The sequence below is a fragment of the Macrotis lagotis genome, chromosome X (genome assembly GCF_037893015.1).
Source record: "Macrotis lagotis isolate mMagLag1 chromosome X, bilby.v1.9.chrom.fasta, whole genome shotgun sequence".
Classification (NCBI taxonomy): Eukaryota; Metazoa; Chordata; class Mammalia; order Peramelemorphia; family Peramelidae; genus Macrotis; species Macrotis lagotis.
This window is the reverse complement of record NC_133666.1, coordinates 676,010,763-676,071,710: the sequence shown is the minus strand read 5'-3', so window position 1 is coordinate 676,071,710 and position 60,948 is coordinate 676,010,763. Positions and strand designations below refer to the sequence as shown.

Genomic DNA, 60,948 nt, shown 5'->3' with positions numbered 1-60,948 from the left:
GCCACTGTTCTTAGTTTCATGTGGTGGACAGGGTAGCTTCCCATTCATGCTAAGTGAAATAGGTCCTGTAACACACCATTCTTTATAAAGTGGAACTATCTCTGGATAATTTGGACAAGTCCCTGTGTACACACTCATATTATATACATTATTGGAAGGGTTACTTTACTACAAGAGTGAAAACACTGAAAGAAAGCAACAGTATATTCTGCAGATACCTGATAATTCATAATAGATTATCTTGATTGATATGGGGGGGGGAAGGAGATGCAGCACTCAATGACAAACAAACTTCACAAAAGACACAGACTAGACAGACTCTGCCAATGGGTGTGGTTCCTTCGTATTTTCTTTTTGGTTCCAATTTGAATCACCTCTTCAGTGCCTGTGACTTCTGAATAGATGCTGCATACCCTCACAAAGAAAGATAAGATATGATGGATGAAGTCAGAGGGCTGACTTTAGAAGCAGGAAAATATGGAGTCAGATTCTACTTCCCATATATACTGGTTATGTGACTGTAAAAGTCACTTGATCTCTCAGGATCCCAGAACTTCTGGTTAGTATTGGTAGAGGATTTTCCTGATAAAATCTGGAAGAAAACAAGTCCAGACTCCTTCCTCCTTGAAATGTAGGTATATACTCTATAGGAGAGGAGAGGAGAGGAGAGGAGAGGAGAGGAGGGAGGGGAGGGGAGGGGAGGAGAGGAGAGGGGAGGAGAGGAGAGGGGAGGAGAGGAGTTGCTTTAGAGTAGTAATTACTTATGTCTTTGCATCCATACCATATTTTGCAAAGTACACAGTTGGTGTATGATAAATGTTTGTTGATTGACAGATGACCCTATGGATTTCCAGATATTCTTCTCTTGACAAGTCTTTCACCTAAGGCAATGGGGCAATGAAATTTGAGTTCTAGTTTGGCTCTCTCCCTGAATTAGTGGTTATTGTTAATACAAAAAAAAATGTTTGGATAGCTGGACTTAGTGGCCCTGGTTAGTCAGTGTCATCCAGGGAAGCTCAGTGAGCTTCTCATCCTTTCTCCATCAGCCTTCTTCCTCCACTCTTCTTACCCTTATAACATGAACTCTTTAATTTTCAGTTCCCTTCATCTGCCGAGGAATAGATCAGGAATACTTTAAGAGTGCCCCATCCCCCCCAAATCCTTCCCTTTTCTGGGTCCTAGCATTTCAGGACACAAGTAGGAAAAATGAAATACAGAAGTTAGCTCAGGTTATTCATGACAGTTATACACAGACCTAAAAAGTGAATATAACATCATATTTTAACTTGTCTAATAAAAAAAATCCCAAGCCTCCCCCATTTTTCCCTTTCTCAAAAGAACTGGAGTCATAGTAGAGAGATTTTTGGAGGAGGGGCAGAGGCTGACACATTATTTACACCTGTAATGTTGGGATGACTATATTTTGCCCCAGTTGACTCAATTGTAAATCTTTTCCTTATGGCCCCAAGTCCTGCTCATCTGGGTTTAATAAGTCTCCCTTGCACCCCTGCTGCACTAGTTGGAGGAGAGGCCCTAACCTGACTGAGTACTGAGCAGCCTTTGGGTAATTACTGGAGGCAAGCTAATGGGCTGCCCGTGGGCCAGGTACCCAAAGGGAAACTCTTACTTCCATTGGACATTTCTGAAAATAATTTCCTTCAGCTAGATCCCAAAGGAGCAAATAAAGCCCCTTTCTGGCTCTCCCATAGGAAAAGAAGTTAGAAACCAAGGGAAAGGATGCCTTGATCTTTGTCAAAATCGAACTCCTTGTTTTCTGGGTACATCTTTAATGGGCACCTCAAGTCTCCCCATTTCCAGTGAGCTTATATTCTTTTTCATGCAATTATAGGAAGCTGCCCTTTTTGCAGAATTTCTTGAAATTCTCTCTCCCCTTCTCTCACCTCTTTTCTTCCTTTTCCTCCCCTTCCATTTCTGTGTCTGTCTGTTTCTATGACTATGTCTCTGTCTCTCAGTCCCTCTCCCTCCTTCCTGAGGAGCTAAAACTCCCTTTGACATTGTCTGCCCTGAGAGTCACTGTTGGCCTCTCCATGTCTCCATCTGTCTGTTTATCACTGCTTATCTGCGCCCCTGTCTGAGTCTCAGTGGATGTCTGATTGCCCATCTCTATGAGCCTCTCTTGGTCTGTGCCTTTTTGTTTCTCAGCTGTCTCTTTGCCTTTCCATCTTTCTATCTTCTTCATCAGTTTTTTTCTCCTGCATACTTCTGGCTGCTATCGTCTCTCTTGGATTCGGCCTTACTTTCAACCCTTCTGTCGTGTCTTCCTTGTATAGATCTTCGTGTGTGTGTGTGTGTGTGTGTGTGTGTGTGTGTGTGTGATTCTCCCTTTATAATTAGTTTTTCAACACTGGAGAGGGGAGCTGTAACAGACCTACAGTTCTGGGTTTGCCTCACACTCATCATACTCTTCAACTGGGGAAAGAGGCAGGAAGATTTCCTTACTGCTCTGAAGAGAATCTAACAATAGTATGGCTACTTGGTTCCTTCTCCTTAATAAATTAATCCTATACAAGGAGATAGGGCCAGAATGACATCTCTCATCAGATTGACATCTCTCCTGTTCCTAGAAAAGATAATGACTGGTGGGATTATCAAATGAAATGTGCTGTTATAATTATTAATAAAACCCTCTAAGTTTCCAATGTAATTGTTGTATAGTGCTAGGGGGAAAATAAGCTGGGCAAGGAAATGTCCCTCAGTAACTCATTTGGGGAGCACAGGACTGAATAGGTACTAGGAAGTTAGGGCCATGTCAATCGATAGGTAGTTAGCTTCCCTAACTTGGTCATACATTGGCAAAATTTCCCCTAGAATCCAGGAGCAAACCTATTTTTGCCCAGCCCCTTAGTCCTTAAAGACAAAGCTAAAACTGAAATAAGAGAGAAGGCTCTTATGTTTGGTATCTTTCTCTTTTCCCATGCATCCCAAGGTTAAACATATCCAAATATAATTGGCAAATTGGCCAATTCCAATGGATACAATACAATTCAGATTAGGAACCTGAGGGCAGGAGTGGGATGTGGGCTGAGGCCACAGACAGTGGGGTTGGTTCATAGGAGTCAATCAAAAGCTCAGGATTTAAGAGACTTTCTCTTGGTCCAGGGATTGGGTATGTTTTCTTTGGCTAGAAGGCTGTGTCTACACAGCCAAGATAATACAGAAGTTTAAAGCAAAGAAAATTTTCCCTACCTTTCCCTCCCTGTGAATTTCAGAGAATGACCACTGTGCCTGTGGAAACCCAGCCAGAATCTTTACCCTGCATGCTGTTACCATCAATGGCTGGGTTGGAATGAACTTTCTTGGCTTCAGGAAGAGGAAGGAAGCAGGTGTGTGTGTGTGTGTGTGTGTGTGTGTGTGTGTGTGTGTGTGTAGGTGGGGGGGTGACAATTTAAATCGATGTCTCAGAAAGACATAGGAACACTTAGTAGAGGGGTTGAGACTGGAACTAAGCGACAGATTCTTATGGATCCAATCATTCAGACTCCAACAGTGGGGGGTGGTCTGGGGAAAGTCGAGGGGGGGGGCAGTGGTGGTGAGACAGAATGGAGAAGTCAGAGAGAAACCAGAGACAGATTTCGAGAAACACAGAGACAAAGAGGGATGAAGACAGAATAGATGTCTTACAAAATACTGAATACAGATCAAAAGAGAAAGTTGTGTTATCCCTGAGGTGAGAAAGAGAAAGTTTCTCTTTTGAATGTCGAGAAAATTCTGAGTCTTTTTAGAATTCCTAATTTCCTTTTAGACTCAACTCAATTACCACTTTCTACCAAAAAAAAATCTTTCCTGATGTTGCCCACCCCTCCTCATCATTTTGCATTTGTTTCCATATATATATATATACCTATAGATGTGCCTGCTTTCTCCCTCTCAGGATGTAAGTTTCTTGTATTCTATTAGTCTCAGTTTTTAGCAATATTGGGCAATTTATAGATGGATGCTGATTGATCCATCTGCCTTAAAACTAGCCACACCACTATATCTCATTTAATATGGAGTAGAAATCTAGAGAGTCCCCTTGATTTTGATCATTTCCCTCCCTCCCTTCTTTCTTCCTTCCTTCCCTCCCTCCTCAATCTAGAAAATGCTCTAGTCAAGAATTTTGAGTTTGAGCCCAGGTTCTGCTGCTTAGAAGCCCTGTGACCTTGGGAAAGTCACTTCACCATTTCTGACCCTCAATTTCTCAAGTATTTTTAAATTTTTTTTTATTTCTCAAGTATTAAATGGGAGTAATGCATGCCCTACCTCATAGATCTCTTGCCCTGAAAACTGCATCGTAAACCTGGAAATGCTATAGAAATGTGAACAGTTAAGTCTTATCAGGATATAATGAAACATCAAGAAGTGACATATACAAATTCAGACACTGACAGATGGGGAAGGACTGAGACAGGAAGGAAAAGGGAGAATGGGAACCCCAACTTCTGCCCTCACTGTCCTCTCTCATTTTTCTCCTGCTCCTCAGTACAATGCAGTCAGTCTTTTTAATTGAAACCCAGTAAGAAAAACAGAAATAGATAGTATGCTCAAATTGAGAAAACGTGTCCAGAGCTCCAAGAGGAGGGTTAGTTCCCCAGAACTGAGGAAGCCTGTTTCTGCCTGTCATTTGCCCATTGACAGAAGCCTATCCAATCCACCATACCTTATCCTGTACAATTTTTGTCAGTCCTTCCCAGAGAGGATACCCACCTCTCTCTCCTGAATGATTTCCTATTTTGCTCTCCCCTCTGTCTTTATCTTTTTTGTCTCTATTCTTTTCATTTTTTCCGTCTCACTCAATGGACTAAAATTTAAAAAAAAGAGAGATTGGGAACATAACAATCCCTCGAACAATTCCAGGCCCCTATAAAGATTTCTTGAATGGAACATTTGGGTCTCTCTTTTTTTCTTTGCCTCTCTCACCTTGTCTCTCTGGGGACTGAAAACTGCAGGCAAGCCGACATATGGGGTCAGATGGATGCCCCACCTCGCAGGGGTCCAGCAAGCTTGGCGCCCCATTCAAACATTGAAATAAGCTGTCTGGTGGATAGGGCTCCTGATTAGGATACCTATGCTGGGTAACTTCCTTTCCGATGGATTCCCAGGATTACCTCTATGACATCCCTACTGCTGCTCCTTAACCCCTGTGCTAATTGCCACCCCCACCCCCAGCTTCATCCTGTCTTTCTCACCAAGATTAGAGTCCAAATCCAAGATGAAATCTCCCCATAGTGGGCTTTTACCTTCACTCTCGGCAAGATCAGTGGTGAAAAGAAGGGAAGGTGTTTTTGTTTTGGAAAGAAGCATTGAAGCATTTTCTGGTCCAATTTAATTAGTGAGAAATTTGGTCTTTTGCCACCCCCTCTTTCTCAACTCAGTCTAAGAGGAATATATATATATATACATATATATATATATATATGTATATATATATATATGTATATATATACAAATAAATCTTATGATAAAATTTAGAAATAAACATGTTAGAAAAGCATATTTATTTCACAAGTCATCATATAATAAATTATATATTATTATAGTACAATAATATTTATAGATGTTAACATACATATAGATATATTCCAGTTTATTCCTAAGATTATATTATCTTTTTTTTAAGTGACAAGATAGCTGCAAAAGGAGAACACTCAATATGAAAACCTTCAGGCAAGTAGGAAACCACACTTAGTCCTCCTTCCTAAATGGGAGAAAAAAGGAAAAATCCCCCACAGATGTTTTTTTAAAAAGTATCACTGTCCCCCCCCCAGACCCTCTTCTCCCCCTCTTTCAACTAACCTAAATCATTATCTTCTTACAAATTTGCCAATTCTGAGGTAGTGGCTTTAGACAAAAGGAAAATGAAAGAATAGTAAAGAGGGTGACATTGTTTCATTTCACTGTTGCCAAAAATATATTTACATTTAAAAGAGGCATAAGAAACTGGGATTATGTTTATGGGTTGTGATGTTTTGGGAAAGGAGAACAGAGTGGCGCCTTTAGGTCTTTAAAGGTCAGAAATATTGGACCCCCAGCTAGTCAACTTTGACAATCTGCACATAGATATAGGCACATGCAAATTCAAATTCTTGCACTCAGTTTCCCTGATCAATAATTCATACATCTGTCAAAGGACATGTGAATGAAAGTTAGAGGAAAGGCAGGAGCCTGGATGGTTCCAAGAGGAATGAAGGGAACCTAGAGCCTAGAGTTTTCTGACTTGAGGGCCAGCAGTGTCTCTGGAGGGTCTGATGGCCTCAGTGGGGTCAATTTCTTTTTGACACCCCCCCCCCAGCTCCTAAGATTTTGGTTCTGCTTTAGCCTTTTCGGCAGGGGAACTTTGGAGACACTGAGAAATCTGGTCCTGAAAGGTTGCCCCAACCTACGAAACAAGAAATTAAAATGTGGAGAAAAACAGAGATCTCCGAGAGTCAAAATAGATACATAAATGCAAGGTTCCCCAAGGAAGTTAATTTATGGAAATAAGAAACTAGTGTTATACTAACCTCAAAAAGAGGGAGAAAAAAAGCATTCTGTCCTGTTTATGGGGGGGGGGGGAGTACAAGGAGAGAAAGCAAGATGAGGGGAAAGAAAAAAAAAGATGAAGAAAAAAAGACCAACGAATGCGACGAAAGCATGTCCCTATCGTTCCTGGCACTTCAGTCAAATAGAAGCTAGATGTTCAATCACAGCAAGATTGTCCGTTTTCTTGCCCCAAAGAGAAGTTTCAGGGAGCCAGTGGGCGTAAAGACAGTGATGAGGAGGGAGGAGATACCAGCAAATGGACTGCCTGGATCTCGGGGTTCCTCTCAGTTGGATGATCTGAGCAGTGATCGTTCTGAAGACTCAAGTCTGAAAAGGGTAGAAGGGACAAACCACCCGACAAAGGAACCCAAAGGCAAACGGGTCTCCAGGGAGGGGCTGAGAAGATAGAAGTCAGTAGCCTCCCGCCCCCGCCATTGCCCTGCCGCCCTCCACCTTAGGGATTGCTTCACTCGATGCTTATTAAACCAAAATAGCCATCCCCAGAGACCCGAATCGCACTGGGGAAGGAAATTAGAGGAAAGGGGGGGGGGGCGGCTGTGGTCTTTCTAGTCGATTTTAGAAGCCGCTAGGCCAGAAGGTGAGGAAGGGGCGGGAGGCAAGAGTTGGGGGAGGCCGGGGCTCGGTCCAGACGACGGGCAATTTCTAAATAACCCAAGCTGCAACCTGGAGGGCCCCCTCCCCAGTAAAAGTTTATATAGTCCGAAGGTAGAGACTAAGTCCTGCAGAACCTACTTAATTAGAGTCCAGGGCCCTCCCGGAGGAACAAGGATGCCTTATGTCAACACAGCTCCCTGGTAGTGACACCTTGGACTCAATTGAACCGCTCGGGCAAATGAGGGTGAAAGTTTAAGGAGGAATAAGAGCGCAATAGTCCGCAGCCAGACCTCACACGTGCTAAAGAGAATATTTACAGCAAACTTGCCAAAGTAAACGAGCCCGCCCACCCCACCACCACCTCCCCGGAATTTTTTTTTTCAGATAAACACGCTTAGACCACAAAAGAGTCGGCCTGTGTCTTTTAAAACAAGAAGCGGGCAGAGCTACCGAGAAAAGTTTTTGAGCCGGGTTAGGCTCCCAGAAGATACAACCTCCTGGAAGAGGAGGCCCACACATCTGTACACATCTGGCCACTTCGCCTCAGAGACAGCGATCTTAGTTTGCCTTGGGCGGCGGCGCTTCTCCAAAGCCCAGCGCGCACAGGACGCATTTGCCCTCAACTCCAAGCCCTCCAGGTTTATTCGGGAGACCCGGGAAGCAAGGCCTGGCCAAGAATCTCCTGTTGTAGGAAACTCCCCCTACCTGCCCCCCCACCTCCCCAAGGGGTAGGAAACGCTCTTAGGTGCTTTGCAAGGCGGCAGCCAGGGCCCATTTGGGCGCAGGGGACCCCAAGGTCCAGGGCGATTCACTTTATCTGTTCCAATTTCCTCTCCCTGCTGCCAGAGCCTTCGGGAGAGCAAAAACTCTCTCTTTAGAAGTCCTGTTTTTCATGAAAGGGCAGGGGGTGGGGGGAGAAGAGTGGAAAAAGACTGGAAGGAAAAGGAAAGGAAGAAAGGAGAGGGTGCCGGGGGGACCAGGAGGGGAGAGGCTGCAGTGTAGACAGAGCGGGCCCGATTCCTCCCCCGAAGCGGGGCAGTCAGCCCTGGCAGAGGGCGGGAGGTGAGTGGCGCTCGGCTGCTCCTCGCTCCTTCCCGGCCGGTGGGCCGGCGGGCCGGAGGGCCGCCGGACCAGGAGCAGCTGGGAGCTGCTGGCCAATGTTTAACTCGGGGGCCCCGGCGTGGTGGCCACCGGTTCCTCTTTGTTTGCTCGCAAATTAATCATCCCTCGCGCAGTCGGCGCCAGGCTGGATTTATCACACTCGGGGAGGGGGGCTCGGCGGCCGCGGAGAGACAAAGGGAGTTCGCACCTTCCAGCTTTTGATCTCCGATTAGTGCGGCCTCCCGGGATAATACGAGTCTCCAGGGGCCCAGTCTGGGAGGTCAGTCGTAATTGGCGGAAGTTTGTAGGCCATTAGCAAGACAGCGACATTTTAAAAATCATAATCCGCAAACTCCCCCCCCCCCCACACACACACACACTTTACTGCAGGAGCGAAGGGCCCCGGAGCAAGCCCAGATTGTGGCCAGGGGCGCTAGACGGAGCTCGGCTCCGAAGGGTTTGTAGGGAGAGGGTCCTGAGCTAGTCTAAGGTTTTCTATGAAGCAGACGCCCCCTTTCCTTCACGGGGTGGGGGGAGAGGGAAGACACTACTGCGCCAGCGGCAGCAGAAAATGCAGCTCTCGGGTAGCAGGGAGAAAGCTTTCGTTCCACCCCCCACCCCACGCCCCGCAATCCGTGGCAATGAACGGAAGGCCCAGGAATCTGGTTGGAACAAGTCTGTCTCTCGGCTGGGAAGCAGGAGGGCAGAGTGGGTGGGGGAGCGAAAGAGAAGGGGAGAGAGAGAGAGAGAGAGAGAGAGAGAGAGAGAGAGAGAGAGAGAGAGAGCCAGCTTGCGATCGTCAAGTTCGTTTCCAACAGATCTCTGTGACTGATCCGGGCCTGGGGGGGGGGGGGGGAATGGAATGATCTTCTGAACTTGGGGATGCACTTGAAAGAGGGTAGAGCCCGGCTTTGAACTAGCCCAGGAGAGCTCTGCAGAAGAGGTCACGACAGTCGTGGCCCAGTTGGGAACATCCTGAAGCCGGCCTCCAGGAGGAATTCTGCTCCCAGATGGGGCAAGATGGAGATCACGGAACCTCTAAGTCCCCCCCCCCCCAACCTAGCTGCCCCTTGGAGGAGCTCCCGAATCCACTGTCTTAACCGCCGGCTCGAGACACAACGGAAAGGTCAGAGCTGCTAGGAAATACTCCCAAGTCTCCAGGTGGTTGTTCTCCCCCTCCCCTTCCTTCCCTAAGCCCCAGACCCTTTGGGGTGAAGAGAGAGGATAGAGAAACAGAGACACAAGAGATAGGTAGGAGACAGATACACACACACAACACCTATAAAGATGCAGAGACAGAGAAAACAGAGACAGAGAGAGAGACAGAGAGAGAGAGAGAGAGAGAGAGAGAGAGAGAGGAGATGGGCCTCAGTTTGGTGCAGGAACCTCTAGACATTGAGGACCACAGGGAATTCTCGGCTCTGGCGCCAAGCTCTCTTAGCCATGTGCGTCAAAAAGACACTGGCAAAAAAAAAAAAAACTACCCCAATCGCCTCAGATGTTCCGCTCCTATCTCGGCGCATTTAGCCCACGATGGAATTGCATTTTCTTCCGCCGCTGGAGAAGCAGTGTCTTCCTCCCCTCCCCCCCCGTGAAGGAAAGGGGGTGTCTACTTCATAGAAAACCCAAGACTTAGCTCGCTGGCTTCCTCCTTGGATCCCTTGGATCCCTTCAGCTCTCTCGCCCTCTCCCAGTCCAAGCCAGACTGAGCCCTTGAATCCATCCTCCGCTTATAAACCGGTGCATCTCCCCCTTCTCATCACCTTCCCTTTGCTTGGAACAGACCCCCCCCCCCATCCTCCATTTCAGATAAGTTCCTTTCCAGCCTCCTAAGAAGCGGGAAGGGCGAGAATGTGCTTAAAATGAGGGTCTTTCTTTTCCCTGGGTTCTTTCATTCTAGGCCTCTTGTCATCCTCCTCTGCCCCCCCCCCATTAGTCTCACAACCCCACCCCCAGCTTGTGCGCTCGGGACTCTGCTTCTCCTTTCCCTCCCCTCCCGGACCAGAGCCCGAGGGCCGAGGAGAGTTCGGTGACCCTGCGCCGGGCAGAAGGCGCTCGAAGAGGCGGGAGAGGGGAGTAAACAGTAACCCATTCGGCGCCAGGCTAGATAATTCCATCGCATTCCCTTAACCCCTACTCCCTTCCCCCTAGGGCCCGAGGCCCCCACCTTACCTGGAGTGGAGCCGGATTCCCGGGAACCGGTCACCTCTGACTCTGGGGCAGAGGCGTTTCGCTGTTTGCTTTACAAATTCGCCCCTGATTTTCTGGCCCGATAAATCCCAGGTGAAGAAAGATCATGGGGCCAAGGAGATAACCGGAGTGATTCTCGGACTAGATAGCCGCGGCTGGCTCCCCTCTGCCTCCACCCCCTTCCCCACACCCCGGCCCAGTGTGCAGGCCCAGGCCCTTGGCCCATGGGGACAAGGGGACCCAAGGAGAGATGCCAGAAACCAGGCCGGCGAGGCAGGTCCCCATCCACTGGCCACTCTCACCCAGCTGGGGTTGGTTTCCTCACCCCGAATCTATTGGCCTACCCCCCCCCCCCCTTGAGAGTGGAGAGGAGACGGAGAACAGCAATGCACTGACAAACTCAATACGACCATTAACTCCCCATTCACTTGTTTGGAGAAAAATCAGACTCAGTCTGTCTTCCTCCCCAGCGAGGCCCGGCGTGTTGTGATCTAATGTTGGGCACGTGTTTGGGTTTGGGGTTTGTAAAAATATCTAGTAAAGCGAGTCCTTAAATTTTGCAGTGTGCCTGGAAGGGAATATACCTTGGACATGCGTGTGTTGATTTGGGTGTGGGGATGGTTTGCGTGGCTCCGGCTTGTTAGGCGGGATCCGTTCACGCATTTCAATGATTTGGGGGGGTTGTTGTATATTCTGAAGGGGATATCCATATATTTCAATCACTTTTGCATCTCTTTATTTCATGGGTCCACCTATGGCTGTGTTTGTGCCGTTTCTTCTGGGCTTCAGCTAGGTGTTTGACCAGCTTGGCTTCTGTTGTATATTCTGGGGGCGCCTATGAGGTTAAACAACTTTGTTTCTGTAGTATATTCTGGGGTGCATCTCTGTGATTGAGCAAGTTTGCTTTTATTGTAGATTCCGGGGTTCGTGGAACTGTTTCAACAACTTTGCTTCTGTTGCATACTCCGGCGTGCCTCTATGTGTTCAAGAGACTTTGTTTCTGTGACACATTCGGGGGCTCTATGTGTTTAAACAACTTTGCTTCTGTTGTGTGTTCTGGGGTTCATCTCTGTGTTGAAAAGGCTTTGCTTCTGTTGTATATTCGGGGATGCATCTATGTGTTTAAACGACCTTGTTTCTGGGGTTACTTGGGGGTTCAGCCACGCATTGAAACGACTTTGCTTCTGCGGCATATTCTGGGGTTCAGACGAGTGTGTAGACCACTGTGGCTGAAAACTTTCGTGTCTGTTGCCTATTTTGGAATCCATGGGTGTGTTTAAATCCCCGTGAGGCTTTGGGGCGGCCATCCCGGGGTCCAGTCAATCATTTCTGCCGTCGGGAGTGTCTGTCCTGCGGTGGTTGCAAAGTCTGCGTGTGTTTGAGTGGGTTGGTGTGCGCGCGCGCGTGTTTGTGGGGCTCGATGGGAGAACTCGGGCTTGGGGAATGGGTGTAGCCCGGGAGCCGGAGCCGGCGGCTGGGGGGTGCCTTTCTCGGTCCTACCTACTCCCAGCGATCCGGGGCCCCGCAGGCGAGGCGCCCACGCCGAGCTGCGGAGGGCGCGGCTGCCCCGGCCGAGCCGTGCACGTGGAGAGAAGCGCGGCGAGCCAGCGGGGCGGGGGGGAGCCCGGAGCCGGAGCCGGAGCCGGAGCCCCAGCCGGCGCCGGAGCCCGAGCCCGAGCCTCTGGGAGCCGGAGCCCGGCCCATGCGCCGCGGCGCTCTCGGCCCGGCCCTCCCTCCTTCCCTCCCTCCCTCTCGGTCGGGCACGGCTCCCCCTCGCCCTTCTCATCCTTCCTGCCATTGTGGGGAGAGGCGGCGGCGATCGCTGCCACCTCCGGCCGGCCTGAGCGGCCCCCGAGCGGCGCGGCTCTTCCCCGCCGGGCCGCCCGGAGCGAAGGGACCGGAGGTAAGACGCGGAGAGCGGCCGGGGAGCCGGCCCTGGAGCCGGGGAGGAAGGCGCGGCCGGCCAAAGTCCTCCCCTGCCTGCCTGCCTGCTGCCCGCGCCCGAGCTTTCCTCCTCTCCTTCCTTTTCCCGGCCCTTCCTCCTCCCTCTGTCTGGGTGGATCACTGAGACGTTTCAGACAGAGGAAAAAAAAACGAGAAAAGAAAAGAAAAGCAAGAAGAAAAGAGAGAGAGAGAGAGAGAGAGAGAGAGAGAGAGAGAGAGAGAGAGAGAGAGAGAGAGAGAGAGAGAAAGGGGCAAGGCAGCGAGGAAGCCAGAGCTCAGGGGGCGGCGGGTGGTTCTCCTTGGGTAAGCCACCTAGAGGCGACTGTGTTTTTGTCTCCCCAGTGGCTCTGCGCCCTCCGCCCTCCCTCTCTGATCTGTTGACAACATTCACACGCAGAGTAGTAGAGATGCTTCGCTACAACGTTACAGTTTCCGACACCTTTTTATAACTCGGCCCGATCCCCCTCCACTCGACCTGTCAAAACCACGCCTATGGAGCCACACAATTGGTCCGAAAGCGTCAAAGAGCCAATCAAGAAAGCTTGAGCTTCCTCGCAGCTCACAACACATCCGCACGATCTGGCGCAAGGAGAGCAGACTCACTGGGATTTCTTGAGGCTGAGGGTGGCTCTTCTGTAGCTCTCTCGCTCTTTCTCTCTCTCTGTCTGTCTCCGGTTCTTTCTCCTTCTCTCCCTCCCTCTCCCTCTCCCCTCCCTTTCTCTCTCTCTCTCTCTCTCTCTCTCTCTCTCTCTCTCTCTCTCTCTCTCTCTCTCTCTCTCCTCCCTGCCTTCCCCCCTCCCCTACTCTTTCACCTTTCCTAGCCAGGACTGAAATCCACAGTATTGCAAAGAAGAGGAGACACTGGGGGGGAGGGCACCGCCAGTAGCCAAGGCTCCTGGAGACTCGGCCCCCATGGAAGCTTAGGAGGGAAGGAGAGGCAGAAGGCCGGAAGCCCACTCGCCACTCAAGTTAGCCGGTAGAATCAGATTTGGGGGAAGCTCTGGCTTTTGCCTCTTGTGTGTGGTGTGCAATTTCCCCCTCCCTTCCTCGCTTTCTCGGCTCAGAGCTAGAGATCTAAGGCGATTTGAAGAAAGACAGACAGACTGAAGACGGAAAGGGGGGAAAAAAAAGGAGCAAAAGCCAAATTGCAGTGTTTCTCCACGGAGGTCCAGTCCCGGCTTCACCCCAGGAAGACTGGGCCCGGGAACCCGAGCTTCCCGGAACTCCGATCGCAGCGTTTCTGGATCGGAGAGCCGAGCAGACAGGACTCGGACTGGCCGGGGAGAAAGCCAGGAATCGCAGGGACTCTCTGCTTCTTGCCTCCCGGGAAAGGCGGCCGCTGAGGAAAGAGGACCCAGGAGCGCCCGCCGCCCGGAGGGATTATGCCTCCGACCCCTGCGCCTGGAAGTTTTTAGAAAGCAGTCCCCCCGCTTCTCCCTGACAAAATCTAGACTGTTGCCTCTCCCATCCCGCTCGGCCCCCTCCTTGCAAAGGAGGCGGTTCTGGGTTCCAGCGGAGTCCCCCCCTTTCTCTCTTCACTATGTACTGTTAAAAACAGGGGGGGCATCTAAGTGAGGACTCGAGCGCAGCAGCCGGAGCCCCGATCGCAGCCAGCAGTGCGGCGGCTGAGCCTCCCCATGAGAGAGCCGGTCATCCCTGGGACAAGCATGGCTTACCACCCGTTCTTACCTCATCGGGCTCCGGACTTCGGCATGAGCGCCGTGCTGGGCCACCAGCCTCCCTTCTTCCCGGCTCTCACCCTGCCTCCCAATGGGGCTGCGGCGCTCTCGCTGCCGGGGGCTCTGGCCAAGCCCATTATGGATCAATTAGTCGGGGCCGCCGAGACCGGCATTCCCTTTTCCTCCCTGGGTCACCAGGCGGCGGCTCATCTGAGGCCTCTGAAAACTCTGGAGCCCGAGGAAGAGGTGGAGGACGACCCCAAGGTCCACCTAGAAGCCAAAGAACTTTGGGAACAGTTCCATAAAAGAGGCACCGAGATGGTGATCACCAAATCCGGAAGGTAAGGGGCTCAACGTGGGATTTCTGAGGCTGGTTCTGGGGGGGGAGGTTGTTTTGTTTTTGTTTTGTTTTTGATTTTAACTGCTTCTCTTCTCCCCTCTCTCCCCCCTCCCCCCCAAAAAGCAGTCTTGTGAGGCTGTGTGCTTGCAGCTGCCTCCGGAAAAACTTGCCTCATCTGGAATTATAGACTACTATAGGCTCCTGCTTACTTTGCAGCCTGAACTGTAGGAAAACCTAAGCCTACCTGCCTCTCACACACGTGCATGCCTTCTTCCTAAGGAAAAAAAAACTCTTCTCTGACCTTGGGGGACGGTGTGACTGTGTCTGTCTGCGGACAGTCCGATCTATTTTAATTTAATTAGCTTTAAAGAAGAGAAGCAGTTTGGGGTTGGAGCTTTTATTTTATTTTTTACCTTGCCTAGAGAATGCTCAGCCGGCTCCTTTTCGGTTTTGAAAAGTCCTGATTGTGATTTTCTCCTCTTTGCGTTCACCCAGAATAACTTGAGGCTTATTGTCTCAGGACTCTGGGAGCTGTTGGCCTGGGTTTTTAGCCTCCCATCTGCCGGGCTCCCTCTGGGTCAGGGCTCCTGCCCCGTACGACCATCAGAGGCCTAACTGCATCTCCTTGAGCTCTAGGCACGCATTCCCACATCAATGGGAAAAACTGATCAAAGATATTTGGGTTTGCACACTCACATGCTTGGAATCAGAGGAAGAAAGTGTGTGGGGGGGCATCATTAGAATTCTACAATCAGGCATGAGTCCTGTAACACAGGGGGGAACTACCCGTCCCGGAGAGCTTTGTAGATTTTGCAGAGATCACCTGAACAAACTCGGGTAAAGGCTGGGGGCCTTGTGAGTTTTTTTTAAATGCTGTATCTCTCAGCTCCTTAAAAGAAAATAAAGGAATGGCATTAAAGCTAGAAAAGGGGGGAACCTTGAACCATAATTTTTCACAGTCCTCCGTCTCCTTGCTAATTGTGGTCAGAAGTTTCACAGGGAAAACGGCGGCCACAAGAGTAGGTGCCTTCTTGTTACCGGGTCATGTGTTTCCTTTTAAGCCCGGATCGCCGAATGCCAAACTCTTCGGCATAATAAACAGCAAATTTGTGGTATCCTGTCGCAGTTTAAAACTGGACATAGCGGCGGGGGGAATGCGGTCAGCCCGGCGCTGCCCAGTCCTTGGAAAAATGGCCTTTTCTGAATTCGTTGCGGGGGAACTCCAGGAGCGCTTCCCTTTCCACCGTATCAGCAGCCCCTAAAAAAATGCATTTTTTTTTCGGGAAGCTATTCCCCCCCTTCCTCCTGAAAAAGTGATTTCCCCCTTCCAATCCCTTCCTCTATTTTTCTGATCGTAGAAGGCACCCAAATGCATTTAAAACATACTTTGAAGAAAATAATAATAATAATAATAAAAGAAGTCACCACATTTCTTGTACTACTTCACTGTTTGGGGAGATTTTTTTTTCTTCATCGGGGCTGACCTGATCTATTAGAGACTGAAAAAGTCCCCTTTCCCTGATGGTAGGACAGCAGGAAGCCGGTCCCTTTTCCTTTCCTTGCGAGGACCCCCCTCCCCGGCCCGCCAAGCTGCCCCTTTGCAACACTGAGAGGTGACTGATCCCGGGAACTGACGGATTTGTCGTGGTCTGTTTCTTCCAGGCGAATGTTCCCTCCCTTTAAAGTGAGGTGCACCGGGCTGGATAAAAAGGCCAAGTATATCTTGCTGATGGACATAGTCGCCGCGGACGATTGTAGATATAAATTCCACAATTCCCGCTGGATGGTGGCCGGCAAGGCTGACCCCGAAATGCCCAAACGAATGTATATCCATCCCGACAGCCCGGCCACGGGCGAGCAGTGGATGTCCAAAGTGGTCACGTTCCACAAGCTGAAGCTGACCAACAACATTTCTGACAAACATGGATTTGTAAGTCTCCCTTCGGTGGTTCCAGGGACTTTGTTTTGCTTTTCACGCTCTCGCCTCCCCTCTGCCTGCCAGGAGGCCGCCCCGGCCTTCTCTCCCCGAATAATGCAAGCTGCCTTCCCAGACCTTAAACTTGAGGAGTCCCCCCCCCCAACCAGAATCTCTCGCCATTGCCAGAAGAGACCGGAGGGGGCACAGAAAAGATCTGACTGAACTAGGAAAGGGAGCCCAGTAAATTCCAGACCTGTTGGATGTGAACGTGAAAGACTCGGCTCAGCCGGTTGATTTGCTGTTGGATGTTGGGGTTTTTTTTTTAATCTATTATTTAAAATCCAAAATCAAACCCCTCTTTATCCAGTTTCGGTTTCAGATTTAATTACCCTATTATCATTTTCCCGGAATCAATTGTCTTTTCCAGATTTCTAAAAGTTTGATTGCTGAAAAAAGTTTAATTAGTGGGTCTGGTTAGTTGGAAATATTTTTAATATTTTTTTTAAAGAAAAGAGTGGGGTTTTGGAGTTGCTTAGAAAAGCAGAAATATTTCTCCTCAAGTTGAGTGAAAAGAAGAATAAAAAATGATTCTTGGAGAATGTGAAGTGGCCCCTGTTTTCCCAAGCTTCCCGATTCCATTCAAATAATAGGCTGATAAGTGCAAAATAAGATGAAGCTTTCCCTGGCCACTGGAGTTCTAGGCTCAGAAACCTGGGGGGAGAATACATTTACTATCCTGGCTTTGATTAACAGATAAATACTCCTCCCTGGATTTCAGTCTTTCAGAGACTTTAAGCCAATTGGGTCAATCAATTAGTGAAAGCTGAAGTCAATAATCCTTTTATAAATTAAATACATTTTCCTCTTTTTATCTTTTTAATGTTTTTTTCCCCTTTGGACCCCTAAAGAGGATTAACTGAGGATCTGGAGTTTGATCACATATCTATTATTCACAAATGTATAGATTATTGATAGGGTTAGTTGGATTTTAGTGGTGGAGATGGTTAGCAATGCGGTGTCCTAATGAATCCATAAATGAAAGTCAATCTACCTGGGCTTTGTACATAGGAGATTGAGGGTTCGAAGGTCCCTCAGATTCTTTTTCACACTAATCGTTCCTTCTCTTTCTCCCCTTTCCTCTCTACAGACCATTTTAAACTCAATGCACAAATACCAGCCCAGGTTTCACATTGTTCGGGCCAATGATATCCTAAAACTTCCCTACAGTACATTTCGGACTTATGTGTTCCCTGAAACAGAATTCATCGCTGTGACCGCATACCAGAATGATAAGGTAACAGAAAATTGGGGGGAAAGAAAGTATAGAATTTAAAAGGGAGAAGAGCTAGGCAGGATTTCTTTTGATGTCATTTGATTTTGTGTGGAGGCCAATCATAGTGAAAAAGATCGAGTGCCATCCAGATTTGCTTGGGTTAGAAGCTAGCTAGCTCTCATCCATCCTGTCATCGGGATTTTTAGGTTGTTCCTTCTGAAACCCAATGTCGACCAGCTAATCTTTGGAGAGGAGGGAGGGGAAGGGAGAAGTTTCTTCGCATAAATATAAAATGAAAATGGATTTTCTCAGGTCTCGAACCTAGAATAAGTGCAGAGTAGGTTTCCTTTCCCCCTGCGGTCCCACGGCTCTGAGTAGCTGTCTGGTCTGGTTCTTATTATGTTTTATCCTGCCATGTTTTTATTATTATTATTTTCTCTGTGTGTGGTAGGAGGAGGATGGGAATACCCAGGGATTGGACTCGTCTCAAAAGCATTTTGATGTTGAGGGTACTCTGAGGTGTGGTCAGTCAAATGGGGATTGTAGCCTGAGATTTTTACTACCTTGGCCCTAGTCATCGGGAAATATTCCAGGCCCACTTTGTAGATAGTTAGGGAGGGTGAACTCAGAGGGCTGGATGTATCAGAGAGGAAATACAACTGGGTGCTGATGGAGGATCCCCCAGATCAACTTCCATTCTTCTATGATCCACAAGGAGTCATTTTTAAAAAAATATGTTTTCATGGAATGACAGACTAATCTTTTCGATGATCGATGATCGATGGTTGATGGACAATCGGGCCTTGAGCATTTTTAGGTGCTTGATAAAAGTTTGTTGATTTCATTGAATCGACTTTTGCCAAATAGCATTGTCCCTGGCTCCTGTAGGGAGAGTTGGAGAGAGAATGCAAGGCCTCCCAGACTGGGTGTCCTGGTGGGGGGTGTTTATTGGAGTTAAAAGGCAGGGGAATTTTAGTTCAGTTCAGTTTCTTCCAATTTTCTCTCTGACCATGATGGGAAAAGTTCCCCCTTTTACCTAAAAAACAAATTGAAAAAGAAACTTTGCCCAGGTCCTTTTCTTTTGGGGGGGGGGGGGGGGATGGAAAACTTATTTGGCAAAACCAGTTTTTTAGTTGCTCCTCGGATTCTGGATTTGTGCAGCTATTATTAATAATATTATTGATAATAGTAATAAGATTGCTGTGAAGTGCATGGCAATAGCCATATTCCTTGGCAACACGGAGAAATGGAAAATTTTGTTTACAAGCATGACCTCTCCCCACCAAATTCTATAAAACACTTTATGAGATTTGCATCGGGTATAACTTACTTTACAATGAATTGCGGGTATATTTTAAAAAACTGATAGAAACATAATTTTTAATAGTTAGAACGCCTTCTATTTTACTTTTTTTTTTTAGTCTTCAAATGGACTTTATACTCCAGATCCATAAAATGAGGGAACCATTGCCAGGCCACCTAATGTCTGGAGACTTTACTTAGGAAATCTAGGTTGGGGGTGGTGGTGTCGAAGACAGTTCTGACCCTGCCTTCCTTCACCCCCTCTTGCCTATCTCAGCTATGCTCCCAACCCCAAACTAAGGAGAGAACTCATTTGAATTCAGAGGTGGGGAGATCTCTTCAGAAGAAATTCAGAGATGAGGCAAAAGTTTTTCTTACTCCTCTGTCCTCTTTCCAGATAACACAGTTAAAAATTGACAACAACCCCTTTGCCAAAGGGTTCCGAGATACCGGGAATGGCAGACGGGAGAAGAGGTGAGTGAAGGAAATTGCTTCATAAGGAAAGCTTTGGGAGATCTTGAATTCCAATTTGGAAATCCTTAAGTGTTTGTAAGGAGGCAATTGAGTTTCTACTGAGGGAGAATGCAGTCCCAGGAGGTTGTAGGACCTTCTGTCTTTGCCCAGATTGGGGGGGGGGGGGAACAGCCCCACCCAAATTTCAAAGAATATTAAAGTTTTTTGGAAGCAGGCTATAGGTAGAGGATCTGGTTATGAGTCCTTTGTCTTATGACACTGAAACTTGTCAAGGTTCTTTTAAAACACCAACCCTAGGAAAATTAAAAAGCCCATGCTAGAGAGATTCCCTGATTCCCTTTGGTGTATGGACCCCACCTTTCACAGTTCAATTCTGGTGGGGTGGAACAGTTCTAAGTAGGTTTGGACCCTTGAGTGAAAAAACAAAACCCCAGCCTCCCCAAAAAACAAAATGGCCAGGGGTGGGGGTGAGAGGTGGTATACCCATTTGAAGTGTATTCTCTTCCTGAGACAGATTTTTCTGGCCCTTTCCAACAAAGTCAAAAGCTTTGCTAAATCAGAGGACCCCAGAATTATTTTTTTCTTAAGGGGATAAGAGGGGATGGCAAGAAGAAAGCTTCTCCTGCAGGTATCCAAAGGAACTATTTCTAATTTTCTCGAAACAGATTTTCTTGTTTTTACACTGGGTTAATGGTTGGGGAAGAAGACTACAGAATGCTGGGAGAAATCACTCAAGTTCTTTTCAATCTCAGCAACCATTAAAAAGCTTGATAGATCAGACTTTAATGTCTTCCCCCCCCCAACTCAATACTGAGTTCTCCTGCCTGTCTGCTCCCCCACTGCATTAGCCAAGATGCTGTAGCCTTTGTTCATGTGTCTTGTCTCAATAAACAGACAACCACCGTTTCCCAAGTTTTCTTAAAAATCAACAGCTCCCTCTGTCCAGTATCTTCCTTTCCCTTTCCCTGGCAGCTTTGTTGATTGATGTTCAGAGTTTTGGACCCTAGAGAAATAACTGGGCTAGGTGTTAGGACTAGATATTCATACATCCTCTGTACGGGGAGGGCGCTTAGGGAGAGGGGAAACAGGCCCCAAATTTTCTCCCTTAAAAGTCTTCTTGCACTGTTCTGATCTCCAGGAAGCAGCTAACTTTGCAATCTATGAGAGTGTTTGAGGAGAGACATAAGAAGGAAGCTGGGACCTCGGATGAATCTTCCAGTGAACAGACAGCTTTCAAGTGTTTTGCTCAATCATCTTCTCCAGCCACAGTCTCCACGGTTGGAACTTCTAATCTCAAAGGTAAGTAGCCAAGGATCCCTCCATCCCCTGGAGGCATCTCTTCTCTCCTTCTTGGACTTTGGTAGTCAAAGATGGATTTTTCTGTGCTCCCAGGGCTCTTCCAATACTTTCCCCCAACCCCCCCCCCCCCCCCCCGCCCATGTCATATTTCTCTTTCAACTGATCCTGTCCCTAAAGGCAGAGACAAAAGTTTCTGATTCATCATTCCTTGGTTTATAATTATGCTCTGATCTTTGGAAAGGACCTGGAAGCCTTGTTCCCTTCTCCCAGGAGAGATTAGAAACCCTGCCCCACTCTAGTGAATTGGGAGTTTATTCATCTGAACTGCTCCCCACTCCCCCTTCCTTCCCTCTTCAACATGCCCTCCCATATTAGATTTTTCCTTTGTGAATGAAGGTCTAGGTTTCAGAACTATCTGAGCACCTTGGCAATGGGGTGGGGTGGGGAGATGTTACAGGGAGGACAAATGAGGGGGAAGAGGAATCTTTGCCACTTGGATCAGAGGAGATAGGAGATACAACCCATGGGAAAAGTCAGTCAGCTTGTGGGAGGAGGTGTACTGTGGGAGGGGCAGGGAAGGGACATGAGATGGTTCAGGACCTGAACCGGTTTCCTGTGTTTAAATAGTAGGCAATATTTATTTGGAGAGAAGCACACAGAGAGAGACACGAGAGAAGAAACCTGTTTTCAAGGGAAATAAAATGAAAGAACTTTGTGTTTTTAATCCATTTAAATTTTCCAGTGTTTAATGACTTTCAGTGAAATCCTTCTAGAAGGTGCTGATAGGGAAAGTTATATCTGTCTAAACTGGGGGGAGGAATGCACCTACTCTCCAGGTCCCTTCCCCTGTCTAGGCCTCTATTTCTTCTGTAAAGTGAGGTTGTTAAACTAACCCCTCAATTCTTTCTGATTCTCTCACTGCCCCCAAAGAACGTCCTTTGTTTTGTATTCAAGGGGATTCTCAGAGCACAAAGTAAGCTCCTTGAAGGCAAGGCCCCACCATTTGAATCCTTTTTTAATTCAAACTGCCTAGCAATCCCCTTTCTTCCACTATCCTGACTTAATAAATGTCCTTTGATACATTTTTGTGGTTAAGATTTTAGAAAGCAAATTTGCCAACTTGTGGACTCGCTGGGCTAAATTGGTGGTGGTGGCTGGTGGCAGGGGGGCACAATTTGCAGTCTAATTGTACGCTCCTCCTTGCATGGGCTTCACCCTGTTTTGTGTCCTTTCTCCTCCTGCAGATCTGTGCCCTAGCGAGGGTGAAAGCGATGCAGAGAGCAAGGAAGAACCTCCTGAGGCCAATGACATGGGGAAGATATCTACCACCACCTCGGAGGAGCCTGCCAAAGACAAGGGGACCTCACCCTCCAAAGGTCACCTCTTCTCCTCGGAGAGAGATCGCGATCGGGATCGGGATAGGGATCGTGACAGAGATCGAGATCGGGTCAGGGAAGGGGTACGACTGGAAAAGAACTCCCCAGATTCTCGTCATAGCCCAGCTGCCATCTCCTCAAGCACCCGAGGCTCTGGCTGTGAGGATCGAAAGAGCCCTGGCCGAGAAGGGCTCCCCAAGGCCCCGGAGGAGGGGCGCCCAGTGCTCCCGGGGAAGGAGACCTTCACCCCTCTCACAGTGCAGACGGACAGCTCCTCGCACCTGACCCCAGCTCACCTCCCGAACCTGGCCTTCCCCCCTGGCCTGGCTAGCCAACAGTTCTTTAGCCCCCTGGGCAATGGCCACCCTCTCCTCCTGCACCCCAGCCAGTTCGCTATGGGGGGAGCTTTCTCCAGCATGGCCGCAGGGATGGGGCCCCTGCTGGCCACCGTGTCTGGAGCTTCCACGGGAGTCACCGGCTTGGACACCTCTGCCATGGCAACGGCTGCGGCCCAGGGACTATCCGGGGCCTCCGCGGCAGCCTTGCCCTTCCACCTCCAACAGCACGTCCTAGCCTCTCAGGTAATTCACTCCCATTTCCTCTGGCTCTGCCTCTCCCTCTCTGTTTTCTCCTAGAGGCAGCTAGCTAGGTGGTACTAGACTAGGTAGGAGACTAGATTTGGGAGGCAGAGAGACAAATGTAATCCAAGATCCTTATGACCCTGGGCTAGTCATTTCACCCGTTTTTCTCAGTTTCCTTATCTATAAAATTAGGGGGTCATCATAGCATCAACCCTACAGGATTGCTGTGAGAATTAAAAGTGTTTTGCAAATCTTAATTATTCTTGGCACCCCTTGCTCCAGTTGCCTCCTTGGATGCCCATCAATGTTCAGATCACAGTTAAGAGAACACTCTCTTATCCTTCCAAGCATTAATTTTGGAGAAGGCCATCCAGGGTTAGTAACACAGATTTGGAGGATGACCAGGACCCAGAGGGGGGGCAGCCTGTGTGATGAAGGCATTGGGGTGGGGGGGGAGGGATAAGCCTTGGGCAAGAGAGAGAGGAAAGAGGAGATGAACACACCAGGCAGGACTCTGCTGAGCTTCAGTGGGAGGAAGAATCTTCAGTTTTCTCTTTGTCTGGTGCCCATTTTTCTTCCTCCCACCTGTCTGCTTTGAGTTTGATACTTCCAAGAACCTTAGAAATGTTAGAAATTTGGGGAAAAGTAAGGAGGGTTCCAGCAAAGTCCTTGTCATTTTTTTTAAAGCTAATTTGTATCCCTTCTTTAGAACAATCTATTAATCTATCAACCTTTTCCATTAGAAATTCTGGTAGTTGGAGATGGATATTAGACTTGGCTGTCATTCAGTGGCTTTGTATGAAATTAGAAGCTGCTCTTCTCTGTAAAATTAGGTTACGCTGAGAAAGACTGGACCTTTATATATAATGTACATGTAGATAAGATACTTATATATATATATATATATATATATATATACAGATATATACATACATATATATCTCTAAACAGAGAGAGACAGAGAGATAGCTAGATTAGATAGCTACATAAACAGACAGACAGGTTTTCTGTTCTAAGGCTCCAGTCACCTGGGTCTTTCCCTGTTCTGAGGTCTCAGCATTTATCACTCCATATTCTGGGGTCCCTCCCAGTTCTGACAATTTGTGTTCTAAGGGCGCCTCCCAGTTCCAACCTTGAGCTGAGGTCCCTCCCAGCTCTGGGATCCTAGGGCTGGATTCTTGGCCTGCCCCGAGTGAATTTTCCCTTAGGACCAGGGAGACGATTGGGGCTTGTGGGTTGGGAAGCGGAAGGAGCTCTCCACCTCTCGGCCCCCCAGAATCACTGACTCCTCCCTCCCCACTTTGTTTCTCCAGGGCCTGGCCATGTCGCCCTTCGGCAGCCTCTTCCCCTACCCTTACACGTACATGGCCGCAGCGGCGGCAGCCTCCACGGCGGCGGCCGCCTCCAGCTCGGTCCACCGGCACCCTTTCCTGAACGCGGTGAGGCCTCGACTTCGCTACAGCCCTTACTCCATCCCCATGCCCCTTCCAGACAGCAGCGGCCTGCTCACGCCGGGCCTCCCGTCCATGGCCGCGGCGGCCGCGGCCGCAGCGGCCGCCACGTCGGGCGGCGTCCTGGAGAGCAAGGCGACCACCTTAACCTCCAGCCCCGCCTCGGTGGCTTTGGACTCGGGCTCGGAACTCAATAGCCGCTCCTCCACCATCTCCTCCGGCTCCGTGTCCTTGTCCCCAAAACTCTGTCCCGAGAAGGAGCCGTCCACCAGCGAACTCCAGAGCATCCAACGTCTAGTGAGCGGCCTGGAATCGAAGCAAGACAGATGTCGCAGTGGATCCCCCTAACGGCCTGCGCCTCAATCCCAGAGTTCCAAGAAAGGGGACCCATTGGGGTGGGGGCGGGGGAGAAGGATGGGCGCAGAAGCTCGAGGGGCTGAGGGCCTCCCCCATCTGGAATTCTCGTGTCTCATTCCAAATCAATCTCGCAGTGCACTTTGTAAGCTAGGGTGAAGTCCCTCCGAGGGCCCTGTGGCTCAGTTGAGGCTGAGGCTCCGGCGGGGGGTTGAAAGGGGAGAAAGGTTTAATGGTGGAAAAGACCCAAAAGCTGCTATGTTTCAGAACCATTCTCTCATTGAAAGATTCTATTTGTCCCATAGAAAGCAGAGATGGCCAAGTTCATCTCCAGAGGTGGTTTGTTTGTGTGGTTTTTTTTCCCCACTCAGTGTGTAAAATAGACTAAATGAAATAAAAAATGAATGGAAATGAATGAATAAGGTTTAGAAAAGTGATTTTTTTTAAAAGAGCATAGAGTGACTTGCATATCAGTTCTTCAAAATGAAATTGGGGTGGGATGAAGATATACCTGTAGCCCTTGTTAACCTGTATTAATGCAATCTGTGTCTTTTTAATATTATTGTGATGTCTTAAGAGCCCCCATAGGGCCCTTGCATGCTCCACAGTAGTCTATTTTTGTTTTTATTTTTCTGAATGTTTAAGGGAGAGAAGAATAGGACCCCAATTCCCCCCTCCCACCCCTTTAACTGCAACAGTCCTCCCTAATAATATTATTAATTTAAAAAAGAGGCAGATAAGTAGGAGGGGAATTGAATTTCTTTGATCAAAATTTGTTTGGTTGTTATGTCTCCCTTGCTTTTCTTCTCTATTGTATATGCAATAACAAGGTTATTCAAAATAGTTAAAAAACAGAGAAGTGGACACTATTAGACAAAGTATTTATGTAATTATTTGGTAACTTGTAAATACGTGGAATATGAATACTCAAAATTAAACTTTAATTTATTGATACTGTACAGATCTCTGTAAATAAGGCAGCAGCTGTCCCCTGTTTCTCCATTTCATTTCAAGGTCAGACTTGGAAAACAAGGAAACATACAGCTCTGGGCTGGTTTTTTTCTATCTTATTTTATTTTTATTTTATTCTTTTTGCAAAGTACCTCCTTGCTTAATAACCAAGTTAGTAAAAGTCCTAATGCAGAAGATAAAAATAAATTAATGGGAAGGGTGCTATTATTAGTTACCTTCCTGAGTCAAATGAAGGGGGTGGAGATTGAGTTGGGGAGGGGAAAAGGGGCAAAACAGAATCTTGTGGTCTGGAATTCTTTTTTCTGAATTTGTCCATTCCTTCTCTGTCTCCAAATGAAATGGGTTTGACTACTGGTGTCGCTATGCTATCCATTATTTCTCAGTTGGTGCCTAGAGATAATAGCTAATCCAAGTTTCAAAGTCAGGTGTTTTCAAGGAAAAAAAAACCATCAACCTTATTAAAAAAAAAAAAAAGGAAAACCCATGAAGGTATATTTTGTGTTATAGAATCGTTAATGAGTTCTTGGTTTTCTGTATTTTTTTTCTTTTAAAACGTCACTGAAATTTCAATAAATTTTTATTGAAATGTCTCCTAGACTTGTCGAATGCCTTTCTTGTTGGAACGTTTTCCGGAGCAAACAGGAACAAAGAATCTGACTCTCCCCTCCTTAAATAATTAAGGGCTTCCCCCCCTCCCCGCCCCATTTATCTGAGATTTTTGGAGAACTGTCAATCAAGTGTCCCGGAGGCCCCCAGATCCTTTTTTTGCTCCAAAAAATTAAGGGGAGGGGAGCTCCAAAAAGAACTTGATCATGCATTTTTCTTGAGATGAGAGAGGGACGGGGCAGCCGGGGAGGAGAAAGGTTCGGATTGCTTAGCCCCTTCAGATCTTGCTTTCTGTGGCACAAGATTCAATAAAGGTCCGCAGGCGTGCGCAAGGCTCACTCAGACCTACATCTGTCATAAATTATAGAGCCAACGGGAAGAAGGTGGGAGCCTCCAAAACGAAACCTTGGAGACGCCTTGGCTGGGGTGCATTCTCCCGGCCCCCAATTTCCTAGCACAGCTCACCTATCCCTCCCCCCACTTTTTTTAATTAAAAGTGACCCGGGGAAGCGAATTGAAATGGGTTTCTGTCGCCTTGACCTTTTCCAGGTGAGCCTGCTACGTTCCCTGGTCTCCAGTCTCAGCCCTGCCGTTGGTAGCCTCATTTTCCGAGTTTTTGAGGCTTCCCAGGTCAGGGGAAGGAGGGGACCAGGACGAGTTTTCACTTCTAGGTGTCTGGGCCTGTCTCGAAGGGTCCTGCCAGGGGAGTTTCTACCCCCTTCCGAACCGATCAACGGGAGGCGAGGAGCTAGAGTCTCCCTACCGGTTGGCAACGAGCCCTGATCCAAGCCGTCTGTCCCTGGACCTGGGTCAGGAAGCAGGGGCTCCCAGGTAGTATCAGTCAAAAGAGAGGATTGCGCTGGTCCTTTCACTTAGTCCTCCCCTCACTCCCCTCCGACAAACATAGTGAGAGAAGAAAAACTCAAGTTAAGAGGCTCAGTTTGTCCAAGATCACCTGTCAAAAACAGGAACGGACAGGTCTCCCTCCAAGGACTCCGTAGCTTTTTCACTTTGGAGTCTGATGGGGGCTGGCACCTGCCATCTCCCTAAGCTCAAGAAGTGGCCCACTGCCTCAGTGGTCTGGGGAGGACCCCTGGAAGTCAGGAGCGGCTCGGCTGGGCGCGCCCGGGACTCTAGCTCCCCATCTCTCCTGTAAGGCCTGAACGCTAGGGGTGGACTGAATCCTTTAGACTTTCATTCAAAGCGCCAGGGCAATTCCTCCACAATGAAAGGGACACTTCTGAGCCCCAGAAAAGGAGGAAGAGGCCCGACTGACCCCCGCCCCATTTCTTTGCAGCTCCAGCTACTCCTCTCCCGAGGATTCCCCCCCCCGCCCGCCCCCAGGCAGTCCAGTAAGTTTCCTTTTGAAGTCGAGTTTTATCTTTTAAACAGTCCATAAAACGCGGAGCGGCTGTCCAACCTTTCCTTCTGCATATTCATTCCTACCCTTACCTCGAGGTGGAGGCGAGTGGAGGGTGGGGACTGGAGGGGACTCCAAGTGAAAGCCTTCCACCTCCATGTCCTGGGGCCATGAACTGGGAGATCTCGGTAGGAGCCGGTTAGGCGGCTGCCCCTGCTCCCCCTTCTGGGGGGTGGGGTGGGGGGATGGGAATGTGCTGGCCTTGGTCCATAGCTCTTACACCTCGGCGGAGCTCAAAGGGCCTGCAATCCTGGGGTGGGGGGGGAAGAAGGAGGGTGGCCGTGGTGGGGGGACTGGTGGTGAGGGAATCCGTCTTCTCCCATTCTCCTCTGACCCCAATAGCTAGATGAGATGATGGAGGAGGACAGACTTCTCTTGGGTCCCAGGATCCAAAGGGTTTGATGTGACTTGGGGCTGGAGTCTGGTCCCCAACTTCGCCTTGGCCTTCTTGCCCACCGAAGCCTCTACCAAATGGACCATTTGGGTAAACGGAGAGGCAAGGGCCAAGCGGCTGTTGTTCTATTAGTACAACTCTCACACTCCCGATTAACCGAGGACCTGGAGCCCCAGCGTCTCCAGCTTCGGAGATAGAGCCTGAAGAAATCGGCTGCGCCAGGTCTCAGGCTGCCTCTTTCACAAATAAGATTCAGTCAGTATTTCTTGAGGGCCATGTGTCTCATACACACACACACACACACACACACACACACACACACACAGATAGAGACAGAGACTGACAGAGACATAGAGAGAGACAGACACACAGAGATTAAGGAGGAGAGAGAGACTCGGAGAGACAGAAAAATGGGAGGGAGGGAGGGAGAGAGAGAGAAAGAGAGGGAGAGGGAGAGAGAGTCCTATCCTCACGGATTTCCTATTCCATTGGTACAGGATGCTAAAGAGAATTAAGTCCCGGATGGCCCAGTCCAGAGGTGAGCAGAGCCCAGCAGAATAGATCTACAAATCACTTCTAAACTGAATGACCAAATGAATGGAAGGGGAGATGGATAGGTGGCTGCCTGGTTGTGTCTGGGAAAGAGCCCCTTTGGGTGAAATTTAGAAACCTGAATTTTAAGACTTGCCACCCCAGTTGTGAAGGGAGAACGAAGAAAGATACTGTGGGCATTATTTATTATTATTATTATTACTGTTACTTATTATTTCACATTTTCGGTATTTTCGTCCTCTTCCAGCGGCGAAACTGCTCTCGAATTCTTCCCAGACCAGTGGTCAGATCTGAGAGATTCTGCCGCTAGGCTGGCGCTGTCTGTCACTGTCTCTCTGTCTCTGTCTCTGTATCTCTTATCTCTTGTATATCTTATTTGTATATAGTAACGTTAATGAGTAACCATCGTGGCGCTGGCCGACAGGGGTAAACAGCTAGCAATCTCTCTGGATTAGCCTGCCGATTACTCACCTGGCGCCTCTCTCAATCTACCCGGTGGGTTTATGGCCCTGGCGGCCTGGTGCCCTGAAAGTCTCCTTTCTCTGAGCTTGGAGTGCCACCTATCTGCTTGGCCAGTAAACACTCTCGGTCAGAGCTCTGGTCACCTAGTAGCAATGCTTCCCTAGGCTCTGGATCTTTGCCGCCCCTCATTCCCCCTACCCCCACTCCAGATCTCTTCCTTCCCCCCTTTTTTCTCCTTCTCTCACTTCCCACTTCTCTTCTCCTGGGCCTTCTGGGACTGGAATGGCCAGAGGGTGCTCCAAAACAGGGGAGTGAAGGCCTCTGACATCTGGGGAGAATCAGATCTAGCTTGAGGATGTCTTTCTTTTCTTTTTCCCCTGAGCCTGGACCATTCTTTTGCTTGTCTGTAGGGTTTGTAGTGTTCCGGACACCCCATCTGGAAAAAAAAAATTCAGAATCCCAGCGATCCCTGTTCAAAATATCACCCATTTCCTAGTAAGATGAACTCTTCATCTCCCATATTCTCTGGTCCCATGTGTTCTAGGTTTAAACTGGATCAACCTTCATATATATATATATATATATATATATGTGTGTGTGTGTGTGTGTATCTGTTTCTGGTTTCTTCTCACCCACCCTACCCTCACCTCCCAAGATGGAGGACATTTCAGTCTTTTTTCTTTCTTTCTGTGGTTTAGTAGCTACAACTGGCCAGAAGTAAATAGACCTTGGAGATCATGAAATGGAAAAATTTTAAACCCACTCCCACACACCTCTTTGCCTTTGTCCTTTTTCTCTTCTCTTTGTTGCAGCCAGACTAACACTTGAAACCACAGAATAGAATTACTGAAAGACTAGAGAACCAAGATTCTGCTTCCAGGACCTAATAAAAACAGCCCTGAATCTCTCAGCCACTTGGTCTTAGAGGCCCGGTACCGTGATTTAAGATTTACTGGGTAGGAAGGGGCAGACCCAATAGGCATCATGCCACCCTAGAGGCTTCCAGGAACTTGAAAATCAATTCCTGAAAGTGTCTGGGGATCCTGTCAAAGTGTAGGCCTTTTGACAGGGAGGAAGAGGATTGACCTTTAGAAGGTCAGGGAGATTCAGGGTTCACAATGGAAATCTTTGCTCTTCTCCAAGCCCAAGTTAGAAGGAAAGGTCTGGATGTCTGGGGGCCACTATAGGGAGAGGAAAATGGATGGTCTACCTAGTCCTTGAAAAAAGTCTCTCCATGTTGCTTGTCAATTTCCCCCAATGATGTTACCTTGATAAAAATCACTTCTCTCTGGGTCTGTTTTCTCTTTTGTAAAATTTCCAAATCCTATCATTCTATGACTTCTGAGTCACAGACCATATGAGACTTGGGTGTAGGTGTCTGACTCTTCTGTTTATCCTTCTATTTGATATTGATGGTTTTCCTGAATAAGTTTTGCAGAAAATTCCCCTTAAAGGAAAGTGTGGTAGAACATTCAGTGAAAATTTCAAAAAGAAGAGAAACCATGACTTTATAGATCAGAAAATAATGTTCATGTCTGGTGGAGTAAGTAAGGGAAGAAAAAAGAAATGCTCCCAGTTGTAAGGTCAAATCCTTCTTTGACTCTACTCCATATTAGACCAAGTGTGTTAGACCTCCTGGTCTAACCCACTCGACTGGTTATCCTTTGGATATAAGAAGAATTGGGTATCCCCCCCCCACTAATTTTCTGTGGTACCTCATTGGCCAGAGAGTAGGTATATGTCTAACTTCCAAAGAACTGACTGTGAGAGAAGGTCTGTAATCAGGGACCAATAGGGAATGTTGAAGACAATGGGAAAAAAAAGACAAAAGGAGAAGGAGAAAGGAAAAGAGAGAGAAGAAAAGAAAGAAGAGAGGAAGAGAACAAGAAAAGGAAAATGCAATTTATCTTATCAACTAGAGAATCAAGAAAATAAAAATAGAATTTGAGATTCTCCCCCCCACACACACACACACACATTTTGCAACTTCGAAATAATTTGGCTTTATTATGGAGTCAACTTTCCCTTAAAACATCCTCTTTTCTCCTCTCCAGGAGCTCCTAGGGCCTCACCCCTCTACCGCCTAGCAGTCTTGGGTGTTCACCTGCAAAGACAATCTCTGGATGTGGGAAGGGTTTGTTGTTGTTCACTTGCCTCATCAGTCGTCTGTTTATCAGTCTTTCTAGTTATTCAGCAATTCATTCATTCATTCATTCATTCCATGCTTATTTATTTTTGTGCCAGAGTGGCCTGAACAAAAGGTTTAAGGTGAAGACCAGGAGATGGTTAACAACTTTTTTTTTTTAATATCTTGTGCCTGGAATCCAAGTTGGGAAATTACACTCATACCTTGTTCTTGGATTGGTCGTGATCTGAAACTTAAGGTGGAAAAAAAAAGAGGACAGAGTCGGGACAGAGTACTTGGATTTTTCCAGGCAGTCAGAGGTAAGGGGAACCCATGAGAACTTAGGTTTTCTCTTCATCCTGTGAGGCTTAGAAATTGAATAGAGAAATTTGGGGTGCTAGCAACTCCTTTTGTCCTTCTATTGGAAAACAGTGCGGTTGTCTCCTTAGACCTTTGGTCCCCAATCTTAGTGTCTCCAAGACAGAGAATCTTTCCGTCACATCCTCTCCAATCCATTACTCTCCTCCACCTTGGAGCTCTCGGACTGGGGAGTTGGAAGTAGTCCCATCTCTCTTTGGAGAGAGGTAGGGAAAATGTGAAAGCAGAAACTTCTGTCTTGAACGTCCCCCCTTCCCATCCTTCCTTCAGTTCACCTTTCTCCCTAGTTCCTCAGACAATGCCAAAGGTTACCGAGCTAGACAAGGATAGTTAATATTCCAATTTAGTCACCAGGTGAGAAGACCGGGGCATCAGAAGCCTCCAAATTCGGATAAACAGCTGAATCGCTAGAGTAGAATGTAGCTGAAGTGTTGGGGAGGAGGTTTCTCAAACTTTTCCACCCTTTCTGGTGACAGAGCGTCCTCTTTCCAGACAAATCAGTCACATTTCTCTGGAATTAGACTCCTGGATCTTCACCAAAATGCCGATGTGCGAAGCCTGACCAAGACAAAGAGATACGGATGGACTTGGGAGTGGTGGAGAATTGGGGTTCCTTCTTAACCCGGCTCTTGAGGAAGTCACTCCATCCTCATAATTTCCCCTTCCCCAGTATCTCAGTGAACCTTGGGGACCCAAAGTAGACTTCCCGGGACCTTTTTTAACTTCACAAGATTAAGGATATTTCCAGTTCTCATCTTGGATTTCTGGTTGGGGATGGACCCCACTCCGCTTCTCAATGTTATGCTTGACATCGATTAGCATTTTAACTTTAACATTTGGCCTTAACCCTTAACATGGGGAAAGGTGTTTAAAAAAAAGACCGCATTTATTTAAATTCTTTAAGATTTTCAATGCTTTTCGAATAAATCAGTTCGTCGGATCCTTAAAATGTCTTTATTGAAGGAGATATTATCAGTCTCTTTTGTAGATGAGGAAAATAAGCCTCAGGAAGATTAAATGAATTGCTCTGGATTGCGCAGCTAGGAGGATGTGTGGGAGGATTTGAACTCGAGTCTTGCAGACTTCAGGTCCACGAACTCTCTGCCTCGGCCCAGTTTCCTCTATAGCTAGCATGAGCCTCATTTTACAGATGAGGAAACGGAGGACTGGAGAGTAAGCGGCCCTCCCACAGTCATGGGACTAGGAAGGGTCCGAAATGGGATCGTCTGGCAGGTGGCCCAGCTCTGGATTCAGAGGCCCTGGGCACCTTAGAGAACTTGAAGGGCCTTGAGAGGATCGAGTCTGGTTACTTTCCATCAGAGTTTGGGAAGAGCTGAGTCAGAAATTCTGGAACTAAGGTGAAACTTGCCAGTGGCCAAAAGCGACACCTTCAATGGGAGCTTTTTTTTTCTTTCTTTTTTTTTTTTTTGAGAATTGCATTCGAAATGTTAGTCCTGCCGAAGAGCCCCTGCCTTTCACAGCTTGGGATGGGCGGGGAAGAAAGAGAGAGAAGGGAGAAGGAGAGGGAGGGGGAGAGAGAGAGAGACAGAGAGAGACACAGAGAGACAGAGAGACAGAGAGAAAGAGAGACAGAGAGACAGAGAGACAGAGAGACAGAGAGACAGAGAGTCTCTCGCTGGATAACCCAAGAGGGGATAAACTTTTCCAACTCCGACCCTGGCAGGCCTGGTCCGGCCTCTTCACCCTTCTCGGGCCTTTCCCCATAGGTCCTTGGCCGCCCCCCGCGCCCCTTCACCCCCTCCTCGAAACTCACACATTCTACTCCATCTTTTGAAATGTGATCTTCCCAGGCCACTTCAATTTCCCCCTAATGACACCCGGGGATCTGGTTTCTTGTTGTGGAACGACTGGTTTTTACCGTGCCACGCACGTTGCCCCCTCCCCCCCAACCCCTTGGGGTGGGGGTGGGGGCCGCAGAGGTCAGCCCAGCCAGCGACGCCTGGCACTACGCCACGCTACCAGGGCTCCAGAAACTCTCCAACTCGACTTCCTTCTCCTTACCAGCCAGACCCCACTTACTTAGTGGACCCGTTTTGTTTTTTAACGAAAACTCCCGAGCCCAAACTCCTTATGGACGTGCCCATTTGGTTTGCTGCTCCTCCCTCCTGTTGGAGACCCGTGTGGGAGCAGTTTTCTTTGAAACGGGGGGAAAGGTTAGAGGGAGAGCGGTGGAGACGAGAGCCGCGACAGGAGGCTGGGGCACCGTTCCTCTGATCGGTTCCCCTTGGGTGCCAGCCTGCCATGGCACTGACTGCCTCCAGATTTGGCTGTACCTCTTCTTTTTACCTTAAGGACGGGTTCACCCTGCCTTCCAGAGGCAGGCAGGGAGAGGCAGGAGGTGGGTTTCACCTTTTCACCCCTTTCCATCAGACGAACCAGAAAACCCGGTTCCAAAGTAGTGAGGACAATAGAGTATAATGGAAAAAGAAAAAAAACCAGGGCCCTTCTGCCCCCATCTCCACCCTTCACCATCAATGAGATCTATTTCTATTTCGTTTCATTCAGCAAATATTTGGGTTGCGAAAGGTAAGGGGAGAGCCCGGGAACAGTCTTCACGCAAGGAACTGCAAAGAAATTGTGTGTGTGTGTGTGTGTGTGTGTGTGTGTGTGTGTGTGTGTGTGTGAGAGAGAGAGAGAGAGAGAGACAGACAGACAGACAGACAGACAGACAGACAGACAGACAGGCAGGCAGGCAGGCAGACAGACAGATGGAGTCAGGCAGAGAAACAGTCCGATTGAGACAAACTGAAAGACAAAAAGATGCACAGTCATACAGAAAGACAAACGGGTTGGGGGGGAGAGAAAGAGAGAGAGAGAGACAGAGAGAGAGAGAGAGAGAGAGAGAGAGAGAGGACACAGACACGCACAAATACAAAAACAAACACCTACACAAAACCACCTAGTCGTGACAGATACAGAGGTGGAGAAAGTGTGTTTAATACACAATTGGGTAGGGAATGAATGACCTAGGGAAGACAGAAAACTGAGCTGCAGAAGTAAATGGCTCATAAAAAATAAGTCTGCCACTAACTCTCTGTGAGATTTCGGACACTTAAGTTATTTATTTCCCTTATCTTGGAGTCAGTGTCTCCATCTGTGAAATGGGGCTAAGGGACCTAATCCTCTACTCCTTTTGGCTGGTATTTGGAGACGAAGACACGGAGGAGCATGAAATCACTTTTACCTTGTTCGGGGTTTTTATTCGTTTCTATCCTTGAATTCTACACACACACACACACACACACACACACACACACACACACACACACACACACACACACACACACACACACCTTCGTTCATCTCCACTCCCCTTAGCAGAAATGACCCTAATGCCCTAGGAACAAGATTCTGATTCTTCAGAAGAGGAACTCGAGTCCCAGGACCCATATTCTAGGAAGACACAGTCTTAGTAGCCCCATAGCAATTAAAAATAATCCTGAAGAGGACCCAAGGGCAAAGTTGTTTGTGGCAATCTATTCACCCCTCCATTGGAAAATGTGGGGGGGGGGGGGAGCAGCATTCCTTTCTCCTTGAAGGGGTAGAAGGCTGTTGGACCTTAAGCAGGATGTTTCTCTGTTCTGGTCCTCGGGTTCACAGATGTCAAAATGAGCCCTTTTTTAAGTTTTATGAGTCATTAATTATAATTATTGAAGATATAATTAAATTATATATGTAAATATATTATATATAAATATAATTAAGCCTCTCATCATGGAGAGCCTTGACTTCACTGTCCTTGATTCTCCTTCTGTAAAAAGGGCTACTAATAAAAGAAATTATCAAAAATGGGGACCTGAAACACTCAGGGGTTCCCCATTTCCAGAAGACTATCGGAGTCTGGCAAGGGGGTGGAAGGAAAGGAGGATTTCTCATAGACTCAATCCCTTTTCCATGTGTGTATGAGTGGGGAGAATGAATGGATGACCTCAGAGACCAAGGATACTTCCAAGATTTGGGGAGCAGGTCACTGAGAATAGTCCAGGGATCTGGTTTTGAGGAACCAATAACAATTACAGCTCATGTAACAACAGTTCCTTTCCAAATCAAAATACGCCTCCCGGTCCAATAAAAAGCAAGGTGCTACATGGCAGAGACAGATTTCGTTTTTGTATTGTTATCTCCAGGTTTTAGCATAGAACTAAAATCTTTCTTCTGAAGGGCTTTAGGGATTTACAAAACGCCTTGTGTAAAATCGTTCGAATTAATGAACCATTATACCCATTTTAGAGAAGAGAAAATTGAGGCGGTTTTCTTGGGCAGTGGAAGCCTGATCTGCCTGCTCTCAGTTCCAGGGCTCTAGGTACCTTTATGAAGATAATGTGCTTCAAAGTTGTTTTATGGGCTAATTATGAATGAAAATGGGTAGATTCGAACACATATAAAACCCAATTCCTTACCTCCCAACCCAGCTCTCAGTTCTCTGCCTCTGTTGTCTCCCTCTGGATCTCTCTGTCTCTCTTTCCCAATCCTGCTATCTTTTCCAACTTTTCTTTCATCTGTCTTTCATTTCTCTCTATCTCGCTCAATCTTGTCTCTGAAAAATATCTCCCACCTCCAATATATTCATTGAAATCAGGAAACTACCAGAAAAATGGTTATTTCGGAATCGATTGTTACCCTCCCCCTCCAAAGCCCCCCTTTACAGCCTCCCCCAAGCAGTTTCTGGGGGCCAAATTATATATTCAGAGCTACCCAGACACCTTCCTCCTTGCCCTAGACAAAAGAGAAGCCCCCTGCTCACTTTAATGGGGTACTCTGAGCGGTGGGTGGCACTCCCTCCTTCCCTCATCTCCCTCAACCTCCAGGGATTGCTTTGGGAGAAGGGGAGGGGCAAGGAGTGGAGTTTGCAATCCCAGATCGGTCCCCCTAGAGCCCCCCCATCCCTCCCCACCCCCTTCACTACTTTCGTAGCAGCCCCTCCCATCCCTCTCCAGGCCTCCCCAACCCCCACCAACCTCTGGCTTGCTCCAAACCTTTCCCCACGGCTTGGGCTGGCTTGGGGAGGAAGGCTCCTCCTCCTCCTCCTCCTCCCTCCCATCCAGTCCCCGCAGGTAATTTGCAAAGGTGCCGGCAGAAGCCGGGTTGGGCCTCTCGGCTTGGGCTTTTGCCCTGGGGTGCAGGAGAGAGGATTTAAGCATTTATTCTTTTCTTTTAAACGACTAAAGGGAAATTACTGTGGCTCAGGGAACCAAAAAAACCCTCCCCTGCTTCTGTTCCTGGATCTCACTTGTGCTAACTTATTTGATGCTGAAAAACGAACGTTGGGTCACAGCGCCCCCCCAATGCTCCGGGACAGCTGGGCAAAACCCCAACCTGAATCCTGGGAGCTTCGTAAAGGGCAGGCACACTGCAGCATCAAGCCCGCACCCTGGGCCGGGCAGAGCTGAGCTTCCCTGGGCAGCCTAGAGATCCTGCCTAGCAGCGCCCTGAGCCCAGGCTGGCTCCTCTCTACACCGTTCTTTTGGCGCCACCTGCTGCTGGCGAGAGGAACGGCAGCCGCTTAGGTCCTGGGGGGGAGATCTCAGGGTAGCTAACTCAAAGTCAGATATGGAAGGGCCTTAGAACAGGGGATGGCAGAAGCGCATGGGATGCCAGAGGTTAGAAAATCAGAGACAGGAACATGTTAGCACCCAGGACACCCCAAAATGGAATGTTAGAACTTGAAGGAATTCTTCCAGTTCATGCAACCCTTTAAAATGAGGGGGTCTCGAAAATGACAGAGAGAAAGCCTCAGGCTACCCCATTTCCTAGAAGACAATTCTCCTGAAGTTTCAGAGCCCCTCTAGGTCGGGATTGAAGAGGAAAAAAATCAAAAGGCCGAATATCTATATCTAATCAATATCTAGAGACATGCATAATTCCATACATATACATCCATACACATATGTGTATAAACACAACATATATGTATCTAGATACACCTGCATGTGTGCATTCACATATGTCGAAATGTGTGGATGTATAGTTTTTTTTTATTCAAGGGAGAAATGGAGGCTGGTTCCATTTTAGGAGTCAGCTGGATTAGGTGGAAGTGAGCATTTATTTGTTTTCTTGACAGCACTGAACAAATGCATTAATTTCTCTTCATGACTCCCAATCAGATGTCAGCAAGCAGACAGAGCACATCTCCAAATGAAGCTAGGTTAAAGTCAAAGTCTCAGATGTCCCCTGTGCCCTGCCTCCTTGTCCCACCCAGGAAATGTTGCAGAATACTCCCATAATCCTCTATTTTTTCTTTTTTTAAAGGTTTTTGCAAGGGGAACAGGGTTAAGTGGTTTGCCCAAGGCCACACAGCTAGGTAATTATTAAGTGTCTAAAGTCGGATTTGAACTCAGGTACTCCTGACTCTAGGGCCAGTACTCTATCCACTGTGCCACCTAGCTGCCCTCCCTATTTCTTTCTGGAAGGACTCCTTGTGTGACTACAAAGCTCTGTTTTGGATGTGTACAAATAAATAAGAGAGAATTGATTGTGGTAGGTACCCCAAAAGCAAGCAGGGCAGTCTTTACTGGAAAGGAATTATTCTAAGAAGGGAAGGTCAGGTATAAAGGGGACATAGAGGACCAAAGCAGAGAGGGGAAGGCAGGAGGGTAACCATGGTCACATGACTTGTAGGTGGCTGGGAAGTGTCGGGTGATCAGGACTAGATCAAGATGGTGAAATCTTACCCGCACATGGAGGACTCCAAATTCAGTGGGAAGAAGAAAAGGTCAAGTGACACAAGAGAACTGAATGTTCTAGGTGGAATCGGCAAGACCTTTCTTTGAAGACTGATCTTGAGACTCACTTAACTGTGGGACCCTGGGCTTGTCCTCTCAGGTTCAGTTTCTTCATCTGTACAATGGGGGGTAATTAGTGCACCTCCCTTCCAGGTTATGAAAATCCACTGAGATAACACAAGCAAAGAAGGTCACAAGCCTAAATTGCTAAATCAATTCTAGCCATTATTATTATTAGAGTAAATGAGATGTGTATGTGTGGAAGGTTGGGGGAACTTCTGAAAATTATAATTTCCTCAGTGACTCTCTTTACCACTTGTTTGAATAGAAGTTCTCTCCCAAGAGTTTATGAGGATAAGAAAGAAGATACTGGCAATCTAGATATCAGGGATTGCTTGCAACCTTTTCTCATACCCTCCAATGAGGATTGCCAATTCTCAAGGTAAAGATCTAGGGGCATTTTTTTGTTTGTTTTTTTTTTTTGCAAGGCAAATGGGGTTAAGTGACTTGCCCAAGGCCACACAGCTAGGTCATTATTAAGTGTCTGAAATCGGATTTGAACTCAGGTACTCCTGACTCCAAGGCCAGTACTTTATCCAATGCACCACCTAGCTGCCCCAGATGTAGGTTTTGTAGATCCTTTGATCAGTCTTGCCTGCATATAAATATAATGCATTGATGTTGATGTCATAACAGTTCTGGGCTTCACCATGTTCTCATTTTCCCTTTGTCCTTCCTGACTTCCTTTCTCTCCCCACCCCCAACTCCCCAACCCTCATCTAGGAGAATTTTAAAGATTATACTCTGGCAGAAGAAAAGACTCTGAATTTGGAGTTAGAGGAAAATTGGCCTCCATCACTTACTACCTATGTGACCTTGGCCAATTCATTTATTGTGAGGTTCCTCTGTAAAATGAGAGTAGAGATTTCATGACCTTCATTTTCTAATGCCAATTGACATTTAATTTTATTTTTCCAATTGCATATTACGAAAGGTTTTTGACATTCATCCACATGCATATGCATATTTTTAAGTTCCATATTTTCCTTCCACCCTCCCTTCCCACCCTCCTCCCCTCAGCAGTGAGCAATTTGACAAATATTGGACATATACATTTATGTTTAACATGTTTACAGATTAGTCATTTTCTGTATGAGGAATTAAGATCAAGAGAAAATGGAGAAAACCATGAGACAGGAAAGGAAAACATAAGAGAAATTTTTAAGAAGTGAATGTAATGTTCGTTCAGATTACTTTTGTTTTGTTTTGTTTTAATTTGTTTTGGTTTTCTTCCTCTGGATGAAGATAGCATTGTCCTTGGCTGGTCTTCTAGAGTTGCCCTAGCTCCCTGAACTGCTGAGAGGAGCTGGTTCCTTCACAGTTGAACATCTCACAATGTTGTTGTTAAGGTGTATATTGTTCTCTTGGTGCTACTCCCTTCATTCAGCATCAGATCCGGTAATTCAATCCATGCTTCTCTAGGCCATTCATGGTTTTTTATAGAATAGTAATCCATAACATTCATATGCCATTTCCCAGTTGATGGACATCCCCTCAAATTCTAATTCTTTGCCAGTACATAAAGAGCTACTATGAATATTTTGGAACATGTGGGACTTTTCTCATTTTTTATGATTTCTTCTGGATATAGCATGAGTATTGGTATTGTATTACTGAATATAGGAAGAGTATTGGTATTGCTGGGTCAAAAGGTATGATCAGTTTTATTGCTCTTTGGGCATATTACTCTCCAGAATGGTTGGATCAGTTCACAGCTCCACCAACAATGCATTAATATCCCAATCCTGATTCCATGACTTCTGCAGCCCTTTACAGCACAAAATCCGATGACCCATTTTGCAGAGGAGGAAGCTGTGGTCCAAGCTACAATTTATTCTAGTCAAGATGGAGTCCTCACATGGTTGACTCAAGGACCAACTCTGCTAGAGCCCATTCAGATGATTGATGATGAGGAGGAGGATGATGAAGGATAGCTAGGTGGTGTAATAAATACAGCACTAGCCCTGGAGTCAGGAACATTTAATTCAAATCTGGCCTCAGACATTTACTAGTTTTATGATCCTGGCCAAGTTATTTAGCCTCAACTGCCTAGAAAGAAAATTTTCAGAGATTCATGATTTGGTTTTCCTGGAACTGCAAAAGGAGAGGCACAAAGTTAGTTTTATTTCTCAAAGATGGACTTCATCTGGCACCTCATCAACTAGCTGAGATCTTACATAATAAAGATGATTTCTGAGAGTCACTCAGAGAGATCAGATGATTGGCCCCAAGTCACTCAGTGAATTTTATGATGTAATTGATTCATTTGGAGTTTTTCCCTTTTCCTTAGTATGAAAATAGCCCTTCTCTCTCATTAGTCTTTTTTTAAATAAGGCAGTGGGGTTAAGTGACTTGCCCAAGGTCACACAGCTAGGTAATTATTAGGTATCCCAGGCTGGATTTGAATTCAGGTCTTCCTGACTCCAGGGCTGGTGCTCTATTCACTGTGCCACCTAGTTGCCTTCTCCCATTAGTGTTAATGTTATTATCAGTAGTCCACATTTTGATAGTCCATCTAACTCTGAGAGTTGAAGCAATAATCCAGATTGTTCAGTGGAGAAAGTGAAGTTGGATTAAATTATTTTTTAATTGCTGGAATTATTAAGAGAAATATCTTCAGTCTGCCTATTCTTTGCTATTGAAGAGGTAGCCTCCTGCCTAGACAATCTCAGCAGGCAGTACCTGGGTTTGAAATGTCCCAGAAATGAATAGAGCAGAGAAAAAGTCCACTTGCTGAGGAGTGATAGGCCAATGGCAATGGGGCCTAGGCTTGAGATGGGTTTTGGAGTTTGTACAAAAATAAAATAAAATTTCAGTTCAAGAGTCACAGTGATAGTCAAGCTGAACTGAGTTGAATGTTGGCTATGGGGAACTTGTGTGTGTGTGTGTGTGTGTGTGTGTGTGTGTGTGTATGTAATAAATATTTCATCAACTTATTTTGAGACTATTGCAACTATCCACAGTATTCCCTCCTTTCCCCCAAATTTTCTTTCTTTATATCAAATGATCAAATGGTAATTAAGCTAGTTCTGACATGTTCCATCCTAATTTTTCCCCACCCTTCCCAACACTAAAATTTGTTGTTCAAAGATCCCTCCCATCTCTGACATTCCTGGTCCTTATTTGCTTTGACATTCTCTGTTGTAAGATCTCCTCAGGCTTTACCAACTTCTGTTCTAAGTCTCACTCTCATTCATCTCTAGCATTCTCTGTTCTAAGGTCCTTTTCATCTCTGACATTCCATTTTATGGTCCCTCTCATAGCTGACATTCCATATTCTAAATGCCCCTCTCATCTCTGACATTTTTGATTTAAGGTCCTTCTCATCTCTGGCAATCTCTGCTTTAATTATCCTTCTCATTTCTGATTCCATCTTCTAATATCTCTTTTATGATTGGCATTCCATGTCCTGAATGTCTCTCTTAAACTATGATATTCTAAGTTCCAAGGTTCTTCCCAGTTCTGACATTGGATATCAGAGTCTACTCAGCTCTGACCGTCTATAGATAGGACTATAGTGAGGAGTAAGGCAGATCCCTCCCTCATGGAGTTTACAATATAGCAGAGGACATACAATATTGCCAGGTAGTCCATTATAAAATCCATAAGAGAGTTAAAGGTTCTTGTTGTTAGTGCTTCTTCCCTAAGAGAACCAATGACATCAGGAGGATGATGTCTTGACTTGCAAATTAAACTGGATCAAAGAGAGGCAGAGCAATGCAAAGTCATCAACCTCATTCTCTCTTCCTGAGTCATCAGAGTCCAGTGGCAAGACATAGGTTAAAAAGAATGGTGATGACCACCAGAAAAGGATCTGGAAGTTCAATGGAAGGAAAACCGAATCCCCCACACATTTGCTAAAACCATTCCCAGGCCTCCTGGTTAGGTGACATCCCATCTACCATATCATGGACATGGCCATGGCCAAGCAGGAAAAGATAGATCAGAGAGGTGGACAATGGGGAATATGGTCATTACAGTTTTATAGGCCATGGTGGCCCAGTTCAAAAGAAACATGCATGGAGGAAATGGCAATGGGGCCTCTGATGACGGTCTCTTCCCAAATGCCTGGTTTTCTTTCCTTCTTTCTGATGTTACCCAGTCTGTCAGGGTAACCATTGTTCACAGTTGAGGAAACAGGGACCCAGAGCTATTGATCTCAGATCACACAACAAGTTCATGGCCTTACACAGATGAGAAAGCGGATCTTTAAGTAAAAACATAGGCAAAACCCACACAGAAAGCTTCCCAGTCATGGCCCGGTATTGTGGGAAAGAATGAACAACTGGCCTCCAACCCAGTTCTATTGTTTATAGCCAGCTGTGACCTTGACCATGTCTCTTCACTTCCTGACCTCAGTTTCCTTCTCTGTAAAAGGAGGATGTTAGACCTGATGGCCTATAAGAGTCCTTCTCAGCTTTATATATATATATATATATATGTGATTCTTTATAAGAAGAAGGCAGAACACCTTCAGTTCATTAAGACTGAAAATTAAACTAGTGCCAGGGAAGGAATATAGAATTCTGGGATAGAGTGGAGTTAAACTTCTTTTCTTGGGGTCTCAGTTTCCTTATTTGTAAAATGAGAAATCAATCTCTGAATTTGCATACACTTGTTTGAGAGTTAATTTAAATTTTTTTCCCTTAGAATTTGGCAGATGCTATAAATGAAGACTTGATGTGTTTTATTGCTCTCTCTTCTAGCTAGCTAAGTGGAAAGAGGTCTGGGCCTGGAGTCAGGAAGACCTGAGTTCAAATCTGACCTCACTCACTAGCTGTATGACTCTGGGCAAGTCACCTCACCCTGTTTTGCCTCAGTTTCTTCACCTATCAAATGAGTTAGAGATGGAAATGGCAAACCACTCCAGTATCTTTCCTAAGAAAATCCCAAATGGGGTTATGAGGAGTCAGACATGACTGAACAGCAAAAGATTTTAAAAAGTGATAGAGAAAAATATAAGTGCAGATTAAATTTAACAGTGTGTCCTGAAAACATTTTTTGAGACCCAACTGTTAAACATTTACCAGCACACTACTGGTTGGACTAGACGGCCAGCTTCAAGGTCTCTTCCAGCTCCCTGTGTTTTTCCTCACACTGGTTCACTGAATATTGCTGCAGAGATGGGGAAAATGAGTAGGGGGTTCATTTCCTTTGCCTTATTTTGCTAGGTTCAGGTTCATTTTGCCATAAAATAAGTGATTTGGCCAAGGGCTGGTGTAACCTGAGTCCCCAAGGAAGGGCTTATAATTCCCTTATGAGTATCATGTCCATTTGCCCCAGAAAAATAAACCAAACTGAGATTGGCCTCTGGCATATTAGAGGAGACAAGCCTTCTGGGAACTTTCTGGGAGAACCAACACCAGTGGCATGTGAAGAGGGCTTCAAAGGTCTTGCCAGCTGCCTTGCAAATGAATGAAATGAATGAAGAAGAATTAAAATTTTTTTCAAGTAAATTTTGTTTTCAATTATTAAGCATCATTTTCTTCCTCTATACCTACAGAAAAGATGAAGAAAAAGCAGAACATTTGTACCAAATAGCTATAGTAAAATAAAATAAATCTAATTTTGCATATTTACTTTATTACTTCTCTATTAAGAGATGGATACAAAAGGGTAGTTAGGTGGTGCAGTAGATAGAGCACTGGCCTTGGATTCAGGAGGACCTGAGTTCAAATGAAAACTCAGACACTTAATAATTGTGTAGCTGTGTGATCTTGGGCAAGTCACTTAATCCCATTGCCTTAAATAAAAAAAAAAAACAAAAGAGAGAGAGAGAGAGATGGGCATAAAATTCCATTATTTTTCCTGAATGAAATAAATGCTTACTATACTTACCTAGCCAGGCTCTGGTTTGGTAGCTAAGTGACAGTGAAGCAAATAATGAATGGGTAGTTGTTGGAGTCAGAAAGATAAGAGTTCTAATCCTGCCATATGGCCCTGACCAAGTCTCTGACCATGTTCTGTACTTCCGTTTCCTCAACTACAAAAGGACAATAATAATAGGACTTACCTTAGGCTTGTTATGAAGATCAAATGAGCTAACACAGGCAAATAGGTCGAGCTACTAAACTTTAAAGCACAATATATAAGATAGCCATGATGATTCTGCTTATCACATAATTTCATTTTATCCATTTACCAAATATTTATTAATAGTTCACTCTATTTGAAAGAAAGGAGGGCAGAAGGAAGTTAAGGAAAGGAACTAAGGAAGGAAGAAAAGAAAGGAAGGGAGGAAGGAAGGAAGGAAGGGGAGGGAGGGAAGGAAGGAGGGAAGGAAGGAAGGAAGGAAGGAAGGAAGGAAGGAAGGAAGGAAGGAAGGAAGGAAGGAAGGAAGGAAGGAAGGGGAGGGAAGAAGGAAGGAAGGAAGGAAGGAAGAAAAAGTTATTAGGTGCCAACCATTAAGTGCTATATAGGGTAAGCTAGGAGATTCAATGGATAAAATATTGGTGGACTCCAGAATACCTGAATTCAAATCTGACCTCAGACAGCTGTGTGACTCTAGGCAAATCACTTTACCTCTGTTTGCCTTAATTCCCTGAAGAAGGAAATGGACCACCACTCCGGTATCCTTACCAAGAAAACCCCATAGATAATAGGATCACGCAGGGTCACGAAGAGTCAGACATGGCTGAATAACATGTACTAGATAAGGGTGCTAAGGACTTTAGAAATATCATATCATTTAATTTTCTCAATAACCTGTGAGGTCAATCTTGTTACAATCCCCATTTTATAGTTGAAGAAACTCACTTAGTGAGAGTTGAAGTGATTTGCCCAGGACCATACAGTTAGTGGCTATGGCTAACTCTGAATTCAGATAGACCTTGACAACAGAGCCATTATTCCATCCATTGCATCAACCAGAACAGGGAATGAAATTCTAAATTGGGGTGTTGGCTTGTGAATGGAGAGAAAGGATGGAGGGGTGGCTAGGTGGCATAGTGGATAAAGCACCAGCCTTGGAGTCAGGAGTACCTGGGTTCAAATCCGGTCTCAGACACTTAATAATGACCTAGCTGTGTACCCTTGGGCAAGCCACTTAACCACGTTTGCCTTGCAAAAACCTAAAAAAAAAAAAAGATGGAGGTTGGGAAGGTGGACCTGACAAACTGGAAATGAATTGGCTATAGAGAAGCTAGGACTAATTGTCTGCCAACCATAGACTAAGCCCTTTACAAATATTATCTCATTTGATAAGGATGAAGAAAAAATAGGAAGCCTCCACAGATTCCTACACAAGAGCTCCCTAGTTTCTTTTCAAATCCTATTTTCAGTCCCCATGACAGACTTCTTTTATGGTCCGTTCTTGGTTACTTGTTATAGTGAGTGGTTAGTTTGAAAAATGGACAGAGAAAGGGCAAATAAATAAGATTCTTATATCTGACTGCTTGCCATCTGGAGAAGGTGAGGTGGGGGAGAGAGATAGAATTTGGAATTTAAAAAATAAAGAAACATAAATGTGAAAAAATTGTTTTTAACATTTAATTGAGGGAAAACAAGACATTATATATTATTTTTTAAAAAAAGAAGAAAGAAAAGTCTTCCAGGTCACCACCCCATTCTACCCCACCCCCAGCATCTTAGAACAACTTCTGGAAGTTGTAGTCTTTGGATCAGACAAAGCATTCAATGGAAGAGATTAGTTAACTGTCTATACTGGCCCTTCCCCTAGGCCTTTCCTAGCCCATATTTTTGAATTGGAGACAGCTCAGTGATGAGATTAAGATGCTTCCCTTGCATGACAAAGGAGTCAATCCATTCACAAATGGAATAAAGGGAAAATAATCTGAGAATTTGGGAAATGTGACAGACAATGACAATAACTGAAAGGAAGATGAGTGATATGATGACAAGTCCATGAATGAGTCTGGAGACAGAGGGTGTCATCTGACTGTCTCCAGCAGGCTTTCACACTACAATTCAGAGCTATCCACCCAGAAATAGCTCTGGAGTCTTCTCTATCAAAGTCATCAGAGAGCATCATGGAGCTGAGTCCCTGAAGGCTATGGTAGTCAGTAATAAACTCTTTAAAAAAATTTTTTTTTAATTTTATTTAAGGCAATGGGGTTAAGTGACTTGCCCAAGATCACACAGCTAGGCAATTATTAAGTACCTGAGGTCAGATTTGAACTCAGGTTCTCCTGACTCCAGGGGAGGTGCTCTATCCACTGTGCCTTCTAGCCGCCCCCCAGTACAAATTCTTGATAAGTTTTTCCAAACTGGGCCCGTTCATAGGTTGACTGTGTATCATCTCATCCTCCTGAGTGCAAATGTGGTCCGAGACACTTCCTAACTGTGTGACTCTGGGTTAAGTCACTTAACTCTGCCTCACTTTCCTCCTCTGTAAAATGAACTAGAGAAGGAAATGGCAAACCACTCCTAAAAAAACCCTAAATAGAATCACAAAGAATAGGACACAACTTTAATGAGAAAGAGTGCTGCTTTCTCCAAAAGGTGTCTTTTGATTTCTCTTAGTTATTAGTATTCCCAACCCCCTTCCTCCATGAATTTGTATTTATTTTTATTGGAATACCAATTTTAGAGGAGAGAGTGACATCAGGGCTGGTCACTTCATACAGCCTTGCCTCACTTAAATCTAATTCACCTGCAAGTCAGGACATCATCTTCCTGATGTCATTGATCCTACTCAAGGATGAAGAACAAACAACTTTCACCCCAATAGAATTTTTTTAAAGGACAGGGTTGTATGGCACAAGTAGCAAGTGCCCTTGAAAATAAGGCACTGGACCAGATTAACCTGTGCAATTCTTTATCCTATAATGGTATAGAATTTCTGAACCCATGGAGCTAAAAACCACTCCCTGGATTATGGTGACCCAACCATAGTATAGTCAACCCTGAAGGCCCAGCCCAGGACAAGTCATTGAATCAAACATTATCAAAGGTGAAAGGAATCTTTGAAGTCTTTTGGAGAAGAATTCACTTCAATTGTCTTCCTGCCTTTACTTAAGACCTGCAGAAAAGATGAAGTGAGACTCAACTTCCACAACAAGCCTAGGGCTTAGTATGGATATACAAAAAGAGACAAAAAGTCAGCCCCTGCCCTCAGGAGGCTTATGATCCAATGGGAGAAACATCCTTCAAGCAAATATGCCCAAGGCAAATTAAAAACAAGAAATACAGCCTTCTGTGTGAAGGATAGCAAGACAGACAGATCCTTGAGGGGACAAATGAGAGTATTCAGGAGTTTGCTCCCTTCATTTTGACTTGTCTCCCTAGGATAGCGGCAAGCATGGGACCAGAGGTCTATTTTCAAATCCTGGGTCAGGCATTTATTAACTGAATGACTTTGAGCAAAAGTCCCTTTACATCCATAAGTTTCTATTCCCTTTTCTAGAAAACAGGAAAATAGAATTACCCATGATAAAAGAAGAAAGCACATTTCACCCACTTTGAACTCATGAAGTTATATCACTATGAGGATTAAACAAGGTGGAGGCAAGTTTTATGACAAGTAGGAAAGGGACAAGAAGCAAAGGAAAAAAGGAAGAAAGAATTGATCTGACCTTCATGTAAGCATCAAGAACTTTATTATTTATTTACTTGCTCATTTAATTATTTATTCATTCATTTGGTTTTTTTGTTTATTTTTTGCAAGGCAATGGGGTTAAGTGACTTGCCCAAGGCCATACAGCTAGGTAATTATTAAGTGTCTGAGGTTGGATTTGAACTCAGGTCCTCCTGACTCCAGGAGCAATGCTCTATCCCCTGTGCCACCTAGCCACCCCACATCAGGTACTTTAAAGGAGGTTCTTGGTAATCCTTAAAATATTGCAGAGACATATGGGTGCATATGACTATTACTAAAAAAGACCCCGGTGGGGGAATTGGTCACACTTGGTTTTTCTTTCTCTCTCTCATTCTCTCTTTCTTTCTCTCTCCCTCTCCCCTCTCTCCCTGTGTCTAGCATTTCACTTTTCTTTGGGACACCAGAAATACTGGAAACCATAACACAGGTCTATGAAAGAAGCTACTCAGATAAGTAGATTCTCCAAAGCCTAGTCTCCCAGTCTAAGATCTTAATTACCTTTCTTGGCTTTATTATTGTGGTTCAGTTATTTTTAGTTGTGTCCACTTCTTAGAGTTTCCTTGGCAAAAATGTTAAAGTGGTTTGCCATTTCCTCCTCCAAGTTTCCTTGTGTTCCTTTCTTTCAAAAGACATAGCTTTACCACAATAGAATGGATCATCCTCACATCTACCCAGAAGCCCAGGCACTTAAGGTTTTTATTTACTTACTCTGGGAAACCTTAGGGCCACTAAATGGTCTAGTCTAGTGGATAAAGTACCTGGCCTGGAGCCAAGAAGATTCATTTTTCCCAAGTTCAAATCTGGCCTCAGACACTTACTAGCCAGCTGTGTGACCCTGGGCAAGTTACTTAAACCTGTTTGCCTCAGTTTCTATAAAATGAGCCAGAGAAGGAAATGGTAAACCCCTCCAATATTTCTGCAAAGAAAGCTCCAGATGGGTCATAGAGTCAGATGCAACTACAGGCAACCTCAGAGTGGAAGAGAGCCTTTCTCAGGGCTCTTTCTTCCTCTCTTCTTCATCTTCCTGATTGTGGTACTACCCTTAACATTTATTCTCCAAACTGCTGACATATGGCAGCAATCCAGTAAATGTGTAGAAAATGATATCTGTGCCTATGCTTGTTATGAATCTAAGGTTCTGTTGGATGTAGAAAAAGGAAAGAATTCAGTTAATGCAATCCCCTCATTTTACAGTTAAAATACTGAAGCTTATAGAGTTCTTCCTCAGTCACACAAATAATTAGTAGCAGATTAAAAGCGTTGTACTCAGCTCATCCTTTTATAGCTAGGAAGGCTCCTTGCAACTCATCAAGTCCAGTCCTTTCATTTTATAAATAAGGAAACTGAGTCTCTGAGTTTTGATTTCTTCCAGGGCCACAAGGCTGACAAGGACCTTGGTGGAATTTGAACCTTGGCTTTCCTGCCTCTAGGTGATTAATTCTTGCTACCTCACCAGGGTACCTCTGACTCCATAGCCAGTCTTCTTCCCTAAGCACTGTGATACTTTATAATTGATGCTTATATGAGGGTCAGATCAATTCTTTTTTCCATCCCTTTGCTTCTCATTCCTTTCCTATTTATCTCCAAATATTGCTTTTGCCTTTTTTGATCCCCATGGGGACATAACTTTATGAGTTCAAAGAGGGTGAAATATGCTTTCTTGTTTTATCAGAACATGCAGTACCATTTTGTTACTGTTTTTGGTCTTCAGAGACCCATTGGAGACTCTCTTACAGGACTTTAATGAGCTTCCCATCTTAAGACTGGAAGCTTCCTGTCTTCCCCCTCCCATCCTCTTTCTCCTCTGTCTCACTGATCCCCCTCCCCCAGGACACATCAGACCCTGCAGGGTCCTGCTGTCGCCATGCTCGTCGCCAACCCCAGGGACAACAATCCAGTCCTTCTGGAGCCAATGTCAGTTAATTAGGGGATGGAGGAAGTGTCTGAGTGTGGCCCTGATCTTGCTTACACCAACAGCCATCACAGAGGAAAAGCAAACAATACAACTATGCCAAGATGGAGGGGAGGGGGGTGTTTTCTTTTTTTTTCTCTCAGACTCAGAAAGGGAGGTTGGCAAATCGGAAATCAGGAAAGAATTCAGCCTCATTGTTCTCCCCTAAGAGCAGAAGGGGCAACTTCAAGTGGACTCCTTTTCAGGGAGAAGAGCACCTCCTAGAAGACCACTTCAGTCAGACCCAGGAGACTTCGGAGATTAATTAAGGGAAACTAGAAAGTGGAGATTGTATTGAACACACTCAGGCTTCAAAACAGTAATACAAGGACTAAGACAAATCCCCATCACTTATTCTTTTATTGATGTAAACTTTCTTTAGGAATGTTTTCTTTCTATTCTTCTATTTTTCTCCTGCCCTCCAGATTTGGGGCCTCTGGAATGGCAAGGAAGAAGCCAGTGAATGAGTAAGAGGCCTAGGCTAAGGGTAAAGGGTTTTGAAAAGAATGAAGTCAGGAGAAGGCACTGGTGTGAGAAGGCAGAGTCTTGTATAGTGAAGAGAGTGTGTCCATTAACATGCAGCTGATAGGCACCATGTTAAATGCTGGGGATACACAGAAAAGCAATAGCCACGGTCCCTGTTCTTAGGGAGCGCTATGTGTGCATGCATGTTATTGTGGTTTGAGTGTACAAGATAAATACAGAGAGATCAGACAGAAGATTGCTTTTTGTCCTTTTTTCTTGGGAAGAGGACCATGACGACAAGGCGGTGATGCCATAACATGCAAGTGAATTAGATTAAAGTAAAGGGTGCTTGTACAAAGTCACCAGCCTCACTTTCTCCCCTGGAGCCACCGGGTCCAGTGGCCAAATATGGATCATGACTGGAGAAGGAGATCTTGGCCTTTTTAACCTACGATCTTCCCCAGGTTTCAAAGGGAAGGCACTAGTAATGTTAGGAAAGACAGAAGAGATCAGAAAAAGGACTCCTGCATGAGGGATGGGTTGGGGCTGGGGGGATTTCTTTCAGCTGTATCTTGAAGGAAACCAGGAAAGCTAAAAGACCCAAATTGGGTACAGGGGGTAAGGGGAGAGCATTTCAGTCATTGGGGAGGGCCAATAAAAAGGCAGGGAAGTTGACTCTGTTTTGGCAAAGCAGATAGAGGGCCTTTCCTAGAGTTAGACAGGTTTGGGTTCATATCCTTCTCCTGACACTTACTAGGTGTGTGACTATGGATAAGTCATTTCACCCCTCTCAGCTCTACTTACCTTATTTTTAAAACACACACACACACACACACACACACACACAAACATTCAATTAATTAATTAAAATCAATGTAATTCTAATATTTTAATGTTATGTTTAATTTAAAGGATAATTATGAGTATACACATACCACTATATACATATATGTGCATGCCCATATATGTATAGAAATATAGATATACTATGCATATTTACATGCAAAACACATACCTGTATATACACATAGATAGGCAGATAGATAGATTGATGGATAGATAGAGAGGTAGGTGGATAAAAACTGTGGTAGCCACCTCATAGGATATCTGTGAAGCTCATGTAGAATAATGCACAATAGAAATGTACAATTTTGAAATTAGAAAGCTTATAAAATATTTCCTATTATCAGCAGTTGTTTGATCTTAAGCAAATCCTCTCTTCTCTTTGGTTCTTGGTTATTTTAATCTATAAAATAGTGAGCATGGCCTAGGGGAGTTCTAAAATCTTTTCTAGTACTAATATTTGATGATTTTCAAGGTTTAGTTTATTATCTGGGCCTGCTTTGATTAGAGGTCTCCAATTATCATCCCCATTTTTCTTATACTTTAGTTCCTCCTCTATATAATCATATCAAGCCATGCTGGCACATGTGTTATTCCTTGAACAGAACACATTATTACAACATTATAATAATGTAATGGGTCACGTCACCTATTAATGGGATATTCTCTTCACTATACATATTCTACCTCTCTCCCTCCATGACTGTCCTCCATGTGACTCTCTCCAACACTATTTCTTATCATTTCTTCTACTTCTTAGCTTTCCTGACTTCCTTCAAGACTTATCTCAAGATCTCCTTCCTCAATCACCATGATCCATGTCTGGTCATGGTCCTCTTCCCAAGAAAAAAGGACAAAAACAATCTTCTGTCTGCTCTCTCTGCGTGTATCTTGCACATGCAAACACCAAACTCTCGCCAACACTATTTCTTATCATCTCTTCTGCTTCTTAGCTTTCCTGACTTCCTTCAAGATGTATCTCAAGTACCACCTTCTAGAGGGTTTTTCTTGGTTCTCCCAGCCACTAATGTCTTTTCCTTTGGGATAATATGTTCTGTATCTATCTTATATGTACATCACAGCTTACTTGCTGTCTCTTTTCTTTTTATAATGCTAGCCTTATAATGCTGCTAAGTGATGCAGTGGATAGAGCACTGGCCTTGGAGTTCAAATATGACCTCAGACATTTAATAATTACCTAGCTGTGTGGCCTTGGGCAAGCCACTTAACCCCATTGCCTTGCAAAAACTAAAATAAATAAATAAATAGAATGCTAGCCTTTTGAAGGCAGAAACCATTGTTTTCTTTATCAGTATTCCTAATAACCAGCACAACAAGCTCTTAATAAAAACTCATTCAGTTCTGGAGTCAGGATGACCTGAATTCAAATTTGACCTCAGACACTTACTAGCTGTTTGACCCTGGATAAATCACCTAACTTCAATTGACTCCAAAAAAGGAATACTAATAACAAAAGTAAATGCTTATTAACTAATTGCTTGAGGGGTAATGGTTACCTTCAAATTTTATTTATCCTAAGAACTGAACTCCCAGTAATAGCCAATTTGACATAAAGCACAGAGGAAAATATTGACTCAAGACACAGGGACAAAAACATGCCCCTATCCTTTGCCCAAACATGCTGTCCTAAGTTGGGTCTATTCAGAGGAAGCCAAATATCTAATTAAGGCATCAGGCTCCCCATTCTCCCTCTCTTTGGCTCATTCATCTCTTCTATTTCAGAGTCTTCAGTAAAGTTGAACATTGTAACAATAGCTATAGGTTTCTAAAAAAAAGGAGTGTGTGTGTGTGTGTGTGTGTGTGTGTGTGTGTGTGTGAGAGAGAGAGAGAGAGAGAGAGAGAGAGAGAGAGAGAGAGAGAGAGAGAGAGCTTACAATGTAAATCAAGCATGGAAGAAGCAACTTCTTATTTTTTAAAGAGAAAACAAAGTTAAACCTAGAATAATCATAGCATATGCATATATGTATTAACAGAATTTGATAATAATGTATAGAATCACAGCTGCAGTTGAATGGTAGCTGGATAGTTAGAATTCTAATTAGCTATTTCACATTTCAATTTGGTACATCAAATGTTCATCAGAAGTCACCCCAGTCTTCTTTTGGGAGGATTTCTTCTCTGTTGCAGATACTTCCTTTGTTAGCAGCTTACTCTTGAGGTTGTCACACCTGCACCAACTCTGGAAGATGCCATTGTCAATGACTCCCAAGGTTAGCTACTCAAGATGACACAAAAGAGGCAAGGACCCTAGAGATCTCGGGATAAGTTCACCTATTCCTGTTTCCTAGTACCACCAGCCAGAATCCACATCCTCTTAAAGGTTCCCCTGAGTCATCAGCTGTTCCTGCTCATTAAGGTACTCTCATTGATGAATCATGCATGACTCATGTAACTGGCCCCCAAAGTGCCCTCTTGGTTGATTAGAAAGGCAACTGTACAAGTTGTGAGTCAGTGGAAGGGTCGCATTATGAATATAATAAACGATGGTAAAGAAATGTTGACTATAAAACTCCTGGGGATTTATAGGTCTTCCCAATCTGGGAAAAGGAGAAACTCATTAGAGATAAATCATGAGGGAGGACAGAGATAGATTTTCTTTTTTCTTTTTCACATACAAAGATAATGGAAGTTCCAAGTTTGAGATAGCAGCTAATGTCTGTTCTATTTGCAGTTCCTTTCTTGAAGACCCTTAGAAATGACCTGTACCTAAATAGACAAGTCATGGGACTGTGAGTACCTTATTGAAGGTGTTTGTTCAAAAAGCAGGAATTTGAAGAGATACAAGACCACTGGGAACAGGTGATTTTCTTAAATGTATTTGGTAAAGAATCCATTTACCAGATTAAAAACCTAAAATTGACCCTGTCTTTATACTCTTGGGCAACCCTTTGTTTGGAGCATCAGAGTATGATAGAACACACAGAAGGAGGGATCTTTCTTAGCACAGGCCAAGGAAGTCAACTCTCAACCTAGAGATTTGTTTATTCTATTTCAGAGCCTAGAACTGAACCATCATCTCAATTCAGAATTACTGGAATTTCATTTTATCAACCTGCCTTACTAATGCAAGCCAGAGTTACCAACAAATAAGCAAAGGTAAGGAAAAATAGACAGTGCTTCTTGGGAGAAAAGTGATCTAAATATGTCAGTTGATTGACAGCAGTATTTAAATCCCTACTCTGTCAGGTACTCAAAAATAGAAATGAGATAATATCTGTTTTTAAGAGGCATGTACTTGTACTAGGTGTACATAGGATTAGCACCCAAATACATTTACACATGTATATACACATTTAGGAACCTTATATTAAAAACTAGAAAAGACCTTGTCTAGCTCAAACCCCAGGTCACCTCTCACCAAGAATACTAGTGTGATCCTTCTTACTAAATCATCTGCAGATGATCTGCTTCTGGGGGTTTGTGCATAGCAGAGCACCTTCCTTCCTTCAAATCTGTTGAAAAGGGGTTTTTTTTTTTTGGTTTTCTTTTTAGAAGTGACATACACAAGGTCACTCAGGTAATAAGGTGGAAAGGCAAGATTCAGACACAGGTGGTTTGACTTCAAGTTTGGTTCTCTTTTGTAGTGCTTGTAGTGCTTCCTAAAAGGCTTATGAGACAAATACATTGAGGATCATATTATTTGCCTTCTCAATAAGGGGTAGAAGGATATTTGGAACTCAAAATTAAAAAATATATTAAAATATTAATAAATAATAAGAAAGATGAAGTCTTAAAAAATTGGGTTCAGTAAACGTTCACAGAGGAGTGGTGGTAAAAGGAACATAAATGGGTAAGGAAAAGAACCTTATGCCTCCCATGTGACAGGAGAATCATCATCTGAGGGAAAAAAATTGAGAGGGGTCAGTTAGATGGCTCAGTAGATAGAATAGATAGAATTCAGGAGGACCTGGATTCAAATTCAGCATCAAAACTCTAGCTATGTGGTCCTGGGTAAGTTCCTTAACCTAGACTATCTCAAAAAAAAAGTGCTATTAGGCTTCTCTCCTCATAGCACTGTATTTCTTCTCTTACCAGGTGCTATTAGTAAGAAGTCATCCCTCAAAGAGAAGGAATCAAAACAGAGGAGCACTAGGCTGAATGTCATTTGAACATATTCACTATTCCATCAGTACAGTCACAGCTAACTAAAGAGAGTCCTATTCATCATGTGCTAAGTAAATCAGGACCAGTTAAAATTTTGTCTGTATCCTCCAAAGTACCTTCCATTACAAGTTGCTACAACTTTCTGAGAAAGAGGCTTCTCAGACTCTTTCATGTGAGACATTGCATCAACACCACTCTGGGGATGCTCAGAGAATAGACTCAGTGGCCTTACAGTCCCATATGTAATTGGTAATCTGATCTTCATAGGTTTGTGTTTTGACTATTTCTTTTCCAGTAAACAATTATCTAACCTAAAGCTATTGCTTGCTTGGTACAGTGAGTACCTTTTCATTCTTTTGGAGGAGGCCTTAGATATGACCCAATACATAAGCATTGTTTTAAAAATTCTTCCCAGAATTTTGAAATAGAAACATTAAAGTAGAATGTTCTTGAAAAAAATACCAACATTCTTTCTTTTTTTGTAAGAGGTCATACTCTCCCAAGACCAAATCTTGGCTTCATATGAATAGAGAGCTGATGTCCTTTGTGGGAAAGGATTTTCCCTTTTGGGTGGCTGGTTAAATACATTCAAAATTTGTGTTTTTATACTTATATGGAGGGCAGCTAAATGGTGCAGTGGATAGAATACTGGGCCTGGAGTCAGGAAAACTCATCTACCTGAGTTCAAATCCAGCCTCAGATAGTTACTAGCTATGTAACCATAGGCAAGTAAATCATTTCACCCTGTTTGCCTCAGTTTCCTCATCTGTAAAAATGAGTTGGAGTAAAAAATAGTAAACCACTTCAGTGTCCTTGACAAGAAATAACTGAATAACAATGCATATACATATAAAAAGTCAATATTTATCAAGGACCTACTGTTTTTAGAGCTGTAGGAAAGACATAAAGTTTAGATAGAATAAAAACTCTGCCCTCAAAGAGTTCACAGTATAGCATGAAGTTAAGACACAAACACATAACACAAAAGTACCATGCACATACACAAAATTGCATGACAAATATATTTTAGATTCTATATTAGAAGACAACATAGAGGTCATTTAGTCCAACCCTTTCTCTGACCAAGGATTTCCTCTACATCTCTGGCAAATGATTCTGTAGCCTTTGCTTAAAGACCCCAATGATGAGGGAAGTTATTACCATTCAGTAACCTATTCTACTTTTGGGTTGCTAACTATAAAATCATTTAAGAGTTTTCTCCATCTTCATGCCATACTTTCCAACCTATTGGAAATCAGATCATCACGAAATCTGAGAATTCAAGAGACCTCAGCAGCCATTTTGTGGAATCTGTTCACCAAAAGAATGACCTCTATATCGTTGGTACAAGTTGTCATTCAGTCACTTCCTGAAGACCACCAAATAAGAACAACCCACCACCTCTTGAGTCAGCCCATTGGTCAGGAAAACTTATTTGACATCAAACCTAAATTAACTAAATGACCACAAAATTTATTTAGTCCAACTCTCTCATTTGACACAGGAGGAAACTGAGGCCCAGTGACCAGTCTAAAGTTATACAAATACTCAATTGAAAAGCTTGTATTTCCATCCTGATTTCCTGACTCTCCCTGTCCCTGTCTCTCTCTCCCTCTACTCCCACTACTCTCTCTCCTTCTTCTCTTTCACCTCCTCCTCTTCCTCCTTCTCCTCCTCCTCCCTCTTCTATTTCACATTCTTTTTCATCCTCTTCCTCTTCTACTTTTATTTCTTCTTTTTTCTTCCTTTTACTATTTCTTCTTCTTCTTTCCTTTTTCCTTGTCTATATCTTCCTCTTCTTCTCTTTCTTCTCCTTTTCTTCTCCTCTTCTTCTTCTTCTTCTCTTCTCCTTCTCCTCCTCTTCCTCTTTCTCCCTCTCCCTCTCCCTCTCCTTCTCCTTCTTCTCCTTCTCCTTCTTCTTCTTCTTCTTCTTCTTTTCTCTCCTCCTCTTCCTCCTCTTTCTCCCACTCCATCTTCTTCTTCATAATATTATTATTATTACTGTCTTAGCTGATGGAACACCCACATTAGAATGTGAAATTATATTTCTATTATAGTATAAAGAGCTATTATATTTTGAATTTACTCAATACCATATTTACCCATGTAGAAGATGCACCTTAATTTGGGGACCTGAAATTTGAAAAATAATGTATTACATAAATTTATCGAATTCAAGTTTTATTCATCATAAAATTCAAGGACCTTCTGCCCACAACTTTCAGACATCTTTCAGGCAAGTCTGGTGTATGGACGCACGCTTAGTCCGTTCCATTTCATGAACCAGAAGGACCAATGGTGTGCTCTTTGGCAATCAGTCACTCCTTTTTCAATAGCAATTCTTCTTGGCTCCTGCTGAACCAAATTTGGTGGACACAGAAATTCCACTTGCCCTTTGCTCTTCAATCCATTTCTTCAATTCTCTCTCTCTCTAACTCAGGCCATTTGGCAGCCTTGCCTCTCATCGCCTTCTTCCGACAGCATGATTCATTCAGCAACATGATTTCCATTCAGTTTTGCAAACTGGATCACTTTGAACTTGAATTCAGCACTGGATGAAAATCACTTCTGAGCCATTTCTGGGCAGAATGTGGCACAATGGAACCTAATATATAGGTAACAAATATAAAACAATGAACACAAAGACAAGTGCAACAAAGCAGAAGATGCAAGTCAAAAAATCTACAAACATTGCAACAAGATGCTCCCAGTTTTTAGATTTCAAATTTTTTGAAAAAGGGTGCATCTTATACATGGGGAAATACAATAGTAAGTTTTGAGTTTCTTTTCCCTTTACGAGCATTCTGGATAAGATGAAAGCAGTGCCCTTTACTGTCCAGTATTAGAATTGTATATCAGGAACTAACTTTCAGAAGGATCCAAGAACTCATAGATTTGAAACTGGAAAAAATGCCGTTGGCATGTCATCCAACTATCTCATTTTACAAACAAGTAACCTGAGTCCCAGAGAAATCAAGTGAGGTAAAGCTGAAGGTCAACAGAGATAAGTTTTGAACTCAGGTCTTCTGGTTCCAAATTCAGTACTCTTCATTGACTTTAGAGACAGAACAGTCTGATACCCTCCATCACTCATCAGGACTATTTTCTGAATAAACCCCCTTCATTCCTTGCTAATCATTGACTATTTAAATTTAACTAATTGAAATATAAACATTTAGAAATCAGATCTTCATTTTGATAGAAGTGGATTAAATTGATTACAAAGTAGTTAGTGGGGTCAGTTTAAAATAGATAAATAGTTCATTTCGATTCTCAGAAATTTGTACACTGAAATAAGGACTGAATTTAGACATATCCATGGATATAATATCTCACGAATTTGGGTATCTACAACTCTCTTTCATTACTTTCCATTCCATTTCAACTCTTCTGAGCTGAAACTAGATAGTTTTTTTCCCAATCCCTTGCTGAGAACCTCCACAGAGTTTCTGAATTCAAATCCAGTCTTAAGACACTTACTTGCTGCATGACCCTGGGCAAGTCTTAGGGCAAACATCTGTAAAATGATAATGAAGAAAGAAATGGCTAATTGCTCTAGTATCTTTGCCAAGAAAGACCCAAATGAGGAGTTGGAAATGATTGAAGAAACAACAAATAATATTGATTGATTGATGGATTTCTCTAAGTACTGACTTTTGGTGATTTTTTTAACCTCCTGAAATCATATTAATCTATAACTGAAATCAAATAATTTCCCAGTCGAATATTAGTATAATTCTATTTTCAAGCCAGTAAAGAACTTAGAGTAAGGATAGTAAAAAAAAAAATGTGGAAATTTCCCAATGTGATCTCTCCTCATCTTTTTCCACTTAAGTTTTGGGTGTAGTACATGTATAAGACATCTGTGATGCAGAATGTCATCCTCTTGGCAATGTGCACTTTTTTGGATCTACTTTGTTTTTCCAGTTTGAATGATTAAGTTTTTTGAATGACTATGGAATTCATTGAGGATATGTTACACTGTTCTGAAGTTTAAACCAAAAAGTGTAATATTGACATATATAAGCATTTAAAAATTCCATTCTTTTATATTTTGGGGTATTTTAAGGATTCATCTGACCTCCTACTCTTCTTCCCCTACTGAATCATTTTATTTTTAATTTTATCTCCAATTTTTAAACTTTTTTTATTTAAAGTTTTATGTTCCTAATTCTATCCCTCCTTCCCTCCCCTCCCAAATCCCCGAGTAAGTAAACAACCAGATATAGGATATATGTGTGCAATTAGGTAAAATATTTCCACATTCCTGTAGTCATTTGGTGCAGGAAGATTTGAATTAAAAAAAAATGAAATAAAATGAGAAATAATATGCTTCAGCCTTTAGTCAATCAATATCATTTCTTTCTCTGGAGGCGAGTAGTATGCTTCATCATAAGCCCTCAAACCATAGTTTTATAGTTTGACAAAACAATTTCCCACATTAGTCATGTTCAAATATCTATGTATCTTTCTGAATTTTAAGTTCCTCACCTCTCTACCCTGAGGTGAATGGCTTGTTTTTCATCTTCATTCTTTTTGACTCACCCTTTATCATCACATTGATCAAAGTTCTAAAGATTTTAAAAGTTGTTTTTCTCTATAATGTTGTTATAAGTAAATTATTCTCAGATAGGTCTCTACAATATTCTCTAAGATATTGATGGAGATCTTGCTTGAGCTCCAGTGTTCCTGTTCTGTGATTGACTTGATTGTCTCCATCTCATCTGCCAAAAAATTCTATTTGATTTAACATGGGTATAGACATTCCTTTTATTCCTCTTTTAGGAATGTCTTTTGAACAAGAAGGGGGAAAAAGTATTGGAATGGATAACCCAGGACCTGATTTAAAATTTTTACTCTTCTATTATCTTTATGAACTTGCAAGAGAATTAATTACTCCAAATCTCAGTAGTTTCTTCTTATTAAAAAACTGGGCTTTTAGATTCTGAAATCCCTTTCAATTCTATTGGAGTTAGATCCATTCCTATGATAATTACATTGGGTTCCCCTGAATCAATTGTGTTTTGCTTTTGAGATCACAAATGGGATCATCAGATTCTCTCTGAATCTCTTGTTCAGTTGTGAGAGTACAAGGAGATGGTATTTTGTGGAAGATCAAAAGCCTACTTACTCAATTCTAATGTTTTCTTTAGTCATACAATTTGATATAGTTCATATAGAAATGAGAAAACAAGCCATTGGATTAATAGATGTCAGTGACTACTTACCACTCTTTTTCCTAACCAAGAGTTTGGTCTGTGATAATTTCATTATTTATAGAATCTCCCCAATTTTAAGATGTCTTCATTACAGGGTGCTTTTAAAATAGCATGATCTCTTGCACAACTTTTTTCTCTATGTATTTGGCCAGGGCCAGCTTCACTTGTGAACCTGTTATGGTTACTGAAGAGACTAGATTGCTATAGAAATGTCAACAGACCTGGTTTGTTGGAGTGTATTTGCTGTCCTCTTTCAGACTTCAGCTTACAAATGCACCTAGGATGATGTGAATCTCACACCAAGGCTTATTTTCCCTTTAATTGCCATGCATAACCCAAGACAAAACTATGGCATCTGAATGCAGAGCAAAGCATGCTTTGTTCACTTTCGGAAACTTCTTTTATGCTTTTTCATCTTCTCATGTTTTTTTCCCCTTTTAGTTCGAATTCTTCTTTCACAACATGACTAATAGGGAAATATGTTAAACACGATTGTACATGTATCAGCTTACTCACTGCCACTGGGAGGAGGGAAGGAAAAAAGGTAGGGTGGTAGAAAATTGTGGAACTTAAAAGTTTACAAAAAGATATATGTCAAAAACTATCTTTGCATGTAATTGGAAAAAAATAAAATAATATGAAAAATCAATACTTTCTA

At 44.4% G+C, this 60,948-nt stretch overlaps 1 protein-coding gene across 1 annotated transcript; it reads left to right on the top strand.

Annotated features, from left to right (window-relative positions):
* Positions 1–12,623: 12,623 nt before the first annotated feature.
* TBX3 (T-box transcription factor 3) lies at positions 12,624–26,923 on the top strand. The gene is made up of 7 exons (XM_074205855.1): positions 12,624–14,392; positions 16,054–16,321; positions 17,457–17,603; positions 19,282–19,358; positions 20,497–20,657; positions 21,902–22,614; positions 23,928–26,923. Exons 1-7 carry the CDS (start codon positions 14,010–14,012, stop codon positions 24,411–24,413), a joined length of 2,235 nt encoding a protein of 744 aa, XP_074061956.1. The 5' UTR covers positions 12,624–14,009; the 3' UTR covers positions 24,414–26,923.
* Positions 26,924–60,948: the final 34,025 nt, after the last annotated feature.

Bases quoted from the DNA above. Each gene is read 5' to 3' on its own strand.
- TBX3 (XM_074205855.1), top strand. From the start codon at position 14,010: ATGAGAGAGCCGGTCATCCCTGGGACAAGCATGGCTTACCACCCGTTC. The intron at 17,604-19,281 runs GTAACAGAAAAT...TCCTCTTTCCAG, and splicing joins CCGCATACCAGAATGATAAG to ATAACACAGTTAAAAATTGA. The intron at 22,615-23,927 runs GTAATTCACTCC...TTGTTTCTCCAG, and splicing joins AGCACGTCCTAGCCTCTCAG to GGCCTGGCCATGTCGCCCTT.